The sequence below is a fragment of the Euphorbia lathyris genome, chromosome 7 (genome assembly GCF_963576675.1).
Source record: "Euphorbia lathyris chromosome 7, ddEupLath1.1, whole genome shotgun sequence".
Classification (NCBI taxonomy): domain Eukaryota; kingdom Viridiplantae; phylum Streptophyta; class Magnoliopsida; order Malpighiales; family Euphorbiaceae; genus Euphorbia; species Euphorbia lathyris.
Window position 1 is genome coordinate 73653329 of NC_088916.1, and position 72089 is coordinate 73725417.

A 72089-nucleotide genomic window follows, 5' to 3' on the forward strand; every position below is an offset into this window, starting at 1 on the left:
GAAGAACGACATCTTCATCAGTCAGTCTAAGTACGCCAAAGAAATGTTAAAGAAATTCGATATGGAAGATTGTAAGCCCATATCAACCCCAATGGGTACTGACAATGTCCTGTGCATGGATGAGAATGGTAAGTCAGTAGACAGTAAGTTATATCGAGGTATGATTGGCTCTCTACTCTATCTTACTACTAGTAGACCTGATATTCAGTACTCAGTATGCTATTGCGTTAGATACCAAGCTGACCCCAGAGAATCACACCTTATAGTTGTGAAAAGAATTTTTAGATATTTGCAGAGCTCAGTTAATGTAGGTTTGTGGTATCCAAACTCAAATGACTTCACACTCATTGGATACACTGATGCTGACTACGGACGGGACAAGCTAGAGCGTAAGAGTACTTCTGGAGGATGTCATTTCCTTGGAAGCTGTCTAGTGTCTTGGTTCAGCAAGAAACAGTCATCAGTTGCCCTGTCTACAACTAAAGCTGAGTAGATTGTTGTTGGAAGCTGCGTGGCCCAAGTCTTATGGATTAAGCAACAATTTGAGGATTACGAAGTCAAAACAGAAACAATTGAAGTCAAGTGCGATAACAAAAGCGCTATTGACCTATCCAAAAATCCAATCCAACACAGCAGGATGAAGCATGTCAGCATAAGGCATCACTTCATCAGAGACCATGTACTCAAGGGTGAGATCAAGCTGACCTACGTACCAACAGATGAACAGCTTGCGGATATCTTCACTAAGCCTCTGGCTCGTGAGCAATTCAGCATACTAAGGGAAGCTATCGGTATGTGTAATCCTGTTTAATAAATTCTTGATCAAATATTGAATGATCATACTATATGCCGAATAGTTATTGCATGCTAAGTAACTCACTCAAACTGAGCTAAACTGAATAACTTAAAATCACCCTATGCTGACTAAACATACATGTTGTGTGATTACTATAGGCTGAGTTACTTTTGTATGAAAATTTCTTCTACGTAAAACTGAGCACTCAGTATCTCAAACGTTTAGAATTCCAAATACTGAGTAAAATCCATTTCACATTAAATGCTAGCACACTCGCCATAAATAGTCACCTAGGATGACGTAATTGCAATAATTAGAAAACAAATGCGCCGAACATGTTATAAATGCCAGATTATTGTCGTTTGATCATCTCGAGGTAAAACGGCTACTCCAACGTTCCAGATCAACTCGACCCTCTATAAATAGTGGATGAATTCCCACTCACATCTCTTTACACTTTGAAATCTCTGGAAAATTGATTTCTATCTAAATCCCTAATCCTCAAATACTCTCAAAGAATCCCTAAAAATCATGTCGGATTCCCAAAACATCTCCGGAGCTGATTATGACGGCAATCACTCCGATGAAAACCCTCCATCTCCTGCTCAGTAGGAATACGACGAAACCCCCACCAAGTCTCAAGGACAAGGTCAGCATGACCAAACTCCGAGCAAGAGCCCCCAAGCTGACCTCGCAACCTCTTCGAAAAGGAAGAAGAAGAAGGAAAAGAAAGAACCAGAAAGAACCTATTCTCCAGTTTTCGGCAGCGTTAGGGGATGGAAAGTTGATCGCTCCCGCTGGTTCTCTAAAGGGTTTGTCGAAGCTGAAAAGCCCTTCTGCGAATGGATCTCTAAGAATGGTTGGACTAGGTTGTTCTCTATCCGTGAAGCCACCTATCCTGAGTTAGTAAGGGAATTCTATGCAAACTTGCAAGCTGCTAACGATGACAGTGACTACATGGTCACTGAGGTCAAAGGGAAGAGGATCTTTGTTAACCCTCCTTATCTCGCTGCACTGCTAAATCTAAAGAACGAAGGAGCCGAACTCAGAACCACAAACGATTCCGGTAAAATCGACTACCCCGTTGAATTTTGCAAACCGAAAGAGCACAAGGGAGAAATAGCCAGTACGTGTATGGGTCAAAATCAAAAGATGGCTCACTACATTCTGACCAACTTCATCTATCCCAAGATCAATGCTCAATCTTCTGCATCTAACTTCGAGCAGTGCTTCATATGGCACATGCTGACCTACCAGCCACTCAACATGCCTGTATTCCTTATCGGCGGATTTAAGCGGAGCACAGGGACACTCAGGTTGGGGTCCCTTATTACAAAGATCCTTCAAGATCACCGAGTGAGCTTAGCAGAAGAAATTCAAGTTTGGGGTACGGAGATTTCTGCAGGTATTCTATTCGGCTTGGCTTATGACCAACCAATTGTACCGAGGAAAGGAAAAGGAGCGGCGGTTGAAGAAGCACAAGCTATGCCGACCAAGAAGGGAAAGAAGGTTGTGGAGCAACCTCGTACTGACCGCACCAGGCAAGATAAAAAGCGGAAAGCTGACCAAGCCGCTAAAGACATCAATACTGCCCCGAAGAAAATTCGGATTGTATTTAGCGTGCAGAAGGCTGCTGTTGAGCAAGTCAAGTCAGCAGGAAAAAGGCCTGCTGAGCCTGAGGAAGAAGAGAAAGAGGAAACTCATGAGACACCTCTAAGAAAGAAGAGAAGAACATCTGGTCTGAGTCCCATTGATGCTGCCCCTCTTGATTTCGTCATCTCCGATGATTCCCACTTCGTGAGAAGTTAAGAGATTGACATTGAGAAAACCCATGTTGACCAGGAAGATGACTTGGGAAATTTCGGAAGTCAGCTTGGTGCTGAGAAAACAGTGAGTGTTGATGATGAGCAAGCTAAGGATGTTGCTGCTGGGCAGACCAAGTCAGTTGATGCTGAGCCAACTGAACTACAAGCTGACCAAACAATTAGAGTTCAAGCTGTGAGAAGCCTTAATGCTGCCTTAGAGCTCAACTCTTCATTTGAGTCTCTTGATTCAATTGCTGCTGACCCCTCACCTCCAACCAGAACGGTCAATTCTGAAAAGCGTTTTAAACGCAAAGCTTACAAGTCCAAATCCCTAGACCTATTGGCTGATTCTCCACTTAGAGAACCAATTACTGACCTAACTGGACTTCAGTACGAATTCTTCTCCTCCGTCATAAAGCCAACTCCGGATCAATTCACACAAAAGCAAGCCTCTATTACTCATACTGAGGAACAAGCCAAGACTCCTGAAAATCCAATCTCTGCCGAGCAAGAGCTCGAAGTTCAAGCTGCTCCAGAAGGTGAGCAAGCAAAGGAAAATCCTGTCCATGTAAGTTCTGAAGTAACTCCTCCTGCACCAACTCAACTTCAGAATGATACTGAGCAGGTCAATATTTCTGCCGATCCACCTCTTCCTAATCTTGAAACGCAGAATGTTGAACAGTCAGTCCCTGCTGCTGATCTGAACAAAAGTCCAGCTGTTGATCATGCTGGCCCATCTGGTACTGGAAAGCAACCTACTCAAATACCGGCCGCTGAGCGAACTCCCGAGGCAACTTATGCCTACCTAAATGCTACTGAGTCTGGGCATCGAATCATTGACTCAGCTCAATCCATTCTCCCAGATTTGACTCCCTCTCATGCCGATGCTGCTGGGTTCGTTAATGTTGAGTCAACACAACTTTCTTCTGTTACTCAGCTCCTGAATGAGATCAAGGGTCTCAAAGATCTTGTGAGTGTCATGACAACTGTTCAATCTCAACAACCCAAGCAAGACTCCATAATGAAGCTGGCTGAACTGCAGTTAATGATGGTGAATCACATGGATTCCCTCCATGGCCAAATAAATGCTCTGTCTGCATTAAACACGAGATATGCTACCTTTATTGAGGTTGACCACCACTTCACCAAGCTACACTCTGAGCTGACCGGTACTTGTGCGCTAATTTTCTCCTCTTCCCAGTGTTCAATCGAGCAAATTATCCGTCTACTCAACTTGAGTAAGGAAGAGATGGATACTGAATTGGTGAAAACAAATGAAATCCTGCAATACTCCCAAGCCACCTTCAAACATGTGCGCCACACGAATGCTCAACGTCAGTTCTACGATTCAGCCTTGCTCAAAATGTATCATCAAGCTTATGCTAGGCTGACTGACACGCTGACCTGGATTGGGAAATCACAAGAATATATTCTCAGTATGCTTAGTGCATCCATTCGACTCCCCGGATCCATTATAGACGATGGCGTTCCTGTCTTCGACGGTCTCAGGGAGAGCACGAAACAACTTAAGGCGTACTCAGTGAGATTGACTCGTGCTGTTCTGAATGACACCTTCATTCCTCCTCCGCCCGATGCTGGCAAAACGGGGGAGAAAGAACAAGCTGATGGAACTCAGCACACATCAGGGGAAGCAGTAGAAGCATCTAGTAGTCAGCAGCAACAAAGAAATGCCAATGGAAAAGGCAAAGTTAATCCTTCCCACCAAGCCCAAGTCAACAGAAAGAAATAGACTAGTCATTAGAACTTGACTTGTAGTATTTGTTTTTGGTGTTTTCTATTTTTTGTATGCTGACTAACCATCTATCTATTTTAAGCATCCTTTTAAACTGACTTATCTACATATGATGCTTACTTAAATGTCTTAAATGAACAAACAATGGAAAGGAACATGCATGAAACTCTCAACACACATTTACTCTGATACATAAATTCATAGATATAATTTCTCTGATACCTAAACTGACCGTGTATCAAACTAAGTAAATTCATGTTCCAAGTATTGACCTCTTCTGAAAGCTGGCCTAGGCTTACCTGAATTAGATCTTGGAAGGTCTAGAATTGAACTAAGTCAGTATAGGCATGTCTTACCTTTTACTCGATTAAATCTTAAAAGGTTTAGAGTTAAGTTAAGATAATAGATGCAACCCTTACGGGGGAGTAATTTCAGAAGAATGTAAGGCAATTCAATCATGGGGAATTTCAAAACTGAGTTCCATAATTTTGCCAACATCAAAATGGGGGAGTTTGTTGAAACACCTTTCCAACATGATTTTGATTTGACAAAATTATTTAAGTTAATCCATGATTAAGACAATTAAATTTAAGTGCTTTGATTTAATTGTACTAATGCGCTTGTTCAATGTTGAGTATAAAAAATATTTAAGAACAGGAATCAAATTAAGACAGAACATAGTCAGCATGACAACATAGCACGGGCTGAGTAAAGAATAACTCAGTACGAAAGAAGGAAAGTCTTCTTCAGAACCGAAGCTTACAAATAAAGCTGATCACAGAAGCTGAGTGAAAAGCAACTCAGCATAAAAAAAGAGAAGTCTTCTTCGGAACTATATCTTGCAGAACGAAGCTGACTGTGGAAGCTGAGTGAAAGGCAACTCAGTATCGGAATTGGTAACAATCAAAAGACAACGGCTATCAAAGTCATGCTGAATGATTTTAAGGACAGCACCAATTATCCGTTTGCTAAAAGACAAGATCCGACAGTGATCTGCACCAATTCAGAAGCTTTGGAATTATGCATGGATACAGTTTCGAGACGTATGGGTCAAATGTCCGCTGGCTAAATGACGAAACCTGCACTAGAAGACAAACCTGCGAGAATAAGATAAGCCTGGTGCCTGCGGAATTCAGACGACAGGATTGGCCTGCAAATCTGAAGCTGACCAGAACAATGTCGGAAGAAAGAGCCGTTTGAATTCAATGGATAGATCCGAATTCAAATGATTGTGTCTTCAGATTTCAACTATAAAAGGACAAGTACACTTCTTGGATCCTTGGCCGAAAGTACAAGAGAAGAGCATACATACAAAGCACATCAAAACAAGAAAAAGATCTTACACCAAACTTCCATTTCTGTGTAAAAGCTAGATTGATTTTGTAATCATCTAAAGTGTTCTTTTTCTGAAAAAGAACAAGTTTGTATCAATTGTAAAATTGAGAGAGTTGTGCTGAGTACTCGGTTTTAAGTACTCAGCAGTAGAGAAATCTAGGTGTTCGGTTATAGCACTTAGTGGGAGTTGAGTAGACGAATAGAGGACGGTACTCTTGCATATTCAACTGTCTTGTAAACGGTTTGTGCTCTACCTTTAAAGAGCTCAGTATTGGATTGAAAAAGCCCGGAGGAATTCTGGGGACTGGATGTAGGCGGAGAGGCCGAACCAGGATAAGTCGTGCTGAGTAATTTCTAACTCTCTGTCAATATATATCTGTATGTGTTGCTTGCTATATTTACTCAGTATATAAATTGTTTAAGCTGACACTGAGTAAATCAGAGTGTTGAGTTGGAAGCTGACCACAAAAGTGTCATTTCCCAACTCTCAAGTAAAACAGTTCTAGTTAGTATCTGACTAAAGTCGTCTTACGCATCACTCGGCCGTGCTGACCAAAACTGAGTTGTGAAACTCAAAGAATTATATTAAGTCAGCATAATTAAAACGAAAAAGTTATATTCGTTCCTAACCCCCCCCCCCTTGGAACTAATCACACGGGACCAACACTGAGTACTATAACCGAGTACTCAGCTCCTCTAACCTTTTACAAATGATACAAGAATTGTTCTCACTTAATGAAGAACACTTTAGATGAATAAAATCACTCTAGACTTTTACACAATGATTGGAGTTTGGTGTAAGAGCTTGCTTTTTCTTTTCAGACATCTTTTATTTTGGATTTTGCAAATGAATTGACTTAGTGAAGATTTGCTTGTCTGTCTGTATGTCTTGTGTATAATCCAAGTAATGAATTGGCCTTTTTATAGTGATCTTTGGGGCGCCAATGATTTGAATTCCGACATAGCCGTTGTGGGGAAACGGTCTCCTTTCGTCATCACTTGGTCAGCTTTCAGAGCTGCAGGCCAATCCTGTCTTCTGTTTTAGACAGGAGCCAGGTTTGTCTTCTAGCAAAAGTCAGATGGTCCATGCTCTTTCTCGAAAAGATCTTCAAAATAGATTTCCGAGGCTTCTGATTTGTTTCAGAAATTTGTCAGACCTTGTCTTCCAAGTTGACGGATCATTGATGCTGACCTGACGACTTACTCAGCTTGACTCAGCGGTTTCACCTTCAAGCTTTTCTGAAGAAGACATTTCTTTCGCAAAGCTGAGTTGCATTCTACTCAGCTTCTGCTGTGTGACTTGCTTTTGCTGACTTTGTCTTGTCTTTCTCTTATAGACTTTTAGTTCCTGTTCTTGTTACTTAACTTACTCAACATTGAACAAACTCATTAGTACAATTAAATCAAAGCACTTAAATTTAATTTTTTAATCATGGGATTAACTTAAATAATTTTATCAAATCAAAATCATGTGGAAAGGTGTTTCAACAATGATTCCTGCCACAACGCCTCCTAAGGCCTTTTTTTTCTATGAAGCGCTAGAATTTGGTTTCCCAATCATCATGTTCGCTTTTGCGGAAAGGCGAAGCTATTGGGATTAATGGGGTTGGCTATTCTCCTGTTCGCGGGTGATGGCCTCCTCCGGACTGAGAGCGACTGCTTGAGGTGCTGGTGGGTGTTTGAGCTGGAGAAATTCCAAGATTCGCTTGTTGTCCTCCATTATGGCCATTTATGCGGCCAACATCCACCGCTGGGCCTCAGCCTAATTGCTTTTGGGCTGCTTGAAACTGCTACAACGTCTTCAGGAGTTTAGCCGATGGGACAATGTCCGTGGAGGAACTAACAGTGGCTTCGTCTGTGAAGTTGAGGCAGCTAGCTGTTGCCTCCATTTCTTGCTGTTGGGGAGGTTGGTTGGGCCCCATGATTTTCCTAGTGGGAGTGGGCTCTACTAGTTAGGGGATTTCGGCCATGTCTTGTTGGGAGAGAAGAAAAAGAAAAAAGAAGGTGAAGAGTTTTAAGAATGTTCTTGTCCATGTTCACCGCACCAAATATTGAGGAGTCGGACTTGTCGTAACTCGAAGGTCAACCTGCGCTGGGAGCGGTCCCCTGTATACACTCTGATGCTAAAGTTAGTAAGAGAAGTATGTAGAGAGATAAATTCCAAGTGCTTAGAGAGAGAAAAAGTTCCCTTGTAAGGTTGTGGTTGGGGAGTATTTATAGGTTTGCCCATGGAGTTGAGATCGATCGTCATGCAGAGTTGTTATAGGCTAAGTGCCCCTAGTCTGGGTAAAGGGGGCGGGTCCGGACCCGATGACAACTAACATCGTGGGTCCGAGGTCTATGACCTGATGGGTCATTCTTCATATGCTTCATCAATAAATTATTAATAAAAAAATAAAATAAGGATAAACTAGGAGCTCCTCAATAATAGAGATGGTAAAAAAAAGGCTCTTAGTGATTTTAGTAGTCACTAAGATGCAGTTGAAGTTCGATTTTAACTATTTTTCCTCAAATTTTAACTTAAGAGCCCAACAACTTTGTTGGGCTCTTAAGTTAAAATTTGAGAAAAGAGAATTAAAAAGGGAAATTTACACAGAAATTCAGGTTTGAAAAATTATTTACAACAATATCAAAAAATAATTTGAATTTTATCACATTAAATAAATCACTTCTATAAGTAACTGATCCCTAAAAGCTAGCAATTTCGAAATTCATATTTTACTTAACTGCTGACACTTTTTAAATAGTTTTAATATTTCTGATATATTATAAATTAAATTACTACTAATGATTAAATTATAAATATTATTACTATTTATGTCTTTTATGTAAAAGACCCAATTAAAAATCAATTAAACAGCCTACTAATAACTCATCAAATCCATAAAAGTATCAATATCCTCTCTATTATTGAGGTCCTCACAGTGTCTCTTTATTTCATTTTTTATTATTAATTTATTATTAAGTAGTCTTTCATTTCACTATTAATAAATATAATAATACTTAATCATTTTAATAATAAATAAAAATGTGAATATAAAAAAATATTGTTGAAGTTAATATATGTTTAGTCACTCCCTAATCACTTTTTTTAATAAAACTGTTTTGTTTCTTGTAAAATAAATAAATGAGTTAAATTCTAGCCGGACCAGTTGTTTTTAGCGGTAGAAACGTTTGTTTTTTTCTTGATAAACAATGGATTACTTGGAAAAAAAATTGTGAGAAAACAGGAAATTTTAGTTTAGAATTATATTAAATACGTTGGTTAAATTTCCTTAATTGAAAAGGCGTGTCAATTCTTTTTTCCTGTAATAGACGAGAAATTATATGGTGCTAACGTAGTTCCAACTAGATTATCTAGTTGGAACTTGTAACTAATTAAAATAAGCCAAATGTATGGGCGAAAAATGAAAAAGAAAAAGAAAAAATTTGAAAAGTTAAAAAATCTAAAATTAAAATCATTCTCTATGTTTCTTCGTTTGCGGTTCTTCATCTGCCAAAACCACCCTCGTTACCTCATTGTGGCTTGGGTAAGGATCGGCAGTGCCGTATATCTCCGACGTCTAAGGAATTTCAGGGGTTTATCTTCTCTAGGTAAAATCTGATCTTGGCATCTCGGGTCTTGAGAAATGGGGATTTACGGTGGTTTTGGGAAACTACCGCGAAATAGATATTTTCCGGTACAGATCCGGCGACTTCAGACCACCAATGTAGCTCTGCATCACCCGTTCCAATGTCGTTTTCTTTACTAGGGACTAGGTAAAATTTTACTTCATAATTTCTCTTTTGCTTTCCTATTATTAGAGGTATGATATTATGAAATTCTTTGTCCTTTTGTTTTTGGTACTGCTGAAATTTTTGGGTATTCAACATATTCTTATCTATTTCAATATTTGTTCCTGGACATAACCTTTTATCCTTTTGTTTTTGGTACTGCTGAAATTTTTTAGTGCAATAATCTCATTTTCTAGGTCATTTCTTATCTTTAAAGGGAAAAGTGAACATTTTTTCTATGCTATAAATGCCCAATATATATTCTTAATTTGAATTGAGTCAAATTTGATACTATCTACCATGATAAGCATTAATTTTTTTGGTATATGAAATTACTTTCATGGATTATGTTATGAACTAATCTTGAGGATTTATTAACTTTGTATATTGAATTTTTCTATGCTGAAGTGCTTGGAAAGGATAGCTATGGCACAACATATAAAGCTGTCTTGGAGGAATCAACGACTGTAGTAGTGAAAAAGGTTGAAGGAAGTGGTGTCGGGGAAGAGGAATTTCGAGCAGCATATGGAGATAGTAGGACGGGTTAGTCAGCACCCGAATGTAGTCGTACTCGGTGCTTATTATTACTCCGAGGATTAGAAGCTTCTAGTCTATGACTATATCCAAAATGGCAGCTTGTCAACACTTCTGCATGGTATAATTTTAAACCTGAGTGATATTTTTCTGAAACTTGCTTGTTCTTGTTCTTGAGCTTGATCTTTATATTGATGACATGAAATAGGCAAGGTGGAAGAACTCCACTAGATTGGAACGGCTCGGGGCATTATGCACCTGCATTCAGGCGGTCTGAAATTGACTCATGGAAAATCAAGGCCTCAAATGTCCTCCTAACCCAAGATCACGATCAGATTTGGGCATGGCTCCTATTATGAACATTCCTGCAACTCCAACTCGGAGCTTAGGTTCTCGGGCATCAGAAGCGATTGAAATTTGGGAGCCTACACATAAATCAGATGTCTACAGTTTTGGGGTTCTGCTTCTTGAGATGCTGACAGGAAAGGCTCCACTTCAATCACGTTATCCCTTGTGTAATTGAAGTCAAAGCTAGCTAGTTAAGTTTTCAAGAATCAATTTGTAGTGCAGAAACACTTGAATCTACAAAGAAGAAATCGCAGCACATTAATTATCTTTTAGGGGTACTCATTTGACATGTGTGTTATATATTTCTTCTTCCACATGTAAACAAATAAAAAGAACAAAACACATATTAGCAAAGCTCAATTGAAGCAATTAAACAATTCAATTCAAGTTACGAGTCTAACTCTCACCTTGACTCTCATGTTCATTTACTTTTTTCTTTGCAGACTTGAAATTGATTCCTATAATAAAAATTAATAGTTAGTTTAAAAAATATGGATACTTGTAAAATTATCACAAAGTTTAAATACTTACTTGATTGAAATTAGTCGTATGATTAATATTTTGCATCATGGATGTAAAAGACATATTTGATTCAATATCATTATAGTTATATTGAATGTTCTACAAAAAATATCACAAAAATATTAGCAAATATAGTATATATATTTAAACAAGTAAAATTTTGAAAACTTTACATGTACCTGTTTCACTGTTTGCATTGAAAATGGCAATGTAGTAGATGAAGAGATATTCTCAAGAGACATGCTAGAAGTAAACAAACTCTATAAAAACAATATAATTAATAATTAGTTAAACTATTTCATCAATAATAATAATAATAATAAATTAAACTATATAAGGCCAAACATTATAAAATAATTCATTTATGTTTCTAGTCAATACTTTCACATGTGAGGATACAACCAATCTTTAGAAAATTTCTATTGGTTGAGTTAGAACATCCTCCGTGTCAATAGCTTTTTGTTTAACTAAAAATTTAGAACAATAAATTATTAGCACACATATAACAAAAATATCCAATTGTAGAGATTATTATTAGTATAAGAAAACATACCTAATTTTTGTGATCCTTTTTTTGCTCTTGTTTTTCTTTTCTCAAAGTGTCCCTTCAATCTTGCGTTCCCAACTCCTTTTGGCTTAACCCGCGGAGGATTTAAAATCGCAACATTATTATTATCACAACAAAGGTCGGTCTTCACTTTATCATCATTCTGATCAGCTTCCAAGTTTAATTTTTCCAGTTCACGCTCAACTTCTATCTCAATTCTAGCCAATGCATCTTTACAAATTTTTCTTGTTGTCTCAAGTCGTTGACTTCTAACAAAGACATTATATGCACGAGACATTAAGTGATTTCGAAATATAGTTTCAGTCTCTTGAATAACACGTTTGCTTGATTCTCCTGACTCCATGAACTTAATCACATTTGCTTTTGCACTTCGAGTCCACCTCTTAAACATGTACTTTTCAGGTATCATCTTCACATTTTTCACAATGAGAATTCGTAATGCATCAGAACAAATTATACCCATAGACTCAAATTTCTTACAACTACAACTAATGTCTATTGTATCTGCATTAAATACCACTATTCGAGTTTTAGAATCTTTCCCTTCTTCACCAATTACCTCAAAAGTGCATATATTCTCATGTGATGAAACTTCCCTCCAAGTTTTTGCTATCCCATTCAAAAACTCATCCTCAAATATCTTGTACATCCTGAGTGTATAAACTCTTGCTGCACTCTTTAATATACTGCTATTTTTTATTTTGATTAAAGGAATACCTTGTTTGCAATGAAAGTCTTCTGATGCTTCACCTTCACGCCAACCTGCTATCAATTTCTCAAATGCAAGTACAAAATTGGTCAATGAAGTAGTTTTTTTTGCCAAACCATTCAAAACACTATTGGTGCTTTCATTTCGTTGTGAGGATTTAATTTTCGCCGAAAAACAATCCTTATTTAAACATGTGCACCATTTCTTTCGTTTCTCATACAACCGACGAAGCCAACTATTATCTTTTAAACTTTCAAATCGATCCATCAATTTCTCCCAAGTATCTTCAAACTCAAGTTCTGAGTCACAATGCATCAAACATTCATAAAATAACTTTCGAAATTCTTTGTTAGAATTGAAACTTCCCAAATGAGATGATGCATTCTTTGCTATGTGCAATAAGCATAACTTGTGGCTTGTATGTGGAAAAACTTCTTTAATTGCATTAGCCATAGCTTGATCTTCATCTGTAAAAATTGTTTTGGGTGCTTCCCCCCCCCCCCCCCCCCATTGACTCCAAAAATGACGTAAATAACCATATAAAAGATTCAGTTGTCTCATCAAGTAAAAATGCACAACCAAACATTATATTTTGCCAATGATGATTAACCCCAACAAAAGGAGCACAAACCAAATTATATTTATTTGTATGATATGTGGTATCAAAAATAACAACATCTCCAAATGAATCATAATCATGCATGCTACCTCCATCTCTCCAAAAAAAGTTTGTCATTCTGTTTTCTTGATCCACTTAAATAGTGTAAAAAAACATTGCATCCTCAGTTTGTCTAAGTTTAAAATGATTAACTAAACTTTGAGAATCTCCTGCTTCAATTAATACAATCTTCTGCTTGTTCACATAATTATAACAATCTCTTTTTGTGAAACCAACAAACTTACTACCCCCAACCTCAGTTGACATGTACGAATAAACATTTTTTGTGCTTATTCCTGAATTAACCATTGTGTCAATAATTTTCCCTTTGTCAACAGTCACATCCCTATTAGATCTTAAGAGATGAACTTCAGAAGGCAATGCGAGCTCATGATTATGATTTTGAATAAATTTGGTCACTTCCCATAAACCATTTTTAACTGAAAATCGTATCATTGCTTCACATCCCGTCCGAGTTTCCATTGTGCTACGATGTCTTGTACTATTAGGATCTGCTGTACTATAACCTTGTTTAGAACAACAAAATATACGTATCAAAACCTCCCTAGTCCCAGCCCGATATCTATGTGTATGTCTTCTAATATTAAACCCTTTCCGAATAGCATAATCATTATACAAATTATATGCCTCATCCTCATTTTGTGAGGCCAATCCCATCAAATTGTCATTAAATTGATCATTGCGAATAATATGCAAATTATTCTCTTCCTCGATTAACATATTGTCTTCATTTTCATTATTATCTATGATTAAAAAAATAATAATCATTATACTAATAACATACAAAAAGATCTACAAATAAAAATGGTACCTTTTATATTTTCCATTGAACTTTGGTATATGACCGATAGCTGCCACGGTTTGTGAAGAATAAACGAGAACTTTAAATGTCTGTTTGTTGAAAACAATTGATTGATTCATCAACGAACTGAAGTAGCGAAATCAGAATCCCGAATATACATTTCGAAAATATGAAAGTTAATTGGATATAATATTGTGAGATGTAAAAATTTAAAATGCAACTTCTGCCAACAAAAAAAGAAAACAAAAGAAAAATTGGAATTCAAAGAACATATATACACTATAATATAATAAATGTACCAAAAACATGAGAGTAAGATTTAGTATTATTTATAAAGGTACATATAATCAATTTTAATATTATCCTATCTATATAAAATTGAGACTCAAATTTCTTTATTGATAAGCTGATCAATTGTCAAAAATATATTGAAAAAAGAGCAATATTTATTTTTCTTAATTAACTAATTTGTATATTACTCTTGCCATAGCTCTTTTATAAATGAAGTCATTATCAATGGCACAAGCAATTCTAAAATATAAAATTAAAATACAAAAGCATGTAATTAATCAAGAATTAAGGGTCATAAATTTTTAATTGGAACAAATCGCTATTACTTTTTTATTTTCCAAATAAAGAGAAATTAATTACACTTAAGTGTCATATAATTATTGTTCCCTTTTATTATAAAAAGCTAAAAGAACTTGGAAAGAAAAAGATGAAATTCTATTGAAAAACTTACCAATGATGATTTACCGATATAGAACTATTATTTGATCTCTATGAATGAATGATGATGGCTGGTAATTAGGTAGCAGAGGATTAAAGGAAAGATGGGATGCGCACGAGATTGACAAATACATTAGCTTTAGGTTTGGGGTTTTACGCAGCAAAGAGTTTTAATTTGATGTGAACTCTTTCTTAGTTGCATTAATGAATACACTTGACTTATTTTAATTAGTTATAAGTTCCAACTAATTAATCTAGTTGGAACTACATTAGCACCGTATAATTTCTCGTAATAGACACACGTGATACATCGTTGTTTTTAAATAATGTATTCAGGATGATGTTTATTTCCTTGGTTATTAATACAAGTTTGTTTATCCAAAAAAAAAAAGTATGAAAAAAATGCTTCTGGTTTGTCTCATTTGCGAATAGAAATTTGTGGTTTAAAAGCTTGCAAATAGAGATATGTGGTATTTTTTTTTTACAAAATAAAGTATTTAAAATTAAATTTTTAAGTAATTGATGATAATTAAGAGCATTTTTTTAATTTTTTTCAATTACATTTATATATTGATAAAACACAGATCTCAATGTCAAATTACAACTGTATAGAATTAATTTAAATATCAATTTAGTTCATAAACTGTCAGATTAGTAAAAGACATAAAATTTCACCATATTATTTATTGTTTCGATTTAGGAAGCTTTTTTTCCGGAGGTTATGTCTTGATGCTATGTAAGAATAATTGTTTTAAGATAAAAATATTTTTTTTTTTGTAATCAGAATTTAACTATGTAATTGTAATACTTTGTTTTATAAATATAATATACCACAGCTTTTTACTTGTAAATTTTTAAACCACAGGCCTTTATTTACAAATTGAGCAAACCATAGACATTTTTTTCGTACTTTTTCCTTTTTTTAAATACAAAAACTATAACACCCGTTTTGCTCTTCAAACTAAAACTTCAAAATCAATTAGGATTTTAAATTATAAAAATCATTAATTCGGTCTCTGAACTAAGTAAAAATCATCAATTTGAATCCTCATCCTAAACAAAAATCATCAATTACGTCCTCATCAAAAATCATTCGGTTGAATTTTTCCTAAACATATTTTAACCAATACAAAGATTATTACATCAAATAGTCATAGTTTCTAATCATAGGATAGAAAAATTATAAAACTAGATCAAATGGAATGCTCATTTACATATTTAGACCAATTGCTAGCATATTATAAAAAAAAAAAAAGGGCGGCCCAGTCGCATTACGCGTCCCCGCTGAGCGAGGGTCCGGGGAGGGGTCCCACCACAAGGGTGTATTGGGGGCAATTGGCAAGAGGCCGCCCCTAAGACTCGAACCCGTGACCTCTGGTCACACGACAACAACGTTTTACCGTTGCGCCAAGGCTCGCCCTCTTTGCTTAGCATATTATATATCTAGATTATTTATTTGTGACTTTCCCAAAATGTCATTCATATATATATAATAACTTAGAAATTTCTTGTTCTTCCTTTATTCTCTCTTTGTTTCTTTCTTAGTTTACGAACTTGACACTCCATTTTTAATTATCAACTCATATATACATAAAAAAAATCTTCTTGTGAACTTGACACTCCGTTTTTTTAGTATTTTTTACGTTTTTCCCAGGAGCATATGATTTTACTTCTCATTTTCGCAAACTGTGAAGCCTACGAAGAGAAATACTACTTCGAAGAATGAGTTTTTCTTCGCAATTTTTGCAAACTGCGAAGAAAATTCATGTATTGAGTAGTATTTACTTTCACAGTTTTTGCTCATGATTTTTCAGTTTGGGGAATGCGAAGTGGTATATTTTGTTATTTGCCTTTACACAAGTAAACAACATGTATATCAAAATGACATAAAAAAAACATAACATTATCAAAATTTATAACAAGATTGCAATAATAATTCAAACTCTAAACCTTAAACATCACCAATGGAATGAGCACCAGTGTACCACAGTAAACCCTAATTGAAGTGCTTCCAATACATTTGGGAGGAAGTTCAGAAACAAAAGAAACTAGAACATTTGGGAGGAAGTTCAGAAGCAAAAATAACTAGAACATTTGGTTTTCACTTTCTTCATCACATCCTAATCATCCCTCACTGTGATTGATGCCTTTGTATTCAAACTAAACGGATACTTGAATTTGATGCATTTGTATTCAACCTTCACAAAAATTAAGTCATTTTAGGGAAATAATGAAAGAAATGTTTCGCAGAAAACGAAACTGCGAAGTCTGTGAAGAGAAATACAACCTGAAATTGATGATTTTGCTTCGCACATTGTGAAACCGTGAAGTATGCGAAGTCATTTTCTGGAGAAAATAATACTTCAGAGGATGATTTTGCTTTGCAGGCTTCGCAAAATATGAAGCAAACTCATTATGCGAAGTTATTTTCTAGAGAAAATACTATTTCAGATGATGATTTTGCTTCGCAGGCTTCACAAAATGCGAAGCAAATTGGTTATGCGAAGCCATTTTCTAGAAAGAGAGGAAGATGAACGCAGAAATACAGTAGATACTTATATTCTTTCCGCTTTTTTCCATTGAAATCGATAATAAACATATGATAAATGCATAAGAACGTCGAATAACGATGTCTTCGATTCACACAAAAAGAGAGGAAGAAAAAACATGAAGATGAAGAACCATGCTTTTGATTAGCACAAAGAGACAAAGAGAGGAAGTAGAGACATGATAATGAAAAAATGGATTCCGTTCGAACAATATAAAGAACGGAAGGGGGAAGATGAAACGATAGAAAGAAAGGGGGAAGATGAACGGTTTAGGGTATTTTGGGAAAGCCACAAATAAATAGTCTAGATTTATAATGTGTTGGATAATTAGACTAAATATGTAAATGAGTTTTCCATTTGATCCAATTTTGTAATTTTTCCAATAGGATACGATAATTTTTGCTCATCTAATGCTATACGTCGCCCCTATTTTACTTACCGTCGCCTCATGTTTGAGATTTTTTGCCCTTTTCATTTTTCATTCAAAAAAGTGAAATTCTCTCAACCCCGAAGAACAAAACGAAGAAAAATCATGCCTCCAAAACAAGGAAAAATAATTGAACATCTAAGTTTCATATTTACCAATAATCTGAAATTTAACGAATTGAACTTAAAAAGAATTTTTTTTTTTGGTTGAATTTGCTCTAAACGGGTAGCCCATACGGTCTGGTCCATGGACCGGTAGCATGAACTACCCTATTTTGCCTAGGCAAAACGGGTAGCCCACCCGTTTTCCTTTAGGGAAATGGATTTATTTATTTTAATTATAATAAATATTAATTATAGATAAATTACGTATTAACGCGTGCAATACATAATTTACGTATTTTTTATTTCCAATCAATAATTTATATATACGTTTTTTCTATCCAGTCAATACATAATTTACGTATAATTAAATTTACGTTCTAAAAGGTAAATAAATATAATTTACCAAATAAAAATTAATTGGACACTTCAATACGTATTTTTTATTTTTTATTTCCAATCAATACATAATTTATCTATAATAAATATTTATTATAATTAAAAAAATAAATAAATAAACCCGTTTTCCCTAAAGGAAAACGGGTAGCCCACCCGTTTTTACCTAAGCCTACCCGTTTTGCCTAGGTAAAATAGGGTAGTTCATGCTACCGGTCCATGGACCGGACCGTATGGGCTATCCGTTTAGAGCAAATTCAACCAAAAACAAATTTCTTTTTAAGTTCAATTCGTTAAATTTCAGATTATTGGTAAATACGAAACTTAGATGTTCAATTATTTTTCCTTGTTTTGGAGGCATGATTTTTCTTCGTTTTGTTCTTCGCGGTTGAGAGAATTTCACTTTTTTGAATGAAAAATGAAAAGGGCAAAAATGTCAAACAGGAGGCGACGGTAAGTAAAATAGGGGCGACAAATAGCAATCCACTTTTAATATTGATTTTGAAATTATAAGTTAAGGGGTCAAATAAATGTTCTCTCTGGAAAAAAGGAGTATTTCTTACAAGTCTAAAATTGAGTGTTTTTTTTTTTTTTTTTTTTTTTTTTGTGGGGGACAAAGAAAAGTCTAAAATTGAGTTCTATCCAACAAATTAAGGGTTAATTAATATAAATGTAATCAACTCATTCGATCATCATCGGAGCTGGACCATTTGAAAAAATTCCCCATCTATAAACACTGAACAGAGTAGAAACTTGCAGACAGATTCTTCAATTTACGTTTGATGCGTCCCTCTTATTGATTCCGCTTCCAACAGGTAAAATATCTTCAATTCAAACATCCTTTTTTTGCTATGGCGATCACTGATCTGCTTGGGTTTTGCTGTTTAACTTGATTTCCCTCGGAATTTAGAGCCGAGAGTCAATAGATTTGATTTTTCTTGCCTAAATTGAGCTTCTTATTGATTTGATGACTGAGAATTGAAATTTACGATTACTTACTGTTTTCAGCCAAACTATAGAAATGGGTGGTCATTTTTGTGGAAGATCTAGGGACATCTGTATTAGATTGGAATTGCTGTTTTTCTTTAATGCCATCGACGATTTTAGGGAATTTATTTGGAGAAAATACTGAGATGTTCTGCAATCTGAAACCATGAGTACATGGATTGATGGGATGATTTTAGGAAAGTCAAATCACTTCATATTTTGAAGAAACAAGGTACAACTTTAGCTGTTTGGTTATTGGGAGCGAATAGATTTAGACTCCACCTATAAAACTGTGCAATGTAAGCACTGAGGTTTGTGGTGTCGGAGATTAATATAAGAGCTATAATTGGGCTTTACCTATAGTTTAAACTTTTTTCAATCGGTTCTTGGATCAAACGGTCGAGGTTCAATCGGTTCCATGACTTATAGACATGAAACCAAATTAAAGGGAAACAGGTTTCTGTTATCATCTGCCGTTAATGGAGTCTATATTACTAGCATTGCGCGGTTTACTTAAATCTTGCCAATAATCATAGAGCTAATTTTGTATTTTTTCCATATTTTGTTACTTGATCATCTTCTGGACCGGTAAATGTTGTTGTCGTGTGACCGAGAGGTCATGGGTTCGAGTCTTAGAGCGGCTCATTGCCAAAAAAATTAGCTGGGGAAGGCTTGCCCCCAATACACCCTTGTGGTGGGATCCCTCCCCGAACCCTCGCTTACCGGGACGCGTAGTGCACCAGACTGCCTTTATCGTCTTCCGGAAACCAAATTAAATATGGATTTAGTTTCCTTGAACTAATGTGCTTATCTGCTTTCTCTTTAATAAACTGAGATGGCTGCATTTTTTTCTGGTTTCTTCAGCTTTTTCCAAGTCCATAGTTGGAATTGTTTGCCAGGGAGGTTTTTCTTTGTAATGGGATCTATTTTGAGCTTGGCTAGTACCAGATATAGGGCAAACCAATTTGATGAGGTCTTATACAATAATTCCAGCTTCAAGAGGCAAAAGACATCCTTGAGTTCTTATGACGAAAGCCCGAGATTGATTCCAAGTCTTCCTGATGAGTTATCAATCCAGATTCTTGCTAAAGTACCGAGAATTTGCTACTTTAATCTCAGATTGGTGTCACAAAAATGGAAGCAAACAATTATGAGCCATGAGCTGTTTCAATTAAGAAAAGAACTCGGATCGACCGAGGAGTGGCTTTATGTATTGACTAAAGCCGATGAGGAACTTACATGGCATGCTTTGGATCCTTTGTCCCGAAAATGGCAGAGGTTGCCTCCAATCCCCAATGTAAATGCAGAAGAATCTAAGATCAGTTCTTCTGGGATTCGGTTGTGGAACATCTTGGCGCCACACTTAAAAATTCCGGAGGTTATAAGGAGCTGGTTTGGGCAAAAGCAACCGTTTGATCAAATGCCATTTTGTGGTTGTGCAATTGGTGCTGTTGACGGCTGCCTGTATGTGCTCGGTGGCTTTCTCCGTGCTTCCACCACGAGTTGTGTGTGTCGATATGATCCTGTCGTCAACAGATGGAATGAGATTGCTCCTATGTCTAAAGCACGAGCTTATAGCAAGACGAGCATTTTGAACAACAAGCTATATGTTGTTGGAGGAGTTAGTCAGTTCAGAGGCGGACTGTTACCTCTTCAGTCAGCAGAAGTTTTCGATCCTTGCACGAGTACATGGTCAGAAGTCCCGAGCATGCCTTTTGCGAAATCTCAACTGCTACCAAATGCATTTTGGTCAGACATGCTCAAGCCTATTGCCACAGGGATGACTTCATATATGGGAAGATTATATGTGTCTCAAAGTTTGTATTCATGGCCCTTTTTCGTTGATGCTGGCGGAGAAATTTATGATCCTGAGACCAATTCGTGGGCTGAGATGCCGATTGGGATGGCAGAGGGTTGGCCTGCACGGCAAGCAGGTTCAAAGCTGAGTATCGTTGTAGATGACGAATTATATTCCTTCGATCCATCGAGCTCCCGAGAGTATGCTAAGATCAAGGTCTATGATCAGAAAGAAGATGCTTGGAAAGTTGCTGTAGGGAAAGTTCCTGTTTATGATTCGACGGACTCAGAATCTCCTAATCTTCTTGCTAGTTTTCATGGAAAGATACATGTCATTGCAAAAGATAGCAACCATAAAGTTGTTGTTATGCAGGCTGATGTACGCGACAACTTAGACTCTCCGCGATGGAGTTCAGTTTCGGATTCTGGTGCCTCCTCAGATGAGCCTTTTGCTTCAATAGTTGAACCTGAAGCAGTGATATGGAAGGTTGTAGCCTGTAGAGATATCAGATCCGCTGAAATTGTTAGTTGTCAAGTTGTTGATGTATAGCAGCATATTCGGAGAGATTCGCTCAGTTATGCTTATTCGGATGCCTCTCGCGAGGCAGCCACCCGGATTTCACATGTTAGAGGTATACAATCAAGAACTTTAATAGCAAGGTTGTGAATTATATGTGATAGTGTGTATAGATTCAAAAACCATATGAAGGCAATAAATTCAAAATCTTATATCCTTTACTTGCATAGTTGACAGTATCAAAATCTTCTTTTTCTGTTACTTCTGTAGATTTTGCACCATTTTAAGAGTGTTTTATTCGGCCATTGTTTACGGTTTGTTGTTGCTAATAATCTTTTTACTGTTTATGGTTTGCTGTTGCTAATAATCGGTGGATGTTTACCCTTCAAAATATATTGATATTTAAATTTAAAGTGTAACTAATATGTTAGAAATTAATCGGTAAATGTTAAAAAATATGTTATAATATAATATCATATATCAATGGGTATATTCTTAGGTATTCCATGGAAAACCTTAATAGTAATAGGTCGGGAATCCCGATAGGACAGGGACAACTATTATCGTCGCTGCCCATTCTCGAGAATAAAGATAATTTTCCTCCCTATCTCCGACCCTATGAGAATGTGTATTGTGGATTTTCCGTTCCTAATATGGTGTAACCCAATGAATATAGATATTACATGTCCCATTGACAACTCTAATTCACATGAGAGAATCAAGTCAACGAAGAATGGAAAAGGGTTAAGTTTAAATTATTAAGCGAAAGGGGATGCGAAATGGACTATCAAGAAGCATCAAAAAGATGAAAATCAAGCCACTTTGCTTAATTATGAAGATATTAATTCATTGGAAAATATTCAGGGAGTTCACAAGATAATTATGGATGTAATGAAGAAAATGGAGGTAGAATCAGAAGAGAAACAGAGCGAGAAATCCAAAAATAATGAAGAAAATGCATTAGCAATTAGATCTATCTACGGGTCGGTCCGTCCAAACCTGTGTCCTTTAAGTCGGGTTGGACAATAAAAATTGCTCTTAGACCCAGCCCGAACCAAACCTGTCTATTTTTTTGACAGACTTGGGATTAATAAAAATAGCACGAGTAGGCCCAGCCCGGCCCATCTTATTAATATTAATTAAGAAATTTATATATTTATAATTAATTTTTAATTATAAATTTTATATTTTATAATTAAAAATTATGTATATTCTTTAAATGGGTTTATATGGGATGAATTTGGGATTTGATATTTAAACCCGAACCTGTCTAAATTAATTGCAGGCTGAACTAGGCTTGAAATGATCTTTTTACATAAAAACTCGTTATGCCTGATCCAGTTCGGCCATGAACAGGTCTATTAACAGCTTACTATTCCTTGCGTGCTACTAGCTCGGCCTGCGGCCGTTGGCCTTCCTTCTCCCTTTTCATTTAATTATGGTATTGCCATCAATCCTCCTTTTATTTGTTTATAAAAAGGGTGAAATACATGAATATCATAATTAAGTACAAAATTATACTAAGTCATATAACCAAACTTAATTCTATATATCATTATTTTTTATATATTATGATTTTACACCGTAATTTAAAAATTTTAGAATCCATTTCATAAATCATAAACCCTAAAAAATATATTATAGACGTCTAATTTCCTTAAAATATATTAAAAGTACTGTTTTACTAATTTAATATAATCCAAAATTATGATTTGATATAGTTGTAAATAGTTTTTAAAAGATAAATTTCTATGTAATTTTTCCTCATAAAAATGTCAACAGTCCCCTTTTTAGTTATTAACAGAAATGCCACATTCCCCTTCTTTTATTTATTTACATAATCACCACCTAATTTTATTCCTATACATTTTATGCCTATATATTTTTCTTTTTGTCCCTTTTTATGTTGGTTTTAGGGAATTTATTGAGAAATTAGGTTCATCTCTCACATGTTTTGAGAGTTTTTAATCCATCAAGTTCAAGCTTGTAAATATTCTTTATTGGATTAGGCTCAAAACCAACTGCCAATCTTTCCTCCCAACCTTTTTCTACATCATTTGATGTTAGAGCTTTGACCGTTTCCTAATACGAGACTTCTTCGAACACTTTTTTTTTAATCAAACAAAAACTTTTATTAACTTAAATCAGAAGATAACACTTCAATAATAAACGGTGGTGGACAGGCCCACTCACCACGAACAGAACTAGAAGTAACAGCTTTAGCTAGGCTATGGGCTGCTAAATTCGCTGATCGTTTAATAAAAGAGATCGAACAAGAGTTCAAATCTCGCAACAAATCACAACACTGATATAGTATGAAATGGGCCTAAAGAGGATTATTTAAGCCCATTATCTCATGTTATTAGCTAGCCTACTCAGAGCTCCAAGGACTTCTACGGAAACAAAAAGAGGGAAAGACCTTGGACCTCTAAACACACGCCAAAGTCACTTATTACGGGAATTTAGATTCCGAACCAATCGGATAATGACACGTGTGTCCAAACACAATCTCAAATGTCTATAAATAGCGCCAAGAACACAATTCTAAACACCTGGATACTATTACATTCTTTCTAAGTTCTGTATTCTCCATATTGGCTTAAGTATCAGAGAGGGTTTACCGGTCACCGGCCCCCTATTTGACTGTTTTCTATCTTTCAGGTCTTTGGAAGTAACATTCATGCACTTTAAGGATAATCTGATATCACATATTTTGAACGCAAATGAAATGAGTAACGTTCTATTAACCGCACATTTTATGTTTAAATTTTAATATGACAAAAAAAAAATTAATGTGTTAAAATTAAATATTAGAGGCTAAATTTATCAAAATCAAAAAAAAAAGACCTAAAAATGATTTTGTGACTTTATAATTCTATGTGATATGACAATTTATACCATTAATTATTAAAATTCAAGAATAATATCTCTATGCATATAATAAAGACAATATTCTTTGGAGTAGGCTTTTTATTAATTAAGTAATCCTAAAGAAATTAGGAATGAGTGATTCACATTTTAAAAATATGGAAAACATTAATAATGGAAGTGGCGTGGAATCGACTCATTCCTAAATACCTATATTTAAAATCAATTTTCTTCTTTACAACTCATCTCGAGCTCAATTTTTTTTCTTTTTTTTTGTTTTTAGAATTAAAATTTTAATTTTAAAATTTAGTTTCCTTAATCTCAGTAGCAAAAAAAAAAATGCTATGAATGGGTTAAAAATAAAAAAGAAATCATTTAAAATAATTAATTATGTTAAAATAAAACCAAACATGGAGTAAAAAATAATATAAAAGAAAAAATCATTTAAAATTAAATATATTCTTTTTCTTTTGACGGTTTTTTTTTTACTTTTTAACTGGAAGATAAACTTTTTTTTTTATTTTTTTATTGAATAATTTTTTAGGCTAATTACAAAAACTACCATGTGGTTTGGTCGATTTGTTGAACCTTATATGTGGTATTTTTTTTCACAAACGCAACCCTGTAGTTGTCACCGTTAACAAAATCAAGGCAACTGGCTGGAAAAAGTTAACTATGTAACATGGCACAGGGGTATTTTCAACGAATTTTTTACTTTTTTTTTTACTTTTTTTTTCATTCTCTCTCCTTTGGAAGAAGAAAAAGAAAAAGAAGAAACGTTAAAGTCAATAAAATAAAAAACTCAAAATTGCTTATATGATTTAACAGTGTTAAATTAGTTGCCGCGATTTTGTTAACGGTGACAACTTCAAGGCTGTGTTTGTAAAAAAAATATCACAGGTACCGGTTCGCAAATCGATCAAACCACATGGTAGTTTTTTTATAATTAATCCTAATTTGTTTTATTGATCTACTGTGGTAGATTTTGTAGTTTCTTCTTTGTTTGTGATTTTTTGTTCTTTCTCTCCTTATAGATAGCATAAAACTTGGCCTCGGAATCCTCGCCTTTTACTGGGAGGTTCCTTTCCTTGGGCGCACATCGATCGGGCTGTAAATGAACAGAGCCGCTCATGAGCGGCTCGGTGATCGGCTCGATAAAAGCTCGGCTCGACTTGGCTCGATTTGTAAACGAGCCGCTCGTGAACACGATTTACTGGCTCGGTTCGTAAATGAGCCAAGCTTGAGCAGGCCAAAGCTCGGCTCGAAAGCTCGCGAGCAGACTCGATTAGAACATTTATGAACAAATTTTAGTTTTGTAGAAAACTATATAGTTTTGTGTTAGACCACAAATATCTAAACTTAATATTATTTCATTTGCTATTAGATGAGTTCGTTCACAAACATAATAAATGAGTAATAGACGAACTATTAGCAAGCATCTTGTTTATTTATTCACTAACTTTGTTTGTGAGCTTGTTTATGTACACAATTAAAGAGTTATTTGCGAGCAAACTTCACAAATATAATTAACAATTTACTCACAAACAATTCATGGTTAGATAATTTTTTTAATGAACCAAGTCCAAAAGAGGATTTTGGGCTCGAAACAAGCTCGAAGCTCGGCTCAAGCTCGTTGAGAAAGCCAAAGCTCGGTTCAGACTCGGCTCGTTAATTTTATAGCAAGCTCAGCTCGGGCTCGAGCTCGTTAATTTTATAGCGAGCCGAGCTTGAACAGGCCAAAGCTCGGCTCGGCTCGGCTCGGCTCGATTACAGCCCTACACATCGATTACGAGTCTTAGGTTCGATTATCTTTTCCTAACTGATAGATCGGGACTCGACGGATCTGTGTCATGTTCTTCTACGATTTGAGTATGTGGTCCTCCTATTCGGGGAAGGTCGCCTTTCTTCTCTTCCACAGGTCGATTTTTCGAGGGACTGCTCATTGGCATTCTTTGCCTTCCATGTAAGGGGAGTTCTGAACTTGAGGTGTCTTATTGGGACGTATTCTCTTCCCCTTAACTGGGCGCCAAAATTTCTTAATCGATCACTTGGTGATCCGTCCCGCTGACGACGACAGCTTCGGACAATGTGGTGTTCGATGAGTAGTTGGTATTCTCATGTTTATTTATGTACCTAATAGTCTCTTCTGCTATCTTCAGCTTCTCTTTAACTTCTTCCATTTGAAAGGCGTGTTCTTGTCGCATAACACTTACAACATCGTGGATAGATCCCAGGTTTTATATCAGTCGTCAAGAGATTGTGCCTAAGAGACTTTGATGTTAGGCATCTAATGCTTCCGTATCTTCCGTCATTTCCAAAGCTAGATCATGGTCGGCCTAAAACTGTCGGCGTGCTTTTTCTTTGTCCGTAATCTAAACTCCAAACACAGAGAGTGCACTAGATGATGGGAGTTGAATGGAACTACTTAAGCGGGTCATTGTTGTGTTTGTTCCACGCTCACCACACCAATTTGATGTGGTTGAACCATGTAAGTCCACTTGGAAGCCTGCAATTGGAAAGAAACAATGTCAAAGGGGTCAGTTGTCTATCTTACCCGCTCTGAGCTAATTTGAGATAAGACTTGGGGATGAACATAACAGTAAATCAAAGCTAAGATTTAAGTTTAATGAATAAATAAAGTAGTGTACCTTGAGTTATTCTTACTTTATTTATACTATGATCGAGCTATAGAAGATGATTATGGGTTTATACACCTATTGATAGATGAACGTGCGCCCGGATACCAGGGTCTATGGTCTGATTTCAGCCCCCATACATGGTCTTACGACTTTGCGGAGACCTGTGTTTTTGGCAAAGAGTCGCCCCTTAAATCCACTAGGCCCATGATTTACAAGATCGTGCATGATTGTTGTAATAAGTGGATTCTTGACTGGTCCTTTAAGACTTTCCGAGCCAAAATCTCCAATAAGGAGTCCTATTGATTGACTAGTTTTGTTATGGTAACATCGTATGTTTAGTTTTGTGTTGTTTTATTTGTTATGGTAACATCATATGTTTAGTTTTGTGTTGTTTTATTTGTCTTTCATGACTAATTGAGCTTTTCGTTGTATTAAAAAAATCGGCAATTAATAACTTGAAAATATTATTATTATTATACCAATTGATTAATGGATTAATATGAGTAAATTGCTTTATAATCAAGGCAAAGTGTTACATTAAATTATCATTGAAAACTTTCAGTTAGATTCAGTTAGGTAAAACCACAACCTTTGAAAAATTTCCCCATTGCTTCCTTTCTCTCTTTCCTTCTTCCTTTCTACATCAAGCAAATCCAATACCTTCCTTTCTTCTTTCTCTCGTATTTCTCATCAATTACTCAAAAACCCGCACAATCGCCGTGTATAGATATATAGATACCAATCAAATTGGATCATAATCTCACAAATCTGTTTCTTTTTTCAGATTCTATGTTAAAGATCACTTCGATCTTATTTTTTCAATTTGGATACACTGTTTCCGATGTGGAATTGCTGTCATATCAGTCTGAATTTTTTGTAAAAGAGGGTCGATAACGAAGATAATCGGATCTTTTTGAGAGTTGAAAAGCTGTAGTATGGGAAATTGATTTTGGGGGTAGGGTTTTGGAAAAGTGAATTATAATCTATGGCAGGAGAAAATTTATTTGAGCTCAAATTCAGGTTAGCAGATGGTACGGATATAGGGCCAAGCAAATACAGTCCGGCAACCACAGTTACCACTCTCAAAGAGAAGATAATTGCTCAGTGGCCAAGAGGTTTGGACTTCTTTCTGTGTTTAATTTTTTTGCATCTTGAATTGATTTTTTGCGATTGGACTTTTATTGATCTGGGATTTGTCTTTACTTTTTCAGATTACTGTTTGATTTCAGTTGGATTTGAATTTTTACGTTTTGTTCTTGTTTGTTGTGATTTGCTTATTAGCAAAGATCATTATGATAAGATCTTTGATTCGATGATTGGGTTTCAAAATGTAATCCTTCTTTCTAATTTCTTTTTCTTTTTTCTGAGTATTCAACAGTTCATTTATCCAATTTTAGTTCACCTCTGCAGTAAATATTGCAGATGAAATCCCTAGAAATTGCTTTTCCTTAGATTGTTTGATTTGAACACTGAGAAATGCACTAAAATATTGCCTTGAGATAAGTACAAAAATAACTTTAGTGAAAATTTTAATCTTTGTAAATGGAGAAAACCTCAAACTCGTATTCGTAAACTTTTAAACTACATAAACGTCTTTACAAATGCATAATAGCACACAATATATTTTTTGTACTTTCCCTATTTACCAACTAACAAAATCTTAGACCTAAAATAGATGAATTTTGATCATATTGTTGTCAGTTGTTCATTTTTCCTTGTTCAAGCTGTTAAGGGGATCCCAATCAAGCCATTTCGTATTTGTAAACTTTCAATTTGACACATTGAGCACTCGGTCAATTATGAGCGCACACATTAAGCCCCTTGTTACAATGGAAGTTGGTTGTGAATGGAAAACTCAGTTAAAAGATCGTTATTTATTTATTTCTAATTGAAATTATACTTTTTAACACCTCGAAAGCAGCTTTTTACATGTCTGATATAGCTGTACAAAAAACTATATAGATATAATTTCAATCTATGAAAAATGGACACATCTGAAATAAGTAATGCTCTTTTAGCTAAGTTTAATGTTCAGAACTAACTTTTCTGATAATCAGGGGCTTAATATGTATAATTATAGTTGATCAAAGCCTCAATGTGTGAAATTGAAAGATTAGGCGCTTAACCAACAAAGATCATGGGCCTAAAGATGCTTTTTTTCCTTCTTCTTTTTTGCTGTAAATTTGAAGCTTGTTTTAGATTCTAAATAGGAGTTTTTTTGCATCAGCACATATAGTCAGGCAGGCCAAAAATTGTCAATTTCTGACACGACAACACTAATATCATTTTTGTCTCATCTATATGATATATAATCATGAATATATGTCTTATGAAACGATTATCTGTTTTGTCATCCCTACAAAAACGAAGAATAAAAAAATCTGGGAAACCTGGTTTAATGATTACAAAATCATTGGTGTCTAATTGAATTTCATTTTCTAATGAGTTGCAGATAAAGAAAATGGTCCAAGGGCTCTAAATGATGTGAAACTCATCAATGGTGGCAAGATACTGGAAAACAATAAGACTCTAGCCGAGTCCAGACTTCCGGTCAGCGAGCTTCCCGGAGGTGTAATTACCATGCACGTAGTTCTTCGCCCTCCCATGCCTGAAAAAAACAGCGGTAATCATGTGTTTTATATTACTATGATGCACGTGTTTATATCCCATTCTTCCAATAGATATTCGTGTTCTTTTCTTTTAAAATTGGACTAGTTGATCAAGGTAACACAGACATGGTTTCTAGGTTCATAGTTTCTTTTAGCTAATGTCAATTTACAAGAAATGCTAATGACCTTGTGTATGCCATGTAAAATAGGCTTTTTCATAGTGACTCCACTCCGTTCACGTCCTATGGTTCTGTCGAAAATTGAAATCTTCGATAAATACAACTCACAAGGATACTGTTTTCGTGGTTCCTAGCAAACTTGTTTAAATTCACAGCATAATCAATGTCTTTTCATCAGCATCATGTTCCTCCTCGTCTCGAATAAGGGACAAGGGTAAGCAAGCATTTGTAGATAGTTTTCATGGTGTGCATTGTGTGTGTATCGAGAATGAAACAAAAATGTGCAACCTAAAGATCTAACACTTGGTTTATTTTTCTCAGAAAAGTTGCGGAAAAATTCTAAAAAGACAGCAGGTTGCGCGTGTGCAATCTTATAGCTATGTGTAAGAATATCACTGATGCTTCTTCTCAAGCCGGTGTTTATCCTAGTTAGAAAGTCAATCTGATGGTTGAAAGTCACAATGCAGTTCGAAAATGATACCGTGGATTCGGAAAAAAAAGCATTACACGTCAGAAACACAAGCTTCTGTTCAGTGACCGAGATTGCTCTGTTGCATTTGGCTTTGGGTTTCCTTATTAAATTACTTCACAGTTCTTTCACTAGTTGCAAATGGATAATGGAAGTTCATTTGATGAAGAGTTTCTTCAACCAACAGAGTGGAAAAAAAAAAACAATAAAAAGTGAAGAACAGAAGACTAAAGGGTGTCATAGGAAGAATGATTTTTTCATTTTGATTTGTTGTAATCAGAATACTTACAGAATGGCACAGTAAATAATTTTTTACCACATTTTCAGTGACATGTGAAATATATTTAGTAGATAACTCCACTTTAAAGCAATTGCAGATAGGTAGGATTGGCAATTCGTGTAAATGGGTCGTTTTTTATCGTGTCTATTGGCAGGTTAATGTTTAATGAGTCAATTCTGATCCGGCCAGGAGATCTTTTGTGTCATTATCGGATCAACCTAAACTTGACCCGATGCTCATTTAACAAAATTCCAATTCGCTAATTATAAGTAATATTGCCACCTATCTCATGTCGTGTTCGCTGGTCGGACAAATAGTACAGTTTATTCATTTACACTCTAAATCCTGCAGCAGAAACCTGCTCTGCCTAGAAAGCATAAAAAAGGGTTAAGAAATTTGCTCTACTCTCACTTGATGTGATTAAACAAAATTGTGTTTCAAGAATTGGATTAACTATACAGAATAATGAATTACAACACTTTATCAAAATGTCATAATGTTACAGTTTTATTTACACTAAATACAACTGCTTCTAAGCTTGACCTCTCTTTACAAGGTCCGATATCCGAAAAGGCGAAAACTGCACTTGCAATCTGGCTTTTCACCATGAAAATCTGCCGCCAGTCTACAGTTGCTGCTAGGGGCAAGGCAAGCTGCAATTTCTTGATTTCGGAGACTCTGGAAATATGAAAATACAGTAGGTTAACACTACAATGAATGATCCCCCAGCGACGCTGATGCAGACCGATTCAATTGTAAGGCTTTCTTGGATGCGCGGACATTTTTGAGAGTCATCATGAGTTTCTGCCTCTCGCCTTCGACCTCCGCAAACTGAAGACTTAACTGAGAGTAGCGATCGTGCATCTCTTTCAGTTCCGTCTCTACAGATGAATATCTTCCCTTGATTTCCAGCATGTCTTTGATCAGCTCATTTATGTCTCTAAAGCTTTTAAATACTGCTTCTTCATCACTGTGTTGTTTCAAGAAAGAACTGGACCAGAAGAATTACATATAAATGTTAGCCATTTCATCTTCCCAGTTATGAACCTGTTACTATATCAAACACGATACGAACTCAATATGAAATTTAGTGGGTTAATGTTTTATTAAACAGGTAATGGGTCATTTTTAGGTTGACACGCAAATTTCTGGGCTGGAGTAGAGTTGATCTGCTAACTCGAAAATGGTACAAATATCTGAAATTATTATTATTATATCTTCATATTTTTACACGTTACCGTAGTTCATAAGAATAATAAAGCTATAATGGTCACCTTCGAACACGACTTGAAGCTCCCATAGTTTTGCATATCATCCTTAACTGAGGTAGTAATTTACACACGGCTTATGACTACATTACACGAACCCGACATGATATTAGTGGTCAATGGTTTGTTACATAGACTTTGAGTCAAACTTTTGGATGGTCATGGTTAAACCAATTAATCCAAAAACGACATAAATATATAGAAGTATTACTATATCCTACTATTTGTAGTAAAGTTAAATGTGACCCATGACCACGACATAAAATCAACAGTAACTCGATTAGATTGACACATTTATGACACAATTTTTTTTAGTTGGGTTATGATTGACTCATAAGGCCTAACTCACCTCAAAAGGAATCTCAAAAGAGGAGGATGGTCTTGTCACACATATATTAGGAGGAGCTATATAGCTCTCTAATTAAGCAATGTGAGATATGTAATAATAGACACTAACCTGATAATTGACACGACACTAACACGACTAACATACACGAATTACCACCCCTAGAGATGATTTCCAATGCTCCTACCAATGATTATAGGATTCAAGTATAGCATACCTCTGAAAATGAATGCTTGAAGTTTTCTTTGCCTGCAGTGATTCAGCAAGCTCCATTTCTAGAGCAAGCACTCTTTCTAAAGCATTGCCACTCCCTGAGAATTCACTAAACAATGGAAACATGCTTCCAAGTTCGTCATTGGCCTGAGAAAGTAGTACATAATTTAAAATTCCAGATGAAGGGAACTAACACGTGGTCAGAATTAGGACTGTCAATTTCTTACACAACACAATTAGATAACTCGCTTGACACGATTATCATTTTTGTGTCATTTATATCATATACAATCATGTGTAATATATAGACTACATAACATGATAGCCGTTTTGACACCCCAAATCAGAACGCGAAAATCTATTTACCTTTTGTAGCTGCAGAAGTTCACTTTGCAAGTTAGGAAATTTTACGTCAAGATCATTATCTTGTAGAAGCGAATTCTCGTTTTTCATCCTCTCCAACTACATAAAGAACAAATCAGATGTTAGCTAAACTTAGATTACCATTATTGCACATTTTTTTATATGCATTAGGCATTTCTATATCATGCTAGACAATGCTTGACAGATTATAATATATTCCTCACATGCCTTGAGAAATAAAATTATGCATACCTCATTACTTAAGTTGTCCATACTAATCATTAAACTTTCAGCTCTCAAGTGATCATTTATGAGACCCGATTGCTTCATGTCTCTGTATGAAAACTTCGTAGGATTCCGAATTCCATTCGCAGCAAGATGATCCTGAAAATGATTATGCAGATAAGTAGTTAAAGACCACTCTTACTAGAGCTGTCAATTTCTGACTCAATGACACCATTAACATAGACAACCCGTCAGACACGACTATCATTTTTGTTGCATTTGTATCATATATAATCATGTGCATGTCGTAATCGTATCATGTAAAAATAATGAGCGTATAGAAGTATGAGATAGAACAAATTCTCATTCATTGTTGATGTATCAGCAAGGGAAAACTATTCTAACTTAAGAAATTTGATTGTGTGCATATTTTGGCGTCCTTCGGCAAATGCTAAATCTACTTGTGAGATAGTACTGATCAAACCAATTATACAGTAGATGCGCATATCTAAAATCAAAAAGCAAAAGTAAGAAATAATGGACAAAAGGAAAAGTCAATTTAGAACTTGAAGGAAAATAGTGATTACCTGCTTGGGTTGCACATTCATAAGAATGCTTGTTTGATCAACTTCATCACAATAACTTGAACTACAACTTGTAGAAACCCCATTAACACTCCTTTTCTCGTCGCATAAAGGGTCATCGATGCAGGAACCATTATTTTGTACCTCAAGATCGAGAATCGATTTGGAATTCTCCAGGAGTTCTTTCATCTGAGTAAGTTCGCCTGCAATTCTACACTTTTCCTCCTCACAATCTTGCAAAGAAGCTTCAAGTTTTTTCTTCTCTTCCTTACAGCACTCTAGGCTAATTGATGAGCATTCCATTTCAGCCTTCATCAGATCATAAGCCTTCATTTTTTCACGTTTATCAGACAGCAGTAATTGCAACTCGGCCTCTAAGTCCAATATTTTGATGCCTAGTTCTTCATTTTTCTTCAGATGACATGCTTCAGATCTTTTCCTATTCTCTATCTCATCAATGGCGTCTTGCAACTTCCACAACATTTCTTCACTATGCTTCTTCGAGACGGACAACTGGTGTTTCAGTTCTTGAAGCTTTGTTTCATACTGCTCCTTGATAAATGCTATTCTCAACGAATCTTGCATTGTTCCTGGTGATGCTTCAGGTTCGCTTTTTTCATGAGCCTGGACACACTCAGCTTCCACCTTGTCTTTAAGCTCCTTCAAATGAATAGATAAGTTTCTGAACTCTTCTGTCTTCATAGTCTGTTCAGCAAGCCTCTGCGAAATCTCATTGTACTGTTTCTTTAGTTCATCACGGTATCCTTGTATAGCAATTATCTGACCTTGCTTCTCATCCAATTTCGCTTTGAGTAGTAAAACTTTGACTTCTGATTCTTCATTGGAGAGCACCAGATTTTCAATCTCTTCTTCAGAATGCACTAGCATGAGCTTCAGGCTCTCAACCTCTAGAGAATGCTGACTTGTTTCCTCACAATGATGAAGTGTGACATTAAGATCCCGGTTCCTGTTTTCCTCTAGCTCAGCTTTTGTAACGCAGTTCGCCTCACGAAGTGACTTATTTTCAGTAATACACGCCTCTAACTCAGATCTAACAAAGTTGAGACTCGTCAACAACTTTTCATTCTCTTCAATATGGTATGTATTACTAGCAAGACAGCAGTTTAGAGCTGTTTCTGTATCGCTATACTTCTTCTGAAATTCAGCAAGATCCCTGTCTGAGGAGCAAAGCTGAAAAACCATCTGTTCAGCTATACCTTCATACTGAGTTTTTGTGAAAATCAGCCTAACATCTGTGGATATTAAAAGCTCAAGCATTTCATATATCTCAATTTCGAGACCAGGAACAGAAGAACATGCTTTGCGAGCAACTTCGAGGCTTTCCTCATAGTTGGACAAAAGATTACAAACTCTCAATTTCTCAGATTCTAGATGTGATACTGACTTCTGGAGATGAAGCAACTCGTTCTCCTTCTCATTCAATTGGGAAGCTTGGTCTGCCATTTTACTTTCTAGACTCTCTCTCAAGCTTCTCTCTCCATGCAACTGATTATTCAAAGATCGCAAACTATCTCTCAGACTGTTCAGCTCCAATGCAAGTTGGGCAGACTCATCAGTTTTATCATGTGAAGACATCATCAGAGCCTGATTTTCATTGCGCAAAAACTGCAACGATTCTCTCAAACTGTTTAGCTCTGACTGAAAAGCATCAATTTCATTGGATTTCTCCTGTGAACAAGCCATCAATACCTGATTCTCTTCATGCAGAGCCTGCAAACTCTCTTCCAAACGGTGTACTTCTGACGCAAGCTTAGAAGCTTCCTCGGCTTTATTTTGTGCAGATGCTATCAGAGCTTTTTTCTCATCATCCAGTGATTCGAGACTCGCCTTCATACAGTTTAGCTCCAATGTAAGATCTGTCAATTCATCCATTTTATTCTGTGAAGATGCAACCAAAGCCTGTTTTTCATCATGCAGGGACTGCAAACTTTCTTTCAAATCGTTAATCTCCAATGCCAGTTTGGCAGATGCTTCATCTTTTTCCTGTAATGATGACATCAAAGATTGTTTCTCAACCTGCAGAGATTGCAAACTTTCTTTCATAAGGTTTAACTCCACTGCAAGTTTGGCAGATTCCTCGACTTTATCTTGTAACAATGTAACCAATGCTTCCTTATCATTGTGCAAAGACTTCAAACTTTCTTTTAAACCACTAATCTCCAATTCTAGTTTGGTAGATTCTTCAGCTTTATCCTGTGATGCTATCTTCAGAGCTTGGTTTTCATCATCCATAGACTGCAAATGTCCTTTCAAACTGTTTAATTCCAATGCAAGCTTGACAGCTTCTGCAGCTTTATCCTGTGAAGAAACTATCAAAGCTTGGTTTTCGCCCCGCAAAGACGATAAGCTTTCTTTCAAGCTGCTCAACTCTTTAGCAAGCTGAGCAGACTCCTCCGTCTTATCTTGTGAACATACCATCAAAACCCTTTTTTCATCATGCAGAGATTCTAAAGTTTCTTTCAAGCTCTTTAGTTCTGATGCAAGCTTGCTAGATTCCTCATCTTTTGCCTGTACGGAGAACATCAAAGCGTGATTTTCCTTTGTAAGTTCTGCTGCTGTCACAGTCTCTAAGGCTGAAATATCATGAGCAAGGTCCATGTTCTTAGAAGTGATTTCTTGTAGCTGAACTTCCAAACGATCAAGATCACAGAAAAATTCAGTGTGCAGCTGTGTATATTTTTCTTCAAATTTATTATTAGTCTCCACTCTGTTAGCCAAGGCCTCCATGTCTAACTGAATCTTCTGTGTCACCATGTTTGATGCATCCAATTTATCAGCCATATTTCGCACTTCATGCTCTAACTTCTGTTTCATCAATGCAATCTCTGATTCAGCCACCCCAATGGTTAGTTGCACAGCATCTCTTTCATGCATTACTCGTTTATTCTCTTCCACAAGCTGGAGAATCTTTTCACATGCATTATGTTGAAGCTCTTCTAATCTTGCCACAACTCCAGTTAAGTCCTCGGACTGCAAATCCTGACTTTCAGACTCACTCATGGGAGGCAATAGGCTGCTAATTTTATCGTAGGAAGAGATTAAGATCTGCAATTTATGTTGCAGGAAGTTGACGAAACTTTGCATGTTTTCCTTTCCTGAAGACAACTCATCAAACTCAATTTTGGCAGCTTTCAACTCGTCCTGCAAAGAGAAGTTATTATTTTGAAGAATCCCGATTTCTAGGGTTTTCTTCTCCAATAAAAATGTCAATTCTGTGTTTTCCGCAGCACATGCCTCGTACCTGTTTTCATAACCTCTGTATAGCATCACCAGAGACTCCCATTCAGCAATCTTCTGCACAAATAGATGATTTTCGTGTACCATATTTTGCAAATTTGCTTCCAAAATTTGGTTTTGTAGAGCCACATCATTGCACTTAGCATTAAGAGAGTGAACTTCATCCGTTGCAGTCCGAAGCATTTGCATCACTAACTCCTTCGACTCAGCTGAAAGTTGTAGCTGCTGCTCAAGCTCATTCATTTTCTGTTTCGTGATTTTAGCATCCTCTCTCGCACCAAGCACGGTTTCTTGAAGTACTGTTGAAAGCACATCCAAGTACATATTCATAACATGCATTTCACAGAATTCCTGTTCAACCTTCCGATACAGCCCTTCCTGCAAGTGAAGTGATCTCTTCAAGTCATCTAAATGAATATCTTCGCCCAACTGCTGTTTCTGTGTTCCAACAGATTGGTTCTGAAACTGCAAAAGTTTCATCTTACGTTCCCCTGAATCAACCCTGTGATTGCTTGGTGGTGAAGGATCTGAAAAGGCTTGCCTGATAAGGTTCTCATTATTCTCATGCATAGACAAAATCTGGAAAGAAAGCACTTCAAGGTCCTTCTGTAACTGTTCCACAGCTATAGAATAGTTCAAGCGTGCCCTTTTCAGTGCCGCTTCTGAAGTTACAGCCCTTCTTTCAAGCTCCTTATTGAGAGAATCCAAATCATGCTTTTCCTTGGCAAGTCTCAAAATCTGGTCATTCAAATCTTGATGCATTGACTCCATCTCAGCCTTGGTGGAGGACACAGTATACAAGCAAGTCGAGTGCTCGTTTCTTAAAGTTTGCAACTCTCGCAGTATCTGCCTTTGGTTTTCCTCAAGTTCCTGGACAAGGGCTTCATAGTAGCATTCCATCTGATCCATTTTCTTTGCAAGGCAGTCACGTTCTGCTTTTGACTCGTCCAACTCCCTTAGAAGTTCAAAAATCTTTCCCTTCATAACATTTGCTGCATCTACAGCATCGGGTTCATGAGACATCAAGCCAGGTAAGTTGAGGCAATGAAGCATGCCAAACTCTGGCTGATATACATCCAAATCTAATCCTGTCCCTATTGCACACTGGCCATTTTGATGTGAAACTATTTCTCTGATATCCTTCAAGCTTCCTCCTTCAGAGGGTAAGTTGAGATCGGAAGCTGCAAGTCCACTTCCTTGTTTGAGATTCTGCAAGATGCTAAGTAACGCCTCAATATCTGAGTGAAGGAATCTGAGGTCCCTCTCATTGTAGCCAAAGCAAGTCTTATTTTGAAGCTCTCTTATCTTATCCTCCATGGCCAAAAACCCCTTTGTCCACCTGAACATTATATCTTGAAGCGTATGAACCTGGTCTGCCCCAATCGCTTCTCTACTAACAATTGAAGGGCATAGTTTTGTCACCTTTAGCTGCTCAAGATCATCTTTCAACTTTGAACATTCTGATTTCAGAATAGATACCTCTTTTACCAGCATCTCCCCAGAAACCATCTCAGCAGCAAGTTGCTTAGAAAATTGCTGTGCTTCATGACCTATTTCATTGGCGTGACTCTGCAATGAGCTTACCTCCAATTTAAGCTCATTAATAGATGACTCGGCTGCTTCTAAGCTTCCCCTAAGCCTATTATTCTCCTCATTAGCAGTTGCCAATTCATTATCCAATGAATGGTCTGAATTCCAGCCATGAACCCAATCTGTGGTCGTGTGTGCTGAAAACCGACGATCAGATGCATCTGCTTTGTCAGGCTGGGGGCTTCCAGCTAGATCACCAGAGGCAGTACTCTTTAGGCTATCAATTTCATGGTTGCTGGAGGTTTCTTGCTTCTCTGCATATAAACTTTCTGAAGTATTGGAAGAACCATCAAATCCAACAGCTGAATCTGCATATTCTTCATTTAGCCCCACCTCTTCCCCAACTGAAGCAAGATCCTTGGATTTTTCTGAAAACCTAACTCTTGAGTTTACCTATAATGAGGCAGTAAATGATAAATATCTAATAAAGAAATTACAAAAATGGGAGAAATAAATATATATTATGAAAAACAATAGCACCTCCTGTATTATTTCCATCAAATCTAAAATAATACTTTTACTCTTTCTATTATTCTATGCATTCTTTCTATTCTACTATACTTTCACTCTTTCTAGTATTGTCTGATCAAGTCCTTTGACAAATTTGTATAATGTGCTTAAGCTATATAGAATCCAACAAATTTCAGAATGAAATTGTAACTTTGTCTTTTAATCTCCACCCATTTATTCGAAAATCATAATTGCATTTCACAAACATGGGGTAAGTGAGGCGTGTTAGTAATTATTAAACATGAATTTCCTTATAAAGAAATTGTTCTTTACTCATTTGATTGTCAGATTTAATAATAATTGATATTCTTGGGCCTTACCTATCAGCTTAAGCTCTTAGGCCAGTTGGTTCCTTGATATGGTATCAAATACTCTTTAGACCAAATGGCCGAGGTTGAAATCCTGACAACTACATTTGTTAATGGAATTTCAACACATGATAAGATGGCCTCGTGTTGTACACGCTTGCTGCACGGGGTATGTCAGAAATAATGATAAAAAGTATTATCGGGCCTTACCTATCAACTTAAGCTTTTAGGTCAATTGGTTCCTCGCAATAAACATAAGAACAATAGTAGGACAAAAGATTTGTTTGTTTAAACATGTTGAAAAAATGACAAGCGCCCATAGGTTTATAGGACTTTGAAGAACAACAAAAAGCCATTCATCCTAATTCAGGCAAAGTCTAGACATCCACTATAGTTTTAAGGTACACTTATTATTTAGGAGACACCATCGATTGTCTTTGGTAATACGACATAACAGAGGGCAGAGAAATGTTAGCATGTTGACAAGAACTTCTATCCTAATCACGAGTCCGAAAGACCTAAAGTTAATCAACACTGTTAAAATTGGTCTTCTCAAAATTAGAATCAGGTAACCAAGACAGAGCATGTAAACGTAAGCAAGTATGGACTTCTAATCATCTAGAGAGAAGAAAATGTGGGAAGCAAGATCTTGCACGCTATAGTTAAGTATATAGATTCAGGAGTGTACTCATGTGAACATACATTTTTAGTAATATCTGTTAGCTTATGTCTTCAGAATCGGCACAAGATGATAAAAGATCAGTTATCATGTGAAAAATAGGAAGGCGTGTCCGAAGAAGAGACATGGTCAAACCTTATTCATCTGATCTCTCATAGTCTCTTCTGAAGAAGATACTTTTCGACCAGAAGATTCATCAGAAGTATTATGGTCAGCCTGAAATCCCCTTTCTCTAAGTTCTCTTTGCTGCTCAAACTCTCTGAAATCATTATAATCACGAGTAAGTCATGGAAATGGATAAAACACTATGTTTACAAGCATAGAGAATTACCTGAAACCAGTTTTCGAAGTAAGCAGCTGGACAGTTACCTGGGAACAGATGACAAATGTTGATACATGTATGGAAACAATGTCATGCAAAATAGGAAAAAAAAAACATTTTGAGGTCCTTGGTCTTTTCGATTTTTGTTGATTAAGCCATTGATGATAACCAAAAAATTCAACTTTGTACATAAAACTCGGTTAATAGAGTGTTGTGCATTTCATTTGCATTCGTAATTTGCATTTTTAAGAGTTGTGAAAGTAGTTTTTTTAAGCCTGATGTATCTATAAAGAAACTCTAGAAACATTATTTTGAACTGTAAAAAATACACTTTTAGACGCAGATGAAATGGGTAACGCTCTTTTAACTGAATTATATGTTCACAGCTAACTAATTTGGCAAGTAGGGGTTTGACATGTGCGATTATAACTTATTGATGGTTCAATGTGTCAAATTAAAAGATCAGGGGCTCAATCAATAAAAATCGAAAAGATCAAAGGGCTTATAAATACTTTTTTTCTATAAAATACAATACACATGAAAATTATTCCAAAAAAAAAGCCTGAAAAAAATCGGACCATCAAATTTCTCATTAACAACAGCGTCAATAGACTAGCTTTCTAAAGAATTATCCGAAAGAAAAATGAGATTCTGAAATTCTCACATGTAAAGCAGTGCTGGAATCAGAACCATGAAGAGGCAAAACAGTGATAGAAGGTTTTGATGCATCAGCATAATCAGCAAGGTTAATGGTAGCCTCACCAAGAACACTGGAACGTGATGTGCCCTGAAGCCCATCAATAAAATTCCGGTCAAAAACAGTTACCTCGGCAAGTATTATATTACGTATACAGTTATCATTTGCAAAGGTATAGAGACACTATAAAGAGATGTTTAATACCATCGCCACAACTAGTTTATAGAGCTTCTCCTCATACTGCTTCGTTTTAAGATCTTGCAGAAGTCTGGTAGTCTCATAGATGGGATCTCCCCATTTACAGGTCCCATTTCTCACATTGGCTTTGGTTGTCTTCGCTGTAACTTTTCCAGAATCAGCAGGAATGAAAGATATAAAAAGTTTATCCCATCCGGATTGTGGAATCTGTATCACACATCAAGAAGTATGAAATTTAGTCATTCCCGAGATTATATTATCATACACACACACCAGACACATGGATATGGATAAATCCTATTGTACAAACATGTAAGGGAGATAAGATAATAAATGGAATTTGATGAAGTTCTTCAAGCAAATTTATAATGGCATAATCCTACTGTATTAACAATGCAATGCTCAGCCATGTTCATGTTTTTCAAACACTGTTGAGAGCACACTTACATGTGTAGCATGGAACTGTAACCGGAAAACCACTTTTACTTTTGTTTTCTCGAGCTTCCATTTAGTGATCCTCGACATTGCAGAAATACTAATCGATCATGAGCTGCATAACAGTAAGGAGCATAATAAGATTTTCCAGAATCACTAGTAAAATCAAAGATACTTTAGTTTCCATGAAATCCCAGTTGGAAGCAGTGATGAATGAAGTGCATTGCAACCATGGAGGACTGTAATGATGTCCAAAAAACTCAGCAATAACTACTTCCGAAAAGGTAAGGTATATTCAGTAATCTAAAAAGATGACATTGAAAGAAAGAAATTGGAATATTGATAAAAGCAAAATAACACTTTCATTTAGAAAACTTAACAGCAGCATTCATTAGACCAACTATAAAAGTCTGGTCCAATACCAAGATATTGTCCGCTTTGGCCCAACTTAGGGCCTCACGACTTTAAAAAACGTCTACATGTATTGGAAACACACTTTACTAATATAATCCAGCCACTCTCTCTTTATTTTCGATATTGGATTCACTTCATTACTGCCCCCATCCGGTCACTACTTGCTCAGGTTAGTGCCACCCCTTCAGGACAGAATCGTTACAAGCCCATGAGCTTCTAATTGTTTCGTCCTTGAACCAACACATGGAGATAGTACGACTTTAAAAAGCGTCTACATGGAAACACATTTTATTAATATAGTTCAGTCACTCCCAGTCCATTTTCGATGTGTTATTCAGTTCATTCATGCCCCAATCTTATCCCCATCCCTCCGGACCGGGTCAATACACCAACCAAAAGTAAACCACACATAAATTAACAGTCAATTGCAGTCACACAAACAGAAAACAGAGTGACCTAATTCGACAGCAGAAGTATAAATGCAGAAGAAAATTTGGATCGGAGTTTCAGATATGGAAGTCCCAGCAATAGTTTCAATCAAAACAAGGAGTGAACTACTACCAATCAGTAAATTCAAACATCAACAAGTAAAATCCCCCAAATTACAAACCACAAATACAAGATCCAACCAAAGAAAAAGAAGAAGAAGAAGTTAAAAATTCAAGCTAAAAAGAAACAAAAACACTATAGCTCATACCTTCTCCACTGAGCAAAAACGCCGAAGCCAGAGAAGAGGATCAAAATGCCCACTAAAGAACACACTTGGGATCCAAAACCTACAATAATACAGTAATTTTTGAATTTCAACTTCACAAAACGACAAAAAAAACTCGCTTCACTGCAAAGAGGTCAAAAAAGAAAAAATCGCTGACACAAAAGAGGAAAGAGTAAATAAGAATCCAAAAAACCAAATGTCTAGCTAAATGTGGAAAAAAGGAAATGCATCCCTATAAAGTCTACTAAACGAAAGCTTTTCCAGAAGAAAAATAAATTAAAAAAGGGGAATTTTTTACCAGATTGGAATTTTGTAGTTCAATTAAAATCGAAATGCAGAGAAATCCCCAAAAAAAGTTGAAAAATTAGATCATGGGGTTTTGAAGATTAAGCAAAAAAAGGAGAGTTCTTTACTGTAAAAAACAAATAAAAAATGGAGTTAGGTACCATTTGACGGATCTGCAGGTGCTTAAGGTGGAAGCGAGAACAGGGGAATCTTTACAGAGAAGGTTCAGACAGAGAAGAGAGAGAGATTGAAAGGAAGTGAAGTCTATTGTTGTTCTGTGTGTTTTTTTTTTTTTTTTCTTTGGTTGTTGGGATTTGAATGAGAGTGAGAGTGACGTGTAATTACTAATTACGTAATTAAGCAGTAAACTTATTAATTAAGGAGATTAATTGGAAAATTTGAGGGTTAATTAGGAGATTAAGAAGGTGAGATTGAAGGTGAAATATGTGCTGTCAGATTAATTAAGGGGGAAGATAATTAATTTGGTATTAAAGAAAAGAGACATCCCGCCAAAGTTCTTGTCAGCTTGTCATTGTTGATTAATTATTATTTAATTATTTTTTCAAAACTAATTAAAGTTGCCTTGACCCACTTGAGTAATATGGACTTCAATTTGGTTAAACCATGAATTTTCCTAATATATTTTTAATTAAAAAGAAATATTACTCTAAATAATTTCCAACTGATTAATCAAATTTGATAAAAATAAATAAATATTGAAAATTTGATTCGAGAAAAAACTAATTTTTCCTTTTCAATTACAACTGTTTGTTTTAGTTGTTGTTGCTGATAGGTAGTAGTAGATATTAATTGTTTTCTCTGTAAAAAAAGTTGTTTTGGAATTTTACCGAACACTTCTATCCCTTGTTTAGTATTGAAAGGAAAAAAACGATTCTGAAAAATGAAAACAAACGGACACTTAATTTCTGATGGTAAAACTATCTCTCGTAGTATTCGTTGTTTAGTTAATACTACGAACTACTAGCTAAATAATAAAGAGATAAAGACTAGCTAAATTTAACCATGATAAGGAAAGTGTAAATATAGTTTTAAGGTATGAAATGGTATAATGTAACACTAGCGTTTCCAAACAAGATTAATTTTAGTCATGTCCTATCGAAAATTTGAAAAGATTAGTTTGAATGTTATTTAACTGTTACATCTTACCTTCAAACAAGTTTATCGATAAATTGAAGCAGTTTTATACATTTTTTTTTGTAGCTATATTAATAACATGGTAAATATTTTAGACAGCTTGATAAAAAAAATTGTGATTAATTTTATATATAGCATATTTAGTTTTTAGTATTTTAATTTTTAACAAACATTTTGTAATTTTGTTAGTAATACATTAAATATTTTAGACATAATTGATATTTAGAAAGTTTGAAGTGACAATTAAATATCAGTCGAACTAATTTTTTTAATTTTTAATAATATATAGTTGAAATTGATCTTACGCGCATATATATGTTAAAGCTGAATCTCCATTTTCTTAAAATGTTAGATGTTAAATTTGGTTTTTATCCAAATAATAAATATACATGCAAGTTTATTCAAAAGCATTTATTTTAATTTTTATAAAAAAATATCTCCATAAAAAATCTAAATTTTGATTTTTTACAACCACTTTATTATTGAAAGTACCCACACAAAAAAAAAAAAAAAAAAAAAAAAAAAAAAAAAAAAACTCGAACATTAAGAATAAAATTGGTAAAAAAAGAATAACAGTTAAATTAATTACTAGGATTTTGTAACTTTTGAGTCAACCTTAAAAGACAAAATCATTAAATTACATTAGGAAAATAGGCATCTGGGTATTTGTTAAAAGAAAAAATAAATTGTTTTTATTGGGGTATTGTAGGGTGCAGCAGGATTAGGGGTGCACACAAAAATCCGGAAAACCGAAAAACCGAAAAACCAAACCGAAACCAAACCGAAAATAAGGTTAACCGAAACCGATGGACTAGTGTACGGTTTTTAATTTTAAAAATAATGGTTAATGGTTACGGTTACGGTTTCTTCATTCCAAAAACCGCGGTTAACCGAAACCGACTGAATCTCAATTAAATATTAAAAAAATATAAAAATAAATTTATTTATATGGGTAAATAATTATTTAGTCCCAATAGTTTTTCATAACTCATTAATCAATCCACTATTTAACTATAAGGTCTCTAAATTTTTTCACTTTTAATGGTTTAGTCCTTCTATCAAATATTAACATCAAATGAGATGAAAATATGTAAATAACTCTCAGTTAATTTGTTACTCTCTCTAATTTCAGTTTATGCGAGTTTTTTTTTAATGTTTTTGGATGTAGAAACAAGGATAAAAAAATTTTACTTGTTTTCCAAAACTTTATAGCCATAAGTTTTATTAGGGACATTTTGCCTTTTTCTATCCGTTTAATTGTTGTTTAACACATTTTTAGACGGAGATTTGATATAAGAACTAAACAATTTAACAGAATCAAAACTGATGGATGATAATGCACGTACATCTCCATCTCCGCAGTTAATCTCTTCAACTCGCCATTGACCCGTCGTCTATCTCACAATAAAAATTAGAGTTCTTTTATTCTTTTTATTTACTAATGGTTAGAAACCGAAATAAAAGGTTAACCGACCGAAATAATTGGTTAACCGATTAGTGGTTAACCAAATTTAATGGACTAGTGTACGGTTAGTGTTTTTAAAAAACCGATTAAATGGTTAACCGACCGAATTAACCTTAATGGACTGGTTAACCGACCACGTGCACCCCTAAGCAGGACCACCAAATCATGACTATTCACTGGTTTCCACTTGGGAGATTTTTGACCTTTTCTATACAATTCATATTTCTTATTTCAATTTTTCTCTCCATTTTTTTAAAAGAAAAAAAAAACTGTTTTCCAATAAAATTACTATAAACCATCACTTAATACACATTTCATTTGATAATAATATGGGAAAGCTTAGTGAGGATCCCTCCAACTTTATTTGGAATACAGATACTATGCGATGAGAGAAAAATGTTAAAAAGAGTTCGTATTCCGACGACCTCACTCTGATAACTAAGTTACTAGAATTTTGAGGTTGAAGATAATAGAATGATAATAGAATGATAGAATTTTAAAGTTTATAAGTATTGTACAATAGTTGCATTGCACCAACTTCATTTTCTATTTATAAGGTTTGAGAGACATTTTTAAAAAGCATCGGTTTTTATACCTAGTTACGTTCGGGACACGTGTAGATAAGACGTTGGAAGTACGTTGTCTAGTGGGACCATTTTGAGTTGACGTGTGCTAACTGTGAGCCATGTAAAGCAGAACGGCAGCTATTGAGGATCAGCATGCGCATTCCATTGCTCCATGTGCCCAAACAGTTACTTTCCATCATTTGTTCTTGGTTGGGACGCGTGATTGGTCCACATGTCATGTTCGGTTATTTGCCTATCATTAGATGTTCCCCCTCTAGAGTGTCAAAGTTCTTTTAAGGCGTCGGATAAGCTTCCCTTCTGTTACATTTCTAAAAATCGTTTATTTCGGACCCTTTATGTCATGGAGGACCGAAGGGTCCAAGCTTGCGATGTAATAAGTGCTTCAATATTAGGGGCAGTGATAATGAAACCTTGTTTTTGTCACGCGCATGGGATTTATTACTCTGAAATACACATGCAAGTATTAGGAAAGCGTGGGAGATTAGAGAGGTTTAGTGTAGCACGTGATCGAGTGATATGTACTTCTAAATTAACATGACATCACAATGAATGAACACCACGTAACCTTAACCTTGTTGTCATTTTGAAGCTCTTGATCATTGAAGCATTGATTTTGAAAATAACGAGGCATTTAATTGAGGTTTATTAAACACTATGTAAGAGTAATGATATCCTCTAGCCGCCAGTTCGGTTTTCTAAGTCCAAGTGTCTATATAAAAAGAGTAAAATATTATTTTCCTTTCCTAATGTGCTTATCGTGTTTTGCATTTTTCCTTTGCTTCCTCGAGTTTTTTGTATTCCAAGTCTTCCTCTTTGACAGTAACTGATTTTTTCCTTATCCTTTCTTTTTCTTTCAATTTATGGAACCCTTGTTTCGCAAAAAAAAAAATCGCATACCACAGCCTCAAGAACAAATCGAAGAATCCACTCTAAGTGACATAAAAGTTATGGAAACATCAAAACCCTTTATAGCTAGGCAATCGAATCTTAAGTTTTGGGACCAACCCTGTTTGATTTCTTAGGAGAAACTTATAGGTTTGTGTGATAAGTATTCAAAACTTCAAACAATGGAGGTCATTCTGCCATAAGAAGAGCATCAAGACATTTTCTAGGATTTTAATTTGTGCCCTGGCCAAATCTCCCCTGACTCTTGGCTAGAATTGGTGGACTGCACAAACATATGCGAGGATTTGGACCTCCCATTAATTGAAGCCATATTTCAATCCTTCTAGCACCCTACTATGAGGGAAAAAAACATGTTTGTTACTGGACAAATTATGGTCCTCGGAAGAGAATAAATTCTCTAAGAAACAAAAGGGACTCCGTGAAAGGCTTTAACCATATGTGTTTCTAGGTTAGGATAAATAAGAACATCCATATATCTATTTACATAGAGGGTTTTCCTTTTGCAACCAGTTGGAATGTCAATCATATGAGCTCTGATACTTAGAGGGGTGATATATGCATATAATATATTCAAGAAATGTCTGCATCTCCATCTGAAGATAATAGTGATACTCTAGGTTGGATGTGCGGCCATCACGACTCAAAGTCTCATGCTCCCCGGCACGAGCAGCTTCATCCGCTTTCCAAGCCCGAGCAGCTGAAGTAGCAACTTCCTCTACTCGGGTCTCAACTTTCTTCAATTCTTCGCCAAACTTGTGCTTGCCCGGACCTGACTCAACTCCATTTCCAGCTCCTCCACTTGGTGGGAGGAAGCCACAAAGCTTTACTCTGCCACTTCGAGCTCCTACATATGGAAATTAGAGGCTTCAAGTTCCTGGTGTGTCCTCTTTAACCTAATTTCCAGCATCGCATAATGTCGATCCAAAGAGTTATATTGATGAATCACCTCATCCACCAATGCCAATGCCTATTAAAAAACGAAAGGTTACGACTGTGCAACATACAAAGGTAAACTAATCAAATGGTAACTTACTGATGCGTATTTTGCGTACACATGCTTGTGAAGACAAATGCATCTTAATCGTGTATCAAGTAATAAAGTGAACGTAGAGTATCATTCCCACGAGAATATTGATCATAATTACTAATCTTTTTTCTTATTTACTATTATTTAAACAATTGAAAAGGGGAATTTGTTAGGTAACCAAACTAAGACTTAATCAACAAGTGAGATGAAAATTACACAAATTAAGTGAGAGATTACTTATAATGGAAAAAACTAAAGCTTTTAGCTTCACTTAACTTCTTTGCTTGATAATAACACTTAACCTTTTTTCAAGTTGTTTTATCATTTTTAAGATGACGAGTTTTCTTATTAATATAATAGATTCTCGAGTTATTGGTTATAAACTCTTGATTAATTACTTTACCTTGGTCCGACTAAAATAATTAATCTAGAGAAGCATTAAATTTTATTAAATCTAAACCTTTTTAACTACTTTATCTTGGTCCAGCTAAAGTGATTAATTAAGATTCAAGGAAACCTCTCGAGCTATTAGTTCTAAACTTTTGGCTATTTTTTTTTTGATAAAAAAACTTTTGGTTAATTACTTTACCTTGGTTCAGCTAAAGTAATTAATCCAAAGAAACATTAGGTTTTCTTAGTTCCAAACCTTTGGTTTATTACTTCACTTTGGTCCGGCTAAAGTAATAAATCTAAGATAGTAATAAGATTCATGAAAAACCTTGAAAAATCAATAAGCCACACTAAATGGTCATTATGTCCAACTTATGAGTTTCGATTAATCAATTTAATCATGACCAATATAAACGATTAATTATATTCGAGTTGGGATTTGGTCCATCTCCAACAAGCATTAAGAATCATAAGTTGGTTTTTAAAATAATAAATATGGCCTAATTAGGTTAAACGTGATTACTATATAATTAAGGTTAAAATCCACTTTTAGCCTTAGTTAAGGGGGTTTTAGCCCATGGTTAGATTAAAACTCACCTTAGAAAGATAGATAATGAAATTCATAGTAATAAAAGAGATTAAATTTTAGAAGAAACCATAATGACGATTATCAAACGGACTTCCTCGGTGACTTGAAACTTATTTTTATTGGATGAACTTTTGCATAAACAATAACTTAGGACAAAAACAACAACAACAACAACAACAACAACAATTACAATAGCAAATACAAGTGATTCTTGAAGAGAAGAATCAAAAATTAACATAAAGAGGGGGAAGAATTAAGCTTAAGCTTGGTGTGTCTTCAAATGGCTCCCAATGTCTCATTTTATAGTGAGAAGTCATATATGCTTCCAAAAACCAAGTTGTCTTATGTCCCCAACCCCCTAATCTTCCAACTTAAGCTTTAAAGAGGGTAGTGTTGAAACACCTTTTCACATGATTTTGATTTGACAAAATTATTTAAGTTAATCCCATAATTAAACAATTAAATTTAAGTGCTTTGATTTAATTGTACTAATGTGTTTGTTCAATGTTGAGTAAGTTAACTAACGAGAACAGGAACTGTGAGTCTATAAAAGAAAGATAGAACAAAGTCAGCATAGGCAAGTCACACGGCAAAAGCTGAGTGGAAAGCAACTCAGCTTTGCTAAAGAAATGTCTTCTTCAGAAAAGCTTGTAGACGAAGCCGTTGAGTCAAGCTGAGTTATAATCAAGTCAGCATAAATGATCCGTTAACTTGGAAGACAAGGTCTGGCAAATTTCTGAAACAAATCAGAAGCCTCGAAAATCCATCTTAAGGATCTTTTCGAGATGCATGGACCATCTTACTTTTGGCTAGAAGACAAATCTGGCGCAAGAAGACAAACCTGGCACAAGAAGACGAATCTGGCAAACCTGGCTCCTGGTAAAAACAGAAGACAGGATTGGCCTACAGCTCTAGAAGCTGACCACGTGATGACGAAGAAGATCGTTCTTCCCACAACGGCTATGTCGGAATTCAAATCATTGAAGCCACAAGATTGCTATAAAAAGGGCAAATCATCACTTGGATCACACACATATACAACACAACATACAGACAGAAAAAGCAAATCTTCATTGAGTCAAAATCCAAAATAGAAGTTTTCTGAAAAGAAAAAGCAAGCTCTTACGCCAAATTCCAATCATTGTGTAAAAGTCTAGATTGATTCAGTCATCTAAAGTGTTCTTTGTTGTGTTAAGAACAATTTCTTATCATTTGTAAAAGGTTAGAAAGGTGAAGCTGAGTACTCGATTATAGTACTCAGTGGTAGAGAAAATCTGAGTACTTGGTTATAGTATTCAGTGGTAGATAGGATTGAGTAGACGAATAGAGGACGGTACTCTTGCATACTCAATTGCTATTGTAAAAGGTTTGTGTTCTACCTTTAAAGAGCTCAGTAGAGGATTGAAAAAGCTCGGACGGATTCCGGGGACTGGACGTAGGCGGAGAGGACGAACCAGGATAAGTCTGCTGAGTAACTTCTAACCCTTTCTCTTGATATATATATATATATATATGTATGTGTTGCTTGCTTAAAATTACTCAGTAAATAATCTGTACAAGCTGAAGCTGAGTAATCTGAGTGCTGAGTTGAAAACTGACTTAAGTGTTACTTCCCAACTCACAACTGAAACAGCTCTAGTCAGCATCTGATTAAAGCTGTCTCACACCACACTCAGCCTTGCTGACCTGAAACTACGTTAAATCGTCAAACATTCAATTAAGTCAGCATTATTAAGCGAAAAAGTTATATTAGTTCCTAACCCCCCCCCCCCCCCCCTTGGAACTAATCCTATCACGTTACACGGGACTAGCAAGTGGTATCAAAGCACAGTAGCTCACTATTCAAGATAAAACTATCTTGAGCTGATCCCTGTAATGGCTGAGAACAGCACTCGTTTCCTTCCAGGAAATCAAACAACCCAGATACTCCCTGAGGGATTATCTATTAGTCAGCCTCCTATGTTCTTTGGATCTAATTATACATTTTGGAAGAACATGATGAAAAACTTCATTCAGGCAACAAATATGAGTGCATGGCTAGCTATAGTCCAAGGCCCATTTATTCCCTATGAAACCATTGACGGTGTAAAAACTGTCAAAAGCGAGGCTAAGTGGTCACAAGATGACCTTAAAAAATTGCAAAATAATGTTTCGGCTATAAATATGCTTCACTGTGCGTTAGATGCTGCAGAGTACAATAAGATTTCAGGTTGTGAGTCAGCACAAGAAATCTGGAAGAAGTTGGAGGTGACCTATGAAGGAACCAGCAAGGTCAGAGAGTCCAAGGTGAATCAGCATATGCGGCTATACGAGCTATTTGAGATGAATGATAATGAAAACATCTCTGAGATGAATGCAAGATTTACTAACATTATCAATGAGCTTAAAAGACTCGGCAAGAACTTCACTGAAGAAGAGCAAGTGAAGAAGATTCTAAGAAGTCTCCCCAATAGCTGGCAAGCAAAGAAGATAGCTGTCGAAGAAGCTCAGGACCTAACCACATACAAGTATGATGAGCTTATCGGATCTCTGCTGACCCATGAGATCTCCATGAAGAATTTTGCGGCCAAAGAAAAAACTGAGGATAAGAAGCAAAAATCTCTTGTCATGAAAGCTGACTCATTAGATGATGAGGAGATGGCCATGTTTACCAGGAAGATGAAGAAGTTGTTTAGGAAAAATGACAAGTACAACAAAAGGCCACTCAAAAGAAGTGACAAATACAAAACTGAGTCTAGCGACAGCAGACACAAGAAGGACAGCTCAAAGCCCGTTACTTGCTTTGAATTCCATCAAGCTGGGCACATCAAATCAAGCTGGGCACATCAAATCAAGTCGTCCTACCTTGAAGAAAGATAATAAGGGAAGTAGAAAAGCAATGGTGGCCACATGGAGTCATAGTGATGAGTCAACTGTTGAAATACCTTTCCACATAATTTTGATTTGACAAAATTGTTTAAATATAAATTATAACACATATCCTAAACACACTAAGTTTAAATGCTTTGATTTATTCTACTAATGTGTTTGTTCAATGTTGAGTATAAATGTTATAAGTCATAAGGATTGGAAGGCCCAAGCCCAATACGGAAACCAAGGCCCAAGTCAAATAACTCAGTACACTCGGCCCGCGTATGTCAAGACGCTGCCGTTTTTGTTCAAAACGCAACTCAGCAATCGGAAGGATCTAGAAGACCTTCGGGAACAACTTCAAGATGAAGCTGCTGAGTAGTCTCGACAAAGCGTACAAGACAGCAGCTGGCAAAGGAAAACTTCTAGACAAAGTGTTTCCTCTTTTGGCAAAGTTCAGACGACACAGTATGCTGTCCAGTTGACTTTACCATAAAAGGAGAGACCATCTGCTGTGCTGACCGAGGATAGAAGATACACGATTATGATTGGCCGAGAGCTCTGTGCAAGTCAGGATGACAACGACATATAGCCGTTTCCCTCCAACGGTTATTTCAAAATTCGAAATGACCGAATGACCAGACGTCTCTATAAATAGTGCCATCACAAGCTTCACAACACACAGAACTTGATCAAGCCATTACGCTGACCAAATCTCTACAAGTTCTGCAAGCAAGAAGCAAAGCAAATTTCTTACACTACATTTTCATATTTGTGTAAAAGTCTAGAGTGATTGTAAATCGTCTAAAGTGTCTTAGCACATCTTTGTATTAGGACAAAAACACTTATCATTTCTAGAGATAGAAAGGAGAGGCTGAGTACTCGGTTTTAAGTACTCAGCGGAGAGATTAGGATTGAGTAGAAGTATAGAGGAAGGTACTCTTGTCATACTCAATTGCTGATATTGTAAAAGGTTTGAGGCTCTACCTTTAAAGAGCTCAGTAGAGGATTCGTAATCTCGGAAGTGTTCCGGGGACAGGACGTAGGCTTAGAAGAAGCCGAACCTGGATAAATCTGCTGAGTGAAGTATTTCTAAACCTTAACTCCTAATTTATATTGCTTGCTTTAAGTAATCAAAACTGACCAAGTAAAGAGGTCAAGTTGAGTTGTGCGCGTTGAACGTCTGAGTTCAGGAATAGACTCCGAGTGCTATCTCCTGACTCAAGCTGAGGAACTGACCTAGTCACCTATTGACTAAGCTAGTATCTTGCTGTTTACTCAGCGCCGCTGTTCAAACCTTTTTCTTTAGGGAAAGAAGTCTGCCTAAATTACAAAAAAAAGTTTAAATAGTTCCTAACCCCCCCTTGGAACTATACTTGCAACTAAACAAGGGACCAACAAGTGGTATCAGAGCTTAAAAGCTCACTTTAAAAGGTCTAACAACCTTGAGCTGATCCCTACCATGGGCGAAAACAGCACTCGGTTTCTCCCTGGAAACCAAACAACCCAAATACTGCCTGAGGGGCTGTCCATTACTAGGCCTCCCCTATTCTTTGGGTCAAACTATACCTTCTAGAAGAATAGGATGAAAAACTTCATTCAGGCTACAAACATGAGTGCCTGGCTATCTATAGTCCAAGGGCCGTTTGTACCTGTTGAGGTTGTGGCTGGCCAAACAGTTATAAAAGTTGAGGCCAAATGGACAGAGGATGATCTTAAGAAGCTTCAAAACCATGCTTCGGCTATCAATATGCTTCACTGTGCGCTCGATGCTGCAGAATATAACAAAATCTCAGGTTGTGAGTCGGCACAAGAGATCTGGAAGAAGTTGGAAGTCACCTACGAGGGAACAAACAAAGTAAAAGAATCCAAGGTGAATCAGCAGATGAGACTGTACGAGCTGTTCGAGATGAACAATGATGAGGGCATTCAGACATGAACGCAAGGTTCACCAACATCATTAATGAGCTCAAGAGACTTGGGAAAATCTTCACTGAGGAAGAACAAGTCAAAAAGATACTCAGGAGTCTTCCAAAAGACTGGCAAGCCAAGAAGACAGCAGTTGAGGAAGCTCAGGATTTAACCACCTACAAATATGACGAACTCATCGGTTCATTGCTGACCCATGAGATATCCATGAAAAACTTTGAGGTGAAGGAAAAATCTGATGACAAGAAGCAGAAGTCACTTGTCATGAAGGCTGACTCCACTGACGGGAGTTCAACTGATGATCAGGAGATGACCATGTTCACAAGAAAGATGAAGAGGCTGTTCAGGAAGAACGACGAGTATTCTAAAAAGCCTTACAAAAAGTTTGATAAGTATAAGGCTGACTCAAGCGACAGCAAATACAGAAAGGACAGCTCAAAGCCCATTACATGCTTTGAGTGCCATCAAGTTGGCCATATTAAGTCAAACTGCCCCACGCTGAGGAAAGACAAGAAGAGTGGGAAGAAGGCAATGGTGGCTACTTGGAGTGACAGTGATGAATCTTCGTCAACAGAAACTGAGGCCACCGAGTCAGCGAAGATATGCTTTATGGCTGACGAACTTGCTGAGCCATGCGTCTCTGAGCATGCTGACCCATCCATCGCATCAGATGATGAAGAGCAATCAAATGAGGTAATTTCTCTTCCCCAGCTCAGAAACGATATGGTTAATGCCCTGAGTGATCTCTATACACTTGTTAAGAAGTGTAATAAAAAGGTTAGAGCACTCAGCAGGCGCTGTGACGAAGTGGAAGAGGTCAAACTGAGTGACCTCAGATACCTTCTTCAGGACAACTCGACTCTGCATGATAACATGAAGATCATGCATGAGTATGTGTCTGAAGTCCAGACAGTTTCAAAGAAACTGAGGAAGGACGTCACAACCATCCAGAACCAACTAAAGGTTCCTAAGAAAAATAACATTCCTCTGAGAACTCAGTACCAAGGTACTCGGCAGAGATGGAATCCCCAGTGAAAAGTCCAGTGTGACTTTTGTGGGAAGTTAGGACACACTACTAAAGTGTGCTGGCACGCTCAGCACTGGGGTGCTGACAAGTCAGTAAAAAACCCTAAACAGAAGGTCAGTTGTGACTTCTGTGGAAAGAATGGCCATACTGTCCATGTATGTCGCCATAAAATAAAATATGATGTTATACCTGTTGCACCTAACAAGTCAGGACCCAAAAAGAATTGGGTACCTAAAAGTAACTAGTTACAATGCAGGTAAGCCTGAGATGTGCCGAGAAGTCAAAGATGTGGTATATTGATAGCGCATGCTCAAGGCATATGACGGGTGATGAAACTCAGTTCATCACGTTTGAACGTAAACGAGGAGGGAGTGTAAGTTTTGGAGACAACAAGAAGGGTAAGATAGTAGGCTCAGGAACCATCGGAGGTAATCCTACTATTGAATCTCTCTCCCTAGTCAGCGGACTCAAATATAACTTACTCAGCGTAGCTCAGCTACGTGACAATGGGAGAAAAGTTATATTTGATGCTACTGGATGTAAAATATACGAGGGTAAAACTAATGAGTTAATTTTAACTGCCCCTCGGATAGATAATGTCTTTATGCTAGACTTAGAGAAAAAGTTTTCAAAAACTGTGTGCTTAGTAACAAAGGAAGAAATTTCCTGGCTATGGCACATGAGACTTGGTCATGTAAGCATGGACCTCCTGGCCAAACTAGCAAGAAAGCAATTGGTTGAGGGACTGCCTGAACTTAAATTCCAAAAAGATCAATTATGCCACGCTTGCCAAGCTGGAAAACAAACCAAACAATCTTTTCACAGTAAAAACATTGTCTCAACTAAACGTCCGTTAGAATTACTACACTTGGATCTCTTTGGTCCAGTCCAGTCGCTGAGTCTGGGTGGAAGAAGATTTTCCTTGGTCATTGTAGATGATTTCTCTCGGTATACGTGGGTTATCTTGCTGACCAACAAGGATGAGACCTTTGAGACATTTTCAAATTTGGTTAGAAAAATTGAAAATGAAAAAGACCTAAAATTAGCTCATATCCGTAGTGATAACGGTGGAGAAGTCAAAAACCAAAAGTTTGTTGAATTCTGTGAAGCCAGCGGCATTGACCATAATTTTTCTGCTCCTAGAACACCTCAGCAAAATGGGGTTGTAGAAAGGAAGAACAGAACTCTGGTTGAAATAGCCAGGACAATGCTGGATGAGCATAGGCTTCCAAAGTATTTTTGGGGAGAGGTTGTTAACACAGCATGCTACATTCTTAATAGGGCTCTAGTTAGACCTATACTCAAGAAAACCCTCTATGAACTTTGGAAAGGACGAAAGCCCAATATTGGATACTTTCGTGCCTTTGGCTGTAGATGTTTTATTTTAAATACCAAAGATAGCTTAGCAAAGTTTGATTCAAAAGCTGATGAAGCTATCTTTCTGGGCTACTCAATAAACAGCAAAGCATACAGAGTTTTTAATAAGCGAACTCAAGTTTTAGAAGAGTCAATACATGTAGAGTTCGATGAAACTGACCCTACAGGTAGATACCAGCCGCTGACTGAAGATGATCCAAACTCAGTAACCATCGCTGACTCAGAACCAGCTACTGAGTCATTCACGAAAAGGCTGACCAAGAGTAAGAGTGAACCTAAGATTACTTTTACTGACCCATCTACTTCTGCAGAGATTGTTGAAACAGGAACAGCACAAGACATGAATCTACCCAAAGAAATAAGGATTCCTAGAGGGCACTCCGAAAGTGCAATCCTTGATTCTGCTGGGAATACCCTGATGACGAGGAATCAACTCAGGAAGTACCTCAGCAATGTTGCTTTCGTCTCAGTACAAGAACCGAAGAATTTCGCTGAAGCTGAGTACGATGAATTCTGGATGAACGCAATGCAAGAGGAGCTCGATCAATTTCGAAGAAATGATGTATGGGAGTTAGTGCCTCATCCAAAGAGTCAAAAGACCATCGGAACAAGATGGACGAACAAGGAAACGTAGTCAGGAACAAAGCAAGGCTTGTAGCTCAGGGATACAGTCAGCAAGAAGGTATAGACTACGGTGAGACCTTTGCCCCAGTGGCAAGGCTAGAGGCAATTAGAATATTATGTGCATATGCATCTTACATAAATTTTAAATTATTCCAAATGGATGTCAAAAGTGCATTTTTTAATGGAGTTATAAACAAGGAGGTTTATGTAAATCAACCTCCAGGTTTTGAGGACCCTAAGTTCCCAAACCATGTTTACAAACTCAAAAAGGCTCTGTACGGCCTCAAGCAAGCACCACGTGCTTGGTACGAGAGGCTGACTAGTTTCCTGCTGACTAGAAATTACGTCAGGGGCAAAGCTGATACAACCTTATTCATTAAGAAAAAGGGTAAAGATACCCTGCTGGCCCAAATTTATGTTGATGATATAATATTTGGTGCAACTAACGAATCAATGTGCAAAGAGTTTAGCAAACAAATGCAGACTGAGTTTGAAATGTCTATGATGGGAGAACTCAACTTCTTCCTCGGTCTTCAAATTAAACAAGGAAACAATGGCATCTTCATCAGTCAAGCAAAATATGCCAAGGAGATCTTAAAGAAATATAACTTGGAAAATTGCAAGCCAATATCCACTCCTATGGGCACTGACACTGTCCTCTGCGCTGATGAGAATGGTAAGTCAGTAGACAGCAAGTTATATCGAGGTATGATAGGCTCTCTACTTTACTTAACAGCCAGTAGACCGGACATTCAGTTTTCAGTATGCTACTGTGCTAGATATCAATCTAACCCTAAGGAATCTCATTACATTGCTGTAAAAAGAATCCTTAGATATTTGCAAAGCTCAGTGAACGCAGGTTTGTGGTATCCAAATACTCATGATTTTACACTTATCGGATACACTGACGCTGACTATGGACGAGATAAGCTGGAACGTAAAAGCACCTCTGGAGGATGCCACTTTTTAGGAAGCTGTCTTGTATCCTGGTTCAGCAAAAAGCAGGCGTCAGTAGCCTTGTCCACCACTGAAGCTGAGTACATTGCTGCTGGTCACTGTGTTGCTCAAGTCCTGTGGATCAAGCAACAACTTGAAGATTATGGTGTTCAAACGAAGACAATTGAGGTCAAGTGTGACAACAAAAGTGCAATTGATCTATCTAAAAACCCAATATAACACAGCAGAATGAAGCACGTCAGCATCCGACATCACTTCATTAGAGACCATGTACTCAAGGGTGAGATTAAGCTGACCTTTGTCCCAACGGACGAACAGCTTGCGGATATCTTCACGAAGCCACTGGCACGTGAGCAGTTCAGCATACTGAGAGAAGCAATTGGTATGTTTAATCCTCTTCAGTAAATTCCTGTGCTAAATGAATATTGAATGCTGAGTGAATTACATGCTGAATGATTTATTGTTTGCTGAGTATCTCATTGAAACTGACTGAATATACAATACTGAGTAAACTTGCACACTGAGTAAATTTGTTTAGAACTTGAACTTAAAATCATCCTTAAATAATGCACTAACCACTCAGAATATCAAACGCTTGACATTCTAAATACTGAGTGATTAATCCGTTAGCATAAATGCCAAGCACGCGTATAACCTAGGATGACGTATTCGCCGTAATGTGTCATAAATGCCAGGATCCTTGTCGGTACATGATCCCAAGGCAAAACTGACACATGGATTTGGTTAAGATCCACACCGTTCAACTTGTCTATAAATTATGGGCATTTCCCCATTTTTTACTCTTTACGCTTAACAAATTCTTAAGGCTAAGAAATTACTCAAATTTCTCTCTCTCAAATACCTCTATTCTCTCCATCTTAAAAGAATGACTAAGCTATCCTTCAACGTCTCTGGTGCCGGCCACCAAAAGTCCAGCTCCGATGAACCTTCACGAAACCCTTCTACACCGAGCAAGGGTAAAACTGGCCAAACCTCTAGCCAAGGGAAAGCTGTTAAGATCAGGACCTACTCAAAGGTCTTCGACAATGTACGAGAATGGAAGGTAGAACCCTCCAGATGGGTTTCGGAGCACTTTGTACAGAACGAACAGCCATTTGCTGAGTGGATTTCCAAGAATGAATGGACTGGGCTGTTCTCGGTCAGGGATGAGACATATCCTGACCTAGTGAGGGAATTTTACCACAACCTCAAGGTTGCTAGTGACTCCGCCGACTACCTGAGCACTGAAGTAAAAGGGAAAACCATCTTCATCAACCCTCTGTACATAGGAAATCTCCTCTAGCTCAAAACTGAGGGAGTAAGGCTGAGAAAGTCAAGAGATCAGGACAAGACCGACTACGTCCATACCTTCTGCAAACCTGAGGGTCACTCAGGAGAGATCTCAGCATCTTCGATGGGACAGCATCAGAAGATGGCTCACTACCTGCTGAGCTATTTCATTTACCCAAAGATCAACTGCACTACATCAGCAACCAACTTTGAACAGTGCTTCATATGGCACATGCTGACGTACACCCCCATCAACATGCCAATTTTCTTAGTTGCTGGGTTCCTGCGCAGCACGGGTACAATGAGGTTGGGATCAATCATCACCAGGATCCTCATCGACCACAAGATTGACCTCGAAAGTGAGGAATCTTTCAGAGGAACCGAAATCACAGCTGCCTCGCTAAGGGCACTTAAATTTGGACAGCCCTTGAAGAAAGGAAAAGCTGCTGCTGCTGCTGGCCAAGCTGATCAGACTGAGGAGACTATTGCTGAGCCTAAGAAAGGGCGAAGAACTAAGGCCCTAGTTTCTCGCAAGAGAAAATCTGCTGAGGCACCTAATGTTGTGTCTCCAGCAAAGAGGCAGAGGTCAACTGGAAAGTCAGCTGAGAAGAGAAGCAGGCAAGATGAGCCTGACACTGAGGAAGCTGCTGGGCTACCTCAGAAGAAGCAGAAGTCTTCAACACTGGCACCTCTCGACGTCATGCCAACAGATTTTATTGTACCGGGTGATTCTCATTTCACTCAATGCCAAGGTACTGATGCTGAGGAACCTGAGGTCCAGTTAGATGACCACTTCATCTCCCAAGTTGAGGAAGAACTTGATGGAGATAATACTGAGGAAGAAGAAGAAGACGATGAAACCAGCGGTCAGGATGACGATGAAACCAGCGGTCAGGATGACGCTGAGGAGTCTGAAGAGTATGACAGCGAAATTGAAGCTGAGGACGCTAACACTGGGTTAGATGGTGGAGCTGTGCAGACTGACACTGAGTTAGCTGCTGGAGTTGAGCAAGTGGATCAAGCTGACCAGACCCATACTGAGGAAAAAGAACCTACTCACTCAGAAGAACCTGCTCATCATACCTCTCCACCACGTAGAAGGCGAAAGCTGGTTAAGGCCAGTGAGAAAATGGTCAGTGAACCCCCTTTGCAATCACCATCTATTCCTGAACGCATCATACTTCCACTACTTCAACCAGTCAGGTTGAACCGACCACTGCTCATGCTGTCTCCTCAAGCATGGTGCTGACTCCCCATCCTTCTACCGTCAGCACAGACAGTGTTCGAGTTAACACCTCTACAACCAATCTCTCTGCCGATCACACAACAATTCCTCCATCTCAAGTGCAGATTGAGCAAACTCATCCTGTCACTGACCAGGGTACTCCCTTCACACCCTTCTCTTCTGGTCATACGGATGTACATAGGGATGCCACTGAGTCCGGCAAGAAGCTCATCGACTCAGTGCAAGCTCTCATCCAAGATCTTCAACAGTCTGCTTCACCTGCTGCTGGATCCTCATTCCCAGAGACAACTCAGCTCTCCCAAGTCACTCTACTTCTCAACGAAGTCAAGGGACTCAAGGACCTGCTAAATGTCGTCTTATCATTTCAAGCCCAGCAAGCAAAGCAAGACTCACTTGCCAAGTTGGCAGAGATTCAACTATCCATAATTCAACATCTGAACTCGCTACATCAGCAAGTCCAGAAGTTATCTGCTGTGAACACTGACTACGCCACTTCCTCAGAACTGAAGATGCTTTTTGCTCAGCTGCATACTGAGCAACTCAAGACAAATGAGCAAATGGTGTCCTATAGTCAGTGCTCAGTTGAGCAAATCAGTGAGGTTGTCAGGCTACTTAACCTGAACAAGTAAGAAATGGATACTGACGCGTTGAAGCAGAATGAATTGCTGTCCCTCGCACAACAATCCTTCAACCATATCCGTCATAATAATATTCAACGACATCACTATGACTCAGCACTTCTGAAGACATTCCACCAAGTCTTCGCTGGCCTCTCTGAAGCTCTCATCTGGCAAGCCAAAGCTCAAGCCTTCAGTTTAAATATGCTCAGTGTTGTTGATCTTCATATACCAGTAGAAGTCTCAGCTGATGGGGTTGCCATTTTTGATGGCGTGAACGAACGTGCTGACAAACTAAAAGAGCTTTCACAAGAACTTTCTCGTGCTGTCTTAACCGATGCGTTCAAGCTCCCTGAAGTTGACAAAACGGGGGAGAAAGCGCAAGCTGCCAGAGCTCAGCATGAGCGACGTCAGTACGAGCGAAGTCAGTCACAGGGCAAGAAAAAGAAATAGATAGACTAGCATGCTTAAGCCACATCTGTGTAACTCATTTTGTCTAGTTTACTTCTTTTGTCTATGTACTTGCTGACTTCTCTCAATATATATATCATACTTTATTTCCTAATTTCAATACTGAGTTATGATATATGCTTTTATAGTACTGAGTTACTTTGTATCTTCATCAGCCATACTTAACACTTATAATATTTATTGACTAAATGATATGCTGATAACATGTTTGACATCATACTATGATCTTATGAAACATTCTGATAAAGAACTCATTGAACAATAATTTGCTCAGCGCGCTCTGTATATCTAAAACTTCCGCTTAACACTGAGTAAATAGAATATGTAATATAGCTGACCTACACCTAAAAACTGACCTTAGACTCACTCATTTAAATTCTTAAATGATGCAATTAAAACTAAGTCAGTAGTGCAACCCTTACGGGGGAGTTTGCTAAATGATATAAGGTCAACTATCATGGGGGAGCTCATACTGAGTGCCTTGCTGAATAGTTTTGCCAACATCAAAATGGGAGAGTTTGTTGAAATACCTTTCCACATAATTTTGATTTGACAAAATTGTTTAAATATAAATTATAACACATATCCTAAACACACTAAGTTTAAATGCTTTGATTTATTCTACTAATGTGTTTGTTCAATGTTGAGTATAAATGTTATAAGTCATAAGGATTGGAAGGCCCAAGCCCAATACGGAAACCAAGGCCCAAGTCAAATAACTCAGTACACTCAGCCCGCGTATGTCAAGACGCTGCCGTTTTTGTTCAAAACGCAACTCAGCAATCGGAAGGATCTAGAAGACCTTCGGGAACAACTTCAAGATGAAGCTGCTGAGTAGTCTCGACAAAGCGTACAAGACAGCAGCTGGCAAAGGAAAACTTCCAAACAAAGTGTTTCCTCTTTTGGCAAAGTTCAGACGACACAGTATGCTGTCCAGTTGACTTTACCATAAAAGGAGAGACCATCTGCTGTGCTGACCGAGGATAGAAGATACACGATTATGATTGGCCGAGAGCTCTGTGCAAGTCAGGATGACAACGACATATAGCCGTTTCCCTCCAACGGTTATTTCGAAATTCGAAATGACCGAATGACCAGACGTCTCTATAAATAGTGCCATCACAAGCTTCACAACACACAGAACTTGATCAAGCCATTACGCTGACCAAATCTCTACAAGTTCTGCAAGCAAGAAGCAAAGCAAATTTCTTACACTACATTTTCATATTTGTGTAAAAGTCTAGAGTGATTGTAAATCGTCTAAAGTGTCTTAGCACATCTTTGTATTAGGACAAAAACACTTATCATTTCTAGAGATAGAAAGGAGAGGCTGAGTACTCGGTTTTAAGTACTCAGCGGAGAGATTAGGATTGAGTAGAAGTATAGAGGAAGGTACTCTTGTCATACTCAATTGCTGATATTGTAAAAGGTTTGAGGCTCTACCTTTAAAGAGCTCAGTAGAGGATTCGTAATCTCGGAAGTGTTCCGGGGACAGGACGTAGGCTTAGAAGAAGCCGAACCTGGATAAATCTGCTGAGTGAAGTATTTCTAAACCTTAACTCCTAATTTATATTGCTTGCTTTAAGTAATCAAAACTGACCAAGTAAAGAGGTCAAGTTGAGTTGTGCGCGTTGAACGTCTGAGTTCAGGAATAGACTCCAAGTGCTATCTCCTGACTCAAGCTGAGGAACTGACCTAGTCACCTGTTGACTAAGCCAGTATCTTGCTGTTTACTCAGCGCCGCTGTTCAAACCTTTTTCTTTAGGGAAAGAAGTCTGCCTAAATTACAAAAAAGTTTAAATAGTTCCTAACCCCCCCTTGGAACTATACTTGCAACTAAACAAGGGACCAACATCAACCTCGTCAAAAGCTGATTCCACTGAGTCAGCTAATATCTGTTTCATGGCTGACGAATCTACTGACCACTGTCTCTCTGAGCAAGCTGACCTCTCTGATGGATTTGATCATGAGGAATATACAACTGAGGTAATGTCTCTACCATTGCTCAGAAATGAAATGATTAATGCCCTGAGTGATCTCTATACACTGATCAAAAAGTGTAACAAGAAAATACGAGCACTCAGCAGGTGGTGTGATGAGATTGAAGAGGTCAAACTCAGTGACCTCCGACATCTTCTCCAGGACAATACCAAGCAAGATGAAAACTTGAAAATCATGCATGGGTTTGTCTCTGAAGTCCAATCAGACTCTAAAAAGCTGAGAAAGGACATCACATCCATATAGAATCAGCTGATTTCATCGGCTAAGAAAAGGTTCTATTCAAAGATTGAGTATTCGGGTACTAGTCAGCAAAGACGGTACACTCAGCCAAACAGTCAGTGTGACTGTTATGGAAAGAAAGGACACACTATAAAAGTGTGTTGGTATGCCCAGCACCATCATGCTGACCAAAAATGGAAATACCCCCAAAGGGTAGTTTTTTATGACTTTTGTGGGAAAGATGGCCACACTATAAATGTATGCCGTCATAAAATTAAATATGATGCATCATCTATTCATTCTAACAAACGAGGACCCAAAAAGACTTGGGTACCTAAAGATAACTAGTTCAATTGCAGGTGAGCCTGAGGTGTGCTGAGAAGTCAAAGCTATGGTACATTGACAGCGCATGCTCAAGGCATATGACTGGTGATGAAACTCAGTTCATCACACTTGTGCATAAACGAGGAGGAAATGTAAGTTTTGGAAACAACAAAAAGGGTAAGATAGTAGGGTCAGGTACTGTTGGTGGTAATCCTACTATTGAGTCAGTCTCCCTAGTCAGGGGTCTTAAATATAACCTACTGAGCGTAGCTCAGCTGTGTGACAACGGTAAAAAGGTTGTATTTGATGCCACTGAGTGTAGGATACTCGAGGGAAAAACAAATGAGTTGATTTTAACTGCCCCTCGTGTTGAAAACGTTTTCATGCTAAACCTAGAAAAGAGGTTTTCAAAGAATATATGCTTAGTGTAAAAGGAAGATAATTCTTGGCTATGGCATAGGAGACTTGGTCATGTAAGCATGAATCTCCTTGCCAAATTAGCAAGAAAGCAATTAGTTGAGGGATTACCCAAACTCAGGTTTGAGAATGATCAATTATGTAATGCTTGTCAGCAAGGTAAACAAACTAAAAAATCTTTTCAAAGTAAGAATGTAGTCTCAACCAAGCGTCCACTAGAGTTACTACACTTGGATCTTTTCAGACCCGTCCAGCCGCTGAGCTTGGGTGGTAAGAGATTTTCCTTAGTCATTGTAGATGACTTTTCTCGGTACACTTGGGTCATCCTGCTGAGTAGCAAAGATGAAGCTTTTGAGATGTTCTCAACATTGGTAAGAAAACTTGAAAATAATAAAGACCTAAAGTTAGCTCACATTCGAAGTGATAATGGCAGAGAATTCAAAAATCAACAATTTGATGAATTTTGTGAAGTCAGCGGCATTGATCATAATTTTTCTGCTCCTAGAACTCCTCAACAAAATGGGGTAGTTGAGAGGAAGAATAGAACCTTAGTTGAAATAGCTAGGACAATACTGAGTGGGAATAGGCTTCCAAAGTATTTCTGGGGTGAAGCTGTCAACACAGCCTGTTATATACTCAATAAGGCTTTAGTAAGACCTATACTTAAGAAAACCCCTTATGAACTTTGGAAAGGACGAAAACCCAACATTGGATATTTTCGTGCCTTTGGTTGCAAATGTTTTATTCTGAATACTAAAGACAACCTTACTAAGTTTGATTCAAAAGCTGATGAAGCTATCTTCTTAAGGTACTCAACAAACAACAAAGCATATAGGGTGTTTAATAAACGAACTCAGGTCTTAGAAGAGTCTGTACATGTTGAGTTCGATGAAACTGACCCTGTAGGCAAGATAAGTCAGCCTACCGAAGATGACACATGCTCAGCTTCCGCTGACCAAAATGGAGCCACTGAGTCACTACCTCAAGGGCTGACCAAAGGTAAGAACGAACCTGAAATTATCTTTGCTGACCAATATAATCCTGCAGAAAATGCTGAAACACCTATACCTGAAGACACTACACTGTTGAAACACCTTTCCACATAATTTTGATTTGACAAAATTGTTTAAGTGTAATTAACAATATTCTAAACACACTAAGTTTAAATGCTTTGATTTATTCTACTAATGTGTTTGTTCAATGTTGAGTTAAATTGTTTATAAGACACAAAGATTAAAAGGCCCAAAGCCCAATACGGAAGTCAAAGCCCAAGTCAAACAGTTTAAGGCAACTCGGCCCGCGTATGTCAAAACGTTGTCGTTATGTACAAAACGCAACTCAGCGGAAGAAGGATCTAGAAGACCTTCATGGAACAACTTCGGGACGAAGCTACTGAGTTGATTCGACAAAGAGTACAAGACAGCAGCTGGCTAAGAACAACTTCCAGACAAAGTGTTTCCACTTTGGGTAAAGTTCAGAAGACACAGAATGTTGTCCAGTTGACCTTACCATAAATGGAGAGACAATCTGCCGAGCTGACCGAGGACAGAAGATACTCAAATCTGATTGGCCGAGAGCTCTGAGCAAGACAGGATGACAACGATAGGAAGCCGTTTCCCTCCAACGGTTATTTCGAAATTCGAAATGACCGACACCTCAGACGTCTCTATAAATAGAGCCCTTCAGTTGCTTCATTCGACACAGAACTTGATCAAGCCATTACGCTGACCAAATTTCTACGCAAAGTTCTGCAAGAAAAAGCAAAGCAATCTTACACTAAATTTCATATCTTTTGTGTAAAAGTTTAGAGTGATTATTCAATCATCTAAGGTGTCTTAGCAATCATTGTTTAGGACAAACACCTATCATTTCTAGAGATTAGAAAGGAGAGGCTGAGTACTCGGTTATAGTACTCAGCGAGAGATTAGGATTGAGTAGAGGTATAGAGGAAGATACTCTTGTTATACTCAGTTGCAAAGATTGTAAAAGGTTTGATGCTCTACCGTTAAAGAGCTCAGTAGAGAATTCGAAATCTCGGAACGTGTTCCGGGGACAGGACGTAGGCTTGGAGGCCGAACCTGGATAAATCTACTGAGTAACATATTTCTAACCTTTAACTCCTTTATATATTTATTGCTTGCTTAAACAAAAACTGACCAAGTAAAGAGGTCAAGCTGAGTTGTGCGCATTGAATATCTGAGCTCAGGAATAGACTCTAAGTGCTATCTCCTGACTCAAGTAAAGAAACTGACCTAGTCACTAGTTGACTAAGCCAGTATTTTGCTATTCACTCAGCGCCGCTGTCCAAACATTTTTCTCACGAAAAAGAAGCCTGCCCTAGCTTAAAATTTTTAAATAGTTCCTAACCCCCCCCCCTTGGAACTATACTTGTAACGTTATCAGGGACCAACAAGTGGTATCAGAGCTTAAAATCTCACTGTAAAAGGTTTAACCACCTTGAGCTGATCCCCACTATGGGCGAAAACAGCACTCGGTTTCTCCCAGGAAACCAAACAACTCAGATCTTACATGAGGGGCTGTCCATTACTCGGCCTCCCCTATTCTTTGGGTCTAACTACACCTTCTGGAAGAATAGGATGAAAAATTTCATTCAGGCTACAAATATGAGTGGCTGGCTATCCATAGTCCAAGGTCCATTTGTACCTATCAAAGTTGTGGCTGGCCAAACAGTTGTTAAAGCTGAGGCCAAATGGACAGAGGATGATCTCAAGAAGCTACAAAATCATGCTTCGGCTATAAACATGCTTCACTGTGCGCTCGATGCTGCAGAATATAATAAAATCTCAGGTTGTGAGTCGGCGCAAGAGATCTGGAAGAAGCTGGAGGTCACCTACGAAGGAACCAATAAAGTAAAGGAGTCCAAGGTGAACCAGCAGATGAGACTGTACGAGCTGTTCGAAATGAACAATGATGAGGGAATATCTGACATGAATGCAAGGTTTACCAACATCATCAATGAGCTCAAGAGACTTAGGAAGATCTTCACTGAGGAAGAACAAGTCAAGAAGATACTCAGGAGCCTTCCCAAAGACTGGCAAGCAAAGAAGACCGCTGTTGAGGAAGCTCAGGACTTAACCACCTACAAATATGATGAGCTCATCGGCTCGCTGCTGACCCATGAGATCTCAATGAAGAATTTCGAGGTAAAGGAAAATTCTGAAGACAAGAAGCAAAAATCTCTTGTCATGAAAGCTGACTCCACTGATGGGAGCTCAACAGATGATGAGGAGATGGCTATATTCACAAGGAAGATGAAAAGGCTGTTCAAAAAGAATGACAAATATTCTAAGAAGCCTTACAGAAAGTTTGATAAGTATAAAGCTGAGTCCAGCGACAGTAAATACAAGAAGGACAACTCAAAGCCAATTACATGCTTTGAATGTCATCAAACTGGCCATATCAAGTCAAGTTGCCCCACGCTGAGGAAAGAAAAGAAGAACGGCAAAAAGGCAATGGTGGCAACATGGAGCGACAGTGATGAGTCTTCATCAACAGAAGCTGAGGCCACTGAGTCAGCGAAGATATGCTTCATGGCTGACGAACTTGCTGAGCCGTGCTTCTCTGAGCATGCTGACCCCTCCATTGCATCTGATGATGCGGAGCAATCAAATGAGGTAATATCATTTTCCCAGCTCAGAAACGAAATGGGTAATGCCCTGAGTGACCTCTATACACTTGTCAAAAAGTGTAATAAGAAAATTAGAGCACTCAGCAGGCGCTGTGACGAGGTTGAAGAGGTCAAGCTAAGTGACCTCAGATTCCTTCTTCAGGACAACTCAACTTTGCATGATAATATGGAGATCATATATAAGTCTGTCTCTGAAGTCCAATTAGATTCAAAGAAACTGAGAAAGGACGTCACAAATATCCAGAACCAACTAAAGGTTCAAAACAAAAGAAATATTCCTCTGAATGCTCAGTACCGAAGTACTGGTCAGCAGAGATGGAATCCCCAGCGGAATGTCCAGTGTGACTTCTGTGGGAAGAAAGGACACACCACAAAGGTGTGCTGGCACGCTCAGCACTGGGGTGCTGACCAGTCAGTGAGAAATCCTAAACGGAAGGTCAGCTGTGACTTTTGTGGAAAGATGGCCATACCATCCAAGTATGCCGCCATAAAATAAAATATGATGCTTTAACTGTTGAACCTAACAAGCAAGGACCCAAAAAGAATTGGGTACCTAAAAGTAACTAGTTACAATGCAGGTAAGCCTGAGGTGTGCTGAGAAGTCAAAGATGTGGTATATTGACAGCGCATGCTCGAGGCACATGACTGGTGATGAAACTCAGTTCATCATGTTTGAACGTAAACGAGGAGGAAGCGTAAGTTTTGGAGACAACAAAAAGGGTAAGATAGTAGGGTCATGAACCATCGGAGGTAATCCTACTATTGAGTCAGTCTCCCTAGTCAGCAGACTGAAATATAACTTACTCAGCGTAGCTCAGCTATGTGACAATGGGAAAAAAGTTATATTTGATGCTACTGGATGTAAAATATACGAGGGAAAAACAAATGAGTTAATTTTAACTGCCCCTCGGATTGATAATGTCTTTATGCTAGACTTAGAGAAAAAGTTTTCAAAAACTTTATGCTTAGTTTCAAAGGAAGAAAATTCCTGGCTATGGCACAAGAGACTTGGTCATGTAAGCATGGACCTCCTGGCCAAATTAGCAAGAAAGCAATTGGTTGAGGGACTGCCTGAACTTAGATTTGAAAAAGATCAATTATGCCACGCTTGCCAAGCTGGAAAACAAACCAAACAATCTTTTCATAGCAAAAACATTGTCTCAACTAAGCGTCCGTTAGAATTACTACACTTGGATCTCTTCGGTCCAGTCCAGCCGCTGAGTCTGGGTGGAAGAAGATTTTCCTTGGTCATTGTAGATGACTTCTCTCGGTACACTTGGGTCATCTTGCTGAGTAGCAAAGATGAGACCTTTGAGACATTTTCAAATTTGGTTAGAAAACTTGAAAATGATAAAGACCTAAAACTGCCTCACATCCGAAGTGATAATGGTGGAGAATTCAAAAACCAACAGTTTGTTGAATTCTGTGAAGCCAGCGGCATTGACCATAACTTTTCTGCTCCTAGAACGCCGCAACAAAATGGGGTTGTTGAAAGGAAGAACAGAACCTTGGTTGAAATAGCTAGGACAATGCTGAGTGAGCATAGGCTTCCAAAGTACTTCTGGGGAGAAGCTATTAACACAGCGTGCTACATTCTTAATAGGGCTCTTGTTAGACCTATACTAAAGAAAACCCCCTATGAGCTTTGGAAAGGACGAAAGCCCAACATTGGATACTTTCGTGCCTTTGGTTGTAAATGTTTTATTTTAAACACTAAGGATAACCTAGCTAAGTTTGACTCAAAAGCTGATGAAGCTATCTTTTTAGGCTACTCAACAAACAACAAAGCATACAGAGTTTTCAATAAACGAACTCAAGTTTTAGAAGAGTCAGTACATGTTGACTTCGACGAAACTAACCCTGCAGGTAGATACCAGCCGCTGACCGAGGATGATCCACACTCAGCATCCGTTGATCAAGATACAGTCGCTGAGTCATTCCCTCAAGGGCTGACCAAAGGTAAAAATGAACCAAATATTGTTTTCACTGACCAGTCTTAACCTGTAGAGATTGTTGAAACACAGACAGCACAAGACATCAATCTACCCAAAGAGATAAGGATTCCAAGAGGGCACTCAGAGAGTGCAATCCTTGATGCCGCTGAGAATACCCTGATGACAAGAAATCAACTCAGGAGGTACCTCAGCAATGTAGCCTTCGTCTCAGTTCAGGAACCTAAGAACTTCGCTGATGCTGAGGAAGATGAATTCTGGATGAGCGCAATGCAAGAGGAACTTGACCAATTCAGAAGAAACGATGTATGGGAGCTACTGCCACATTCAAGGAGTCAGAAGACCATTGGAACAAGATGGGTCTTCCGCAACAAGCTGGATGAGCAAGGAAACATAGTCAGGAACAAAGCAAGGCTTGTAGCTCAGGGCTATAGTCAGCAAGAAGGTATTGACTACGGTGAGACCTTTTCCCCAGTGGCAAAGCTAGAGGCTATTAGGATTTTATGTGCATATGCATCTTACATGAACTTTAAACTGTTTGAAATGGATGTTAAGAGTGCATTCCTTAATGGAGTTATAAACGAGGAAGTTTATGTTAATCAACCTCCAGGGTTTGAGGATCCTAAATTCCCAAACCACGTTTATAAACTCAAAAAGGCTCTGTACGGCCTCAAGCAAGCACCATGTGCTTGGTATGAGAGGCTGACCAGTTTCCTGCTGACTAGAAACTATGTCAGGGGCAAAGCTGATACAACCTTATTCATTAAGAGAAAGGGTAAAGATACCCTGCTGGCTCAAATATACGTTGACGATATTATTTTTTCGGTGCTACTAATGAGTCAATGTGCAAGGAATTTAGCAAGCAAATGCAGACTGAGTTTGAAATGTCGATGATGGGAGAACTCAACTTCTTCCTTGGACTTCAAATCAAACAAGGGAAAAATGGCATCTTCATCAGTCAAGCTAAATATGCCAAGGAGATATTGAAGAAATATGATCTTGAAAATTGCAAGCCAATATCCACTCCTATGGGCACTGATACTGTCCTCTGCGCTGACGAGAATGGTAAGTCGGTAGACAACAAATTATATCGAGATATGATAGGCTCTCTACTTTACTTAACAGCAAGTAGACCGGACATTCAGTTCTCAGTATGCTACTGTGCTAGATATCAATCTAACCCTAAGGAATCTCATTACATAGCTGTAAAAAGAATCCTTAGATATTTGCAAAGCTCAGTGAACGCAGGTTTATGGTATCCCAACACTCATGGCTTTATACTCGTTGGATACACTGACGCTGACTATGGTCGAGACAAGCTAGAATGGAAAAGCACCTCTAGAGGATGTCACTTCTTAGGAAGCTGTCTTGTATCCTGGTTCAGTAAGAAGCAGGCGTCAGTAGCCTTGTCTACCACTGAAGCTGAGTACATTACTGCTGGTCACTGTGTTGCTCAAGTCCTATGGATTAAGCAACAGCTTGAAGACTATGGTGTTCAAACAAAGACAATTGAGGTCAAATGCGACAACAAAAGTGCAATTGATCTATCAAAGAACCCAATTCAACACAGCAGGATGAAGCATATCAGCATAAGACATCACTTCATTAGAGACCATGTACTCAAGGGTGAGATAAAGCTGACCTATGTCCCAACGGATGAGCAGCTTGCGGATATCTTCACAAAGCCACTGGCTCGTGAACAGTTCAGCATACTGAGAGAAGCCATTGGTATGTTTAATCCTCTTCAGTAAATTCCTGTTCTAAAATTTAAATTTATGTTGAGTGAATTACTATGCTGAATGATTTATGCAAATGCATGCTGAGTGATTGTTATGCTGAGTACTTAACGCAAAATACATATCAAAACTGAGTAAATATGCACACCGAGTAGTAATCTCAAACTGAGAAATCATCCTTTCATATACTACTGACCACTCAGAATACAAAACGCTTAGTATTCTAAACGCTGAGTGTTAGATCCATTGCATTAAATGCAAAAGCATGCGAATAGCCACCTAGGATGACGTATGCGCCGAATGTGTCATAAAAGCCAGGATCTTTGTCGGTTGACAATCCCAAGGCAAAACTGACACATGGATTCGATAAGATCCACTCTTCATCGCTATAAATAATGGGTAAATCCCCATTTTTTATTTTCTTTACACTTACCGAATTTTCTGGCAAAGCATTCTCTCTCTAAGACTCTCAAAGCCTCCCAATCTTCTTTCTGAAACAATGACTAGAGTTTTCGTCAACATCTCCGGTGCCAGTCACCCTAAGACCAGCTCCGATGAACCCTCCAGGCAAACTACTGTGCCTGAAACCACCAAGGTCACTACGCCGAGCAAAGGCAAAGCTGGCCAAGCTACCTCAACTAAGGGTAAGCCGACTAAGGCTAGAACCTATACCAAGGTATTTGAAGACATTAGCGAATGGAA

The 72089-nt window shown here is 37.5% G+C and overlaps 3 protein-coding genes across 7 annotated transcripts; 2 read left to right on the forward strand and 1 right to left on the reverse strand.

Annotated features, from left to right (window-relative positions):
- Window positions 1-18465: 18465 nt before the first annotated feature.
- LOC136200792 (F-box/kelch-repeat protein At1g22040) lies at window positions 18466-21440 on the forward strand. Its single transcript, XM_065991248.1, has 2 exons — window positions 18466-18642; window positions 19679-21440. Exon 2 carries the CDS (start codon window positions 19731-19733, stop codon window positions 21159-21161), a length of 1431 nt encoding a protein of 476 aa, XP_065847320.1. The 5' UTR covers window positions 18466-18642; window positions 19679-19730; the 3' UTR covers window positions 21162-21440.
- A 5741-nt stretch (window positions 21441-27181) lies between these two features.
- LOC136201027 (membrane-anchored ubiquitin-fold protein 3-like) lies at window positions 27182-30259 on the forward strand. 4 transcript variants are annotated; one of them, XR_010673644.1, is made up of 5 exons: window positions 27182-27750; window positions 29088-29258; window positions 29454-29637; window positions 29745-29806; window positions 29891-30259. XR_010673644.1 is itself a non-coding variant. In XM_065991568.1 (4 exons), the coding sequence occupies exons 1-3, from the start codon at window positions 27621-27623 to the stop codon at window positions 29798-29800; spliced, it is 357 nt and encodes a 118-aa protein (XP_065847640.1). In that variant the 5' UTR covers window positions 27186-27620; the 3' UTR covers window positions 29801-29806; window positions 29891-30259. The 4 variants fall into 4 exon arrangements, 2 of the variants coding, with proteins under 2 accessions (XP_065847640.1, XP_065847639.1); XR_010673643.1 differs by having other exon boundaries at window positions 29745-30259; XM_065991568.1 differs by lacking the exon at window positions 29454-29637 and having other exon boundaries at window positions 27186-27750.
- Window positions 30260-30589: 330 nt separating this feature from the next.
- On the reverse strand, window positions 30590-42858 carry LOC136235801 (sporulation-specific protein 15). Of its 2 annotated transcripts, none has more exons than XM_066025833.1 (12): window positions 42744-42858; window positions 42280-42358; window positions 41181-41283; window positions 40740-40940; window positions 40503-40625; window positions 39848-39885; window positions 39652-39775; window positions 33175-38412; window positions 32615-32746; window positions 32366-32461; window positions 32004-32146; window positions 30590-31163 (listed from the first exon to the last, which is right to left on the reverse strand). In XM_066025833.1, exons 3-12 carry the CDS (start codon window positions 41256-41258, stop codon window positions 30881-30883), a joined length of 6456 nt encoding a protein of 2151 aa, XP_065881905.1. In that variant the 5' UTR covers window positions 41259-41283; window positions 42280-42358; window positions 42744-42858; the 3' UTR covers window positions 30590-30880. The 2 variants fall into 2 exon arrangements, with proteins under 2 accessions (XP_065881905.1, XP_065881906.1); XM_066025834.1 differs by lacking the exon at window positions 42744-42858 and adding an exon at window positions 42596-42689.
- Between the last annotated feature and the right edge of the window lie 29231 nt (window positions 42859-72089).

Coding starts and splice junctions, on each gene's coding strand:
- LOC136201027 (XM_065991568.1), top strand. CDS start 27,621: ATGGCAGGAGAAAATTTATTTGAGCTCAAATTCAGGTTAGCAGATGGT. Junction 27,751..29,087: donor AATTGCTCAGTGGCCAAGAG/GTTTGGACTTCT, acceptor AATGAGTTGCAG/ATAAAGAAAATGGTCCAAGG. Junction 29,259..29,744: donor CATGCCTGAAAAAAACAGCG/GTAATCATGTGT, acceptor TATTTTTCTCAG/AAAAGTTGCGGAAAAATTCT.
- LOC136200792 (XM_065991248.1), top strand. CDS start 19,731: ATGGGATCTATTTTGAGCTTGGCTAGTACCAGATATAGGGCAAACCAA.
- LOC136235801 (XM_066025833.1), bottom strand. CDS start 41,258: ATGTCGAGGATCACTAAATGGAAGCTCGAGAAAACAAAAGTAAAAGTG. Junction 39,776..39,847: donor ACTTCGAAAACTGGTTTCAG/GTAATTCTCTAT, acceptor TAATGATTTCAG/AGAGTTTGAGCAGCAAAGAG. Junction 32,747..33,174: donor TGAATGTGCAACCCAAGCAG/GTAATCACTATT, acceptor AATCATTTTCAG/GATCATCTTGCTGCGAATGG.